This window comes from Lissotriton helveticus, chromosome 6 (genome assembly GCF_964261635.1).
Source record: "Lissotriton helveticus chromosome 6, aLisHel1.1, whole genome shotgun sequence".
In the NCBI taxonomy this organism is placed as follows: domain Eukaryota; kingdom Metazoa; phylum Chordata; class Amphibia; order Caudata; family Salamandridae; genus Lissotriton; species Lissotriton helveticus.
In genome coordinates this window covers 648362529-648434617 of record NC_136067.1, presented here as the reverse complement: position 1 = coordinate 648434617, position 72089 = coordinate 648362529, and positions in this window count along the sequence as shown.

Genomic DNA, 72089 nt, shown 5'->3' with positions numbered 1-72089 from the left:
ATGCCATGGAGGTCTTTTTCGAGGACGGTGTCGTCCGTTCTGATGAGGACATCGTTCGGGGAGCGGGGTCGCCCTCGCCTCTGGCGCAATTTCAGTTACATAGAACGAGACATGCTCTCAGGGCGCTTCTCGGAGATGACATGGCGGAACCCCCTGAGGTGACGCCTTTGTCAGTGGTTGTCGAAGCGACTTCTCCAGCTATGCTGGTGTCTAGACTCTATCACACGACAATGGCCGCTAGGGACGGCGCATACACTAAACCGCGCCTGGCTTGGCAGCAAGACCTGCATACAGATCTGACTGATGATATATGGTGATGCTGTTGCATCAGCACCAAGAGAGTATCCCTTAATTGCCGCCATCGGCTAGTCTACTTTAAATATATAAATAGGGTGTATTACACTCCGGAGCGGCTCCACCGTTACGGTCTTCACGAAACTCCGAAGTGCGATCGTTGTGGCACGCTTGTGGCTGATTTTTTTCACGTTGCGTGGTCCTGCCCAGGGATAGCTCAATTCTGGGTGGAGGTCTTCCACGAGATTAGTCGCGTGTCTGGGTTGGAGTTGACACCGGACCCACTCTTAGCTATTATGGGCTACTCGAAACCACTTCCTAAATCGCACTGGCGGCTGGTGGATATGGCCTTCCTGCTTGCTAAACGCTGCATTGCCATCTATTGGATGCGCGGCCCAACTCCCACATTGACACAATGGTCAAGAGATATGTTGTACTGCTGCACTCAGACAGAAAGCTATAGTGAGTTGCTTCCCCCGCGCAACAGGCCCAAAAACTTTTGGTCTTCATATATTGCCAGCAGACACACTTTGGACTCACAGGACGGCTCAGACGCCTCCCCCCGGACGGCAACTGCCTCGACTGATGGAGACCCTGCTGAGTAGCTGTCCCTATATGTGACCCCGGACTGCGATCTTTCTGGTGCCTTTTCCCTGCGATGAGGGTTCTCAGGGTGGACCCGTAGGCTGACGGCATCCTGGGTGGGTGCTGATGGGGTTCTGGTGCTGCCAGTTAATATAACCTTATGTCTGGAAATATATTGTTGTCATGATGCCTGGATGTCGAATTGCTGTATTTGGAATATTTGTGCATATCTGTACTGCCATATATGTACCGCTGTTTTTTCTTTCATTGTTACATCGCAAATTACCAATAAACATATTAATACATTTTTTTTTTTAAGTGTCAGCCCATTCTCTGTGAGGTGCTGTAGCAGACACCTCAGGTGGCTGTGGTGTTCTTCCACAGTTTTTGCATACACAAGGATGTCATCACTGATGTTGTTAACACCAGCCAGCCCGGACAGCACCTCTCTGTGTTCTGGCACACCTCCACAGCACTCAAGATGTCACAATTAAAACTTTTATAGCGAAGGAGCCCCAAATAAGTGGAGAATGTCATGATGTATCTGGAGTCAAGGTTGATCAAAATCTGATGGTATCCCGAATGGAAGTTTATTTTGGTAAACCACCCTGCCCCGCTCAGGTCCCTGATGATTTCATCGACTGTGGAATCGGGGAGGCGCAATTCAAAGCACAGTCTCACTTCCTCTGGCTTAGTCGGCTTTCTGGAATTTACAATCGGGAAAACCGAGGGAATTGGTCCACTGACTATTTCTATGATGAACTGCTTTTCTAGTTTAAGAAGTTTCGTGCCCACCGTGGGTCCTAGTTGGAACTCATTGCATCAAAGCCTCAGGGCTACTGGCTGCATTCAGTGGTCGATATGGAGCAAAACTGTTTTGTATTATCAACACTCGATGCCTTTGAACAGGTCTTAAAAGTTGGGCAGGATGTCGTCAATGGCCGTTAGGTGCACATGGAAGGTGAATTGTAACAGGCCTAGTTGTTTCACCGTGTGGCAACTTAGTAGCATCCCCGCTTCCTCCTGGGTCACGTACATTGGGGCCGATGTCTGGTGGTCTCCATGGGAGATGACTGTCCTGAATTGCCCTGCCATGACAAAGAGGTGCTTCTACACTTTGGCATACACTTTGCCACTGGCTGGGGCAAGTGTCGACTGGTGCATCAGTTTTATGTGCACCGCCTTGACCATGATACTGATTGATGCCCCTGTGTCATTGATTGCTGACACTTCATCTGTGCCAATTCAATTTGTGCACCTTGGAGGCTGGCTTCTGGCTCGGGAAGGGGTTCTAACTGTGAGCACTGTGTGCATGGAGTCATCCATGGTGTTGTCATCCATGTCGTCGCCCTCGCCGCCAGCTGTGGTGTCAGGATTGATGATGATCACAGAGGTTGGCTGATTTAGTATCCCTGCGTGGGTGGATCGGCAGACTTTCACAAAATGTTTCTGGTTATCACACGCCATGCACTTCTTTCCTCTGGCTGGGCACTCTGAGGGTCTGTGTTGGAGCGCTCCGAAAATATCCACATGTGCTTTTTGGTGGGGGAAGGTTCTTTGCCCTCTCCTCGGTATGTTTCTGCGTGACCAGATTGATTGACCGGCTCTGTCTTAATGGTTTTGTGAAGACCTGCCTCCATAAGAGACGCTCTGGCACTGGATAGCTCTTTCGACCTTCGTAGTGTTAGTATGACAGGTAGAGGTTTTCCCGGCTCCTGCAGTATCTGCTCCCTCAGTTTGTTAGAGGCGCACCCTCAGATAATCTGCACCCATATCTCCTCTGTCTCACTGGTGAATGCGCCGAGGGATTCTTCCCGCTCCTGTTGAGCCAGTCTAAATATAAACCATTGGTATTCAACGTTGCCCATGGGGTGTTCAATGCTGCCATCATGGTATCATAGTTATAGGGGGGCCCAGCCTCTTGAAGGGTGCGAGGCAGTTTAAATATATCATCCCCTGCCAGGTGAAGCAGCAGTTTTCTTTTGCGGTAGTCCCAGACCCCAATAGCCATGGAGCATAAGATCAGGCGTTCCACCCACTGTTTCCATTTGGGGCCTGGGATGATGGGGAACCCTCCACTATCAAAGGTTTGATGGCGGGGATGTGTGCCATGGCCTCTGGTTCAGCTTCCCCTCTCACTAGTGGCTGGTCTGGGGCTGCCTAGCCAACCCCACACCCCTTGAGTCACCCACTGGCACCTCTGCGATGCATGGGCCCTGGTGTTTGGGTCAATGGCCTCCCAAACTATAAGGGTGTACCCCTTGTCTAGCCAGGCATCAGTCGGTACAAATTCACTGTGACATTGTGCCTCCTAGACAGCTGTATCAAGTAGAGTGAGCCACATCTCCTGGGCTGATGCACTTTGGCTCCGCCTTCACACAGGAGGCCACCGTGGCATATGGTCACAGGGCAGGCAAACAGCAGCGAGGTCATAGGAGGTCGCACTGGGGTGTGTCCATGTGACCGGGAGCTTGCCACTTGCCCTTACTCAGGCAAAGCCTACACTCGTTGACGAGGCGCACACCCTAAAGTATCAGGAGCGCATGCGCAGCGCCTAACAGCTAACCCCCAGCTAACCCCCAGATTCATCATAGTCATGTTTTGCGAGTTCTTAATAGCGAATTTTAAGGATTCGCTATAAAAGACTCGCAAAATGGGATGCATGTAGAAATCGCAATATTTTTTGCGATTTCTACTGCTTCCTTATTTGCGATTCGCTAATTGCTAATCGCAAATAAGGAATGGTTTTCCCATTCATTCCTATGGACCTAAAGGCCCATAGGAATGAATGGGGAGTCATTCCTTATTCGATTCCTTATTCGATTTCAAGTGTGCCAGGGTGTCCAAAGGACACTCTGTAGCACCCCTGAAATGGTAATGTACACTGGTGTTGCGCACACACATGTCCAAAGGACAAGTGTGTGTGTAACATACAACTTAGAAAAATGCACTAAAGTGCATTTTTCAAAGTTTTCGCTATTTACCGCGCGGTTAGACTTCGCAGTAAATAGCGGACACAGATTGCGAATTCGCAATTTTAAAATGGTTCATGAATTGCATTTAAGGAATCTCAAATTGAGATTCCTTAAATGCAATTATTCGCAATTTTGCGATTTCTAAAAATGCGATTTTTGCATTTGGGATGATGAATTCCAAATGCAAAAATAGCGCTCGCAAAGGGCCAGATTCTCAGAATCTGGCCCTTTGCGAGCCGATTTTGCTTTGATGAATCTGGCTGATAGTCCCAGAGACCAGGACAGTGCCAGATGCCCCGTTATACCAGGTGGGGCCGTGTGAATAGCAGGGCACCACGCCTCACCTCCCAGTCCCTGAGCCAGGGAGCAGAGTGCAGATGCTGTCAGCCGCGTATCCATGGCCGTGTCCCAGACAAGCTTATAGATAGGTTCACAGTGTCGGTAGCAGCACTGATGGGTTCAGGCTGACAGCGAACCTGGGGTGGGCAATACACCCGTCCTCATTGCTGCATGATAGCTTGGGAGCTAGGCCTCACAGCCTGCTCCCCTATGAGGTAACGGGTTTTTAGGAACCCGGTGGTGCCAGGGGATAACACCCGAAGACCTCTGAGTTCTCCCTGTTCCGGACCACAGAAACACGGAGTCTTCTAGCTGAAGTCAGAGATCGAGTTTTATTGGCAGCTACCAAGTAACATGTGTCCTAGAAACACGACAACCCGGGGCGTGTATTTCTCAGGAGACTGTTCGTTTTTACAGAACCAGCTTTCTCCTTATATACAGAAATAATAGCTGCAGGCATGAATTCTTAAGTTTACGATATGGTTATACACATATTTCTACAATAATACAAAGAGCGAAGTCATGTAGGCCAACCCATATTTTAGACGTCCAGTTCGTGATAGATTACCCGGCCAGGCCCGGAACTCCCATCAGATATCGATGAAACCTCAATAAAGCAGGGCACCTCCTAGTCATAAAACTGGCCATAAACAAGGAACATGGACAGGAGTGTGTGTGATGAAAACATGTTCTGTACGTAGTGAATGGTTTGTGGCATGTTATGTATTGATGCTATCTTATTCGGCCACTGGGTGAGGAGCTGCCCAAACAGGTTTGGCTGGAGGCAATGGAGTCAGTTGGGACAGGTCAGGGGGGAGTCAGAGAAGGTGGACGTGTCCTTTTAGATCAAGCTCGACCTTACTCAATTGACTTATCATGAGGGCAAGACGCAAGATGGATGCCGTTTTACAAAATGGAGTCTAAGGGGTCGGAACGGAAACTATGGTTTAGGGGTGTTGGCATCCCTCAATCATAACGCAAATGCATAGGGATGATGTCCTAATCATTATCGGTCTGTCGACACCGAATTCGTCCTGGTACGTTGATATTTTGTGGCACGGGTTTTGGATCTCGATACCGGGATAACAGCAGGGTTCAGAATTTCAGAACCACAGACCCTCCTTTTGCCCTCATATAAGGCAATAACTCATGTTAATCTGAGTCCAAATCGGTATGAAGGTATTCGTGGAGATGCTTCTGTAGCATCATTCTGTTGCTCAGTTCGTCCCTGGACACAGGCTTCCTTACACATGATGTAGCGCAGAGGCCACATAGTGCAGGAGCACACTGTACACACAGGCAGAACATAAACAGAAGCGCTAAGATCATTCCAACGAAGATCAGTGTTTTCCATCCCCAGGCAGTGATTAGTTCCCAGAACCACCCTAGCAGGGACCAATCCCCTTTTTCTACGTGAAGGGAACCAGATATTTCGTGTAGCTTAGAGATGGCCTGGTACACTGTCGGTGCATTATCAGGGATGAAAATGCAGCAACTGGATTGGATCACTCTACATACACCACCACGGTCTGCAAGTATGATATCTAGGGCAACCCGGTTCTGAAGGGTCATAAGTCGATCCGACTGAAGCTCAGATGTTAAGTTGCCAAGGCCTCCGGCCGTTTCGGTCACGGCGGATTCAACTATCCTCGATAACTGGCGAATGTTCCTGCTGTTCACCATGGGCCCCCAAAATGGCAGAAAACCCTTTGCGAAGTCGGCAAATTCCTGACCCGCAGTGTCGTCTTTACTCACGACACCCCTAGCTGTTCTGGTCCGATGGTAATCTGCCCTGGCCGTATAGGTGGGTGGCAGCAGAAATGAGATAAAACACGTGCCCGAGAAGTCAGGGGGCAACCATGTATAGGCTTGGTCATGGCAGACGAAATATGTACCTTTAGCTGCCAAGAATAGAGGGGAAATTCGGGAAGCGAATACATATGTTTCCGTGCATATGCTCTTTCCCCATTGTGCTTTGGGATCCCTGCCGATACCTTGCAGACATAAGTGACCTCGGTGTGGCACTATCCAAACTGGGCGGGATTTCTTTGCTGTCTGGCCCTTACTCAAGGAAACTCCATATTTGGTTACGTTCCAGCGACTGTATGGAGTGAGTTCATCTTTGGGAATCACTCGATATGTGTCAATATCCCTACTCATATTTCTTATCCCTGCCACTAGTGCCTTGTTGCTGGAATCGCTCTCAGTGGAACGGGGCGGGTATGGTTCTAGGGCGAACAGGAACATCGTCTGAAAAGCCCACAGAGAACCATAATAACTGAATGGCAGGATGAAGTATGGGATACCCTTATCAGTTGTGTGCGGCATGAGTCCGCATATCCAACAGTTCGATGTATTCATTATGGACTGGTGTTGGTGTAGGAGTTGGACGAATGAGTTATTTATAAATTTGAGTCTTCTGGCAGACTCGTGTTCAGGTAGAGGGTGAAAGGAGTGTGGAGAGATAGTAGGAGGAGGTGTTGTCCGAGTGTCATTTGCAAAGGTAACTTGAAATGTGAATAGAGTATAGCCAATCAAGAACATCGTTATGCTGCACAACATTAAAATACATATTATCAAAAACCTTTTTCTGGCCAGTACTGTGCATAATTGTCTTTCAAAGTTTGTGAATCTGGCAGGTCTCTCAACCCTCGGAAACCCTATCCTCTAGTTGCTGCCCGCGGTGGTAGATTGATTCTGCCAGGGAATGCGCTCTGTTCAGTCCGGGGTAACTCCCTTGGACCAACCAGAACCGTAGACCTAAATGTCCCCAGCTGCACTCCCCAGACTTCAACCGCGACCCTAGCAGCAGAACCGGATGGCGGTTCGAAAACTAAAAATGAGCAAGTTCCCTGGGCGAGAGAGCTGGAAAATCAAAAATAGTTCTTGGGGGGTCACATTAATTTGCTTTTGTTTTTCTTTCTTTCTTTATTAGTCTCTTTGTCTCGACCTCAGATTATATCGTTGTTTCCCAGGTACGGTGTGGTCTTCAAACAATGTCTCAGGTTCTGTAGTGTCCAACTGCATTGACGGCGGCACAAGTCCTTGTAAGATATAATCACTCTCCTTTCCGGTACCAGTTCCTTTCAAACGTGCATCGCTGAAAGGGATGAAGCAAGGTATGGACTCTGTCTCGGAGTCGGCAATTCCTTCCTTGACCCACCGGTCGTAGGGAAGGGGCAGAGGGACCCGTTTACAATGGGTCCCGTGGATCCAGTTCTTCTTTCCTTCCACCCGCACAGCCGATCTCGTGGAAAGAAGGACAAGGTATGGTCCGGTCCACCTGGGCTGTTCGTTGTTCGTGCGCTGAAAATTCCGCACCAGCACCCAAGTGCCGGGTACGATGGAGTGACCTGGATCATCAGAGGCTGGCGGAGAGGAACTGTGAACCTGTTGGTGTAAAACACGCAATTTAGTTGTTAATTCGCACAAATAGTCAAGCAGTACGGGGTGCTCTATTTCGCTGAGTTTCTTTGGCCTGGGCACGCCCCAGACGTTGGCTGGGCGGCCAAACACTATTTCATGGGGGCTAAGTCCTAATCTGGAATGGACGGTCATTCTGGTCGACAGGAGTGCTAGAGGCAAGGCGTCAGGCCATTTAAGACCTGTACTGGCTTGGATCTTGGCTAATTTGAGTTTTAACGTGCCATTGTAGCACTCCACTAATCCAGCTGATTGGGGGTGATTTGCAGCGTGGAATTTCTGGCGTATGCCTAGACACTCACACACTCTCCTCATCACACGTCCCACGAATTCACTTCCATTATCACTCCAAACGATTCTAGGCATACCGAATCTAGGGAAGAATTCCTTGACAAGGGCTTTGGCAGTTGACAAGGCGGTGTTGTCCTTAAGGGGGTACGCTTCCACCCACCTGGAGAAAGCGCAAACAACAACGAGCACATACTTCAGATTGTTGCACCTCTCCATGTGGATGAAATCGAGCTGCAAAACCTCGAACGGATACGTTGGCGGCGCAAAATGACCAGCTGGAGTTGGGGTTCCCCTACCGGGATTGTGCTTCAAACATACCATACAGTTTCTGACCACATTCTCTGCATATTTTGGGATATTACTGTTCTGCCATGCTGGGGCCAATAGTTTACAGATTCCTTTCGTACTGATGTGTGCAATTCCATGGGCCATTGTTACTACTGCAAGTACATATGCGTTAGGTAATAGCCATCGCTGGTGTTCTGACAATTCGACCCAACAACCATTTGCATCTAATCTACCCTTGTTTTCTCTCCATTCATTCACCTCTTTCTCAGTGGCCTCAGCTTGTATAGTTTTCACACTTTCAATGGTGTCCTCACACATCCCCACATCAGTAACCCATCTAGCGGGACCTACAACATACATCCGACTCATTGTGTTCCTTGCAGTCTCTTTCGCAACCTCGTCTGCAAATGCATTCCCGCGGCCAACATCGTCTTGAATTTTTCTGTGTGCACTGCATTTTACGATTGCAACTTGTAGTGGCAACGTCAGTGACTCGAGGAGCTCATTAACTAGCTGACCATGTTGTATCTTTGCACCATGCGACGTCAGGAACCCACGTTCACGCCACAATCTCCCAAAACTGTGAGCCACGCCAAAGGCGTATTGGCTGTCAGTGTACACATTCACTCGCTTTCCTTTTGCCAACACACATGCTCTTGTAAGCGCAATTAGCTCCGCGGCTTGTGCGGAATTGTGGGAAATGCGCGCGGTCTCTATGATGGTGTGTAATGTCGTTACGGCATATGCTGCAGTCGTATCACCATTCGGCAACTTGAAACATGAACCATCGACCCATAAAGCATCATTGCATTCAGGAAGGGGAGTGTCCTGTAAGTCTACTCTCCCTTTGGTCTCTTCTTCTGTCCTAAAGCAGCAGTCATGTTTTTCAACCTCGTCTGTCTTTGCCGAGATGGGTAGTAGCGTAGCGGGGTTGAGTGTATCACACCTATTTATGTGAATGTGACTCGCTAACAGTGTTAGTTCGTAACTGGATAGTCGAGCGCTAGTAAGATGTTGTGTCTTCGTCCTGTTTAGCAAAATGTCTACTGCATGTGGGACCATAACGATCAGAGTATTATTCATGACTAACCCAGCGGACTGTCGAATGCAGACAGCCGCTGCGGCGGTGGCCCTCAGACAACTTGGTAGTGCCTTAGCCACGGATCTAGAGTTGCCGAAAAATACGCGCATGGGCGCTGTTTATTCCCAAAGTATTGTGTTAGGACTGATAATGCACAACCTTCCTTCTCATGGACATATAATGTAAAAGGCTTACTGTAGTTGGGGTTCCCCAACACAGGAGCCGAGCACAATGCATCACGCAACTCATGGAAACTTGTTTGACAATCTTCAGACCAGGGCATAGGATTGGGCGTGTCTTTACAGAGTAGTGCCAGCAAGGGTTTAGCCAGTAGTGAGAAATTTGGTATCCATTGTCTACAGTATGATGTAATGCCCAAGAAAGCCCGAACCTCTCTCTGTGTCCTTGGGGCACTCAGCTCTGCAATTGCCTGTATTCTTTCTGGTGTCAGTCTCCTTCCCTTCTTCGATAAGATGTGACCTAAGTAGGTTACTTCTTGTCGACAAAATTGCAGTTTTGAGAGAGAGACTTTGTGCTTCATGTCACATAAGTGACGCAATAATGATAATGGTGCTCGCTTGCAAATTTCTTCAGTGTCCGAAGCGATCCGCAGATCGTCGACATACTGAATCAGAGTTGACCCATCAGGCAGAACAATTGTGTCTAGTTGTGTTTTCAGGGCCTGACTGAATATTGATGGGCTTTCGCAGTAGCCTTGAGGAGCGCACTTGAAGCGGAAAATTCGTCCTCCTAAATTGAAACCAAAAATATCTCTACTCTCCTCAGCAATCGGGATGCTGAAGAAAGCGTTCTTCAGGTCAATCACTGAAAACCAAGTTGCTGAAGCTGGAACCATTGTCAATAAGGCAGTAATGTCAGGGACAACTGGAAACTGTGGAATAACCACCTTATTTACTTCTCTGAGGTCAATGACAAACCTGTACACAGGGGGCTGTGAAGGATCGGTTCGCTTTAAGACAGGCAAAACTGGACTGTTACAAACGTTGCCTGTTGTTTCTTCGATGACATCTTTCTCGATCAGATCATAAATAATCGTCAACAACGCCTTTTCGCATTCACTAGATATTTTGTATTGGGGAATACGTGGCAACCTAACGTTGGCTTTCAATGTTATGACATACGGTGCAATCTCCAAACGGCCTACATCATTGGAACCATTAGCCCAGAGTATATCCGGAAGAGATGACAATTCAGTTGGAATATTTTCCTTTGACAAATACATTTGAGAAATGACTTTCTTACCTAAGGTAAGTTGTACTCCCAAGGGAGAACAGTACAAAGTTGCATATAACCTCTTTAGTAAATCCAAACCTAACAAATTTTCACCGCAACCTGTTGTAAGGATGAGGGGTGCTTCTAATTCGCAAGGACCAACAGAAAGGGACATGGGACTAGAGATCGGGTTTCTAACAGGGCCGCCAGAGAAACCTACTGAAACATTCGTTTCGCCAGACAAAGGTGCGCCAGGAAGTTTCGAGTGCATAATAGAGCTTTTTGTAGCACCAGTATCCAGCAGAAATGGCTCTGACACTCCTGAAGTAATCACCTCGACATAAGGTCCATTCTGATCTACTGGAACTGAAACGACTCCCTCTCTTTGTCCATGGCTGTCCTAGCAATTATTGTCCTCATTCTCGTTTTCGGTGTAATAGTCGTCAGCATAGTACTGAGCTGACCTAGACGATGCATTATTCTGTTGGTCAAAGCTGTTCAAGGAATTCTGAGGCGGAAAAGAAGTTGGATTCTGGGGGAAATTTCCACGGCCCCTACCCCTAGGAGCATGTTGAACACCTCTACCCCTTATACCTGAAACACCGTTTAAACGTCGCGCAAGAGCCGGACAATTACCTTTAAAGTGGCCCTCTTCCTTGCAATATGCGCATTGATTCGGGCCATACGGAATACGCTGATGGGAAAACTCGTTTCCTTGCGCGTTTCTCGAATACTGCTGTGGTTGTTGATAATTAGGCTGACTAGCCATATGAGGCGGATAGGCCTGCTGGAGAAGAACTTTAGTTTTTAAATCTTTCGTTTTTTTGTCTATTTTATCTAGCTCGTCTTTGCGCCTATTTTCATAGTACTGGGCTGTAGCTAAAATCTGTGCTGACGTAGAGACAGCCCAAGCACTCTCTGAATCTTTCAGCTTATTACACAGTTCAGGAAGCAGATTATGTACAAATGTGTCTACAAACAGTCTTTGACCACCCTCGGTAGCCATATCCTGACCACTATGATCTGTGAAAGTCTCCTCAAATCTCGTGAAAAAGTCAGACACATTCTCATCTTTCTTCTGCTTGCACGCAGACAGCTTGTCCCAATTTACGCGTAATTCAGGCATTAACGTTTTCATGTACGCGATAATCCTACCAGGAAGTTCGGCTATCAACGGCTCAGGTTTAGAACCACCGATTTGTCTAGCATCTATACCTGCAATATTAGCCCATGAGTCACCTAGTTCTTGATCATGATCCGTATGACGAATTTTACTCCATAAAGGATGTGGAACAACATTCCCAAACAACATGTCTACATCCGCTAAATTCATTATACATGAGCTGGCAGTCTGCGATAACTCCTTATAATACCCAGTCGGGTTTTTACGGGGATCGGGTAATGTCTGCTTGAGTGCTAAAACTTCGGATCTTTTCCAGGGGACATGTACCCACACACGCTGGAAATGTGGCAGAATTGGTGGATTTACATTCGCATCACCTTCCCTCCAAACCGGAGGAACCTCTCTCATGGGGTACTGTCTTGCTTTTTTCCTACCTGATACTTCGTCTTCGTACAATGATCTAGAAGTATTTCCCTTACTCCTATAAGAAAACAATAAATCTATCGCTTTCTCAACATCGGCACCTATAATCATACCTTCATGGAACTTAAAACGCGTACGCCATAGTTCGTTCATTTTGCGTTTGGGATAATTTGTCTCCAAATCTTCACACAGATATACACACATTTCTTCGAATACGTATCTCTGAGTGGGTGCATCCCATTGACGGAAAACTTCCATAACAGACTGAACATCATATCTAACAGTGTCCGTAATCCATTGGCGTGCTAGCTCATTTAGCACTTCTCTTTCCTCGTAATCAGGCAGCTGACTACGTAACTGTCTACGTTCCGTTTTAGCGGTCGTTCTAGGCGACCCAAAGAAAGGTGAAAACAGACCAGTGACAGTACTTGCCATTCTCTGACTAATAGAAGGAGAAGCTTGCGGAGGTGCAGATGCGTCAGAAAAGACAGGCTGGTGCAAAGAAGAAGTCGAAGCAATAGCAGAGGAAGTTGAAGCAGTGGCAGATGTAGTATCATAGGGAACAGTTGGAGCGTAGGCAAAGTCGTAGAAGTAGATGGAGTATGTAGCAGAGGCGGCGGCCCTTGAGAAGGCTGCGCCGGAGAAGTAGGAACCAGCTGAAGAGTAGCTGGCGTTTGTGCAAGAGCTGTGTTTCGTGCGCCGGGGCGCGGTATAATAAAACGCTTTGGGGTTGCGGTAGCGTCTAACGCATACGGTGGCGGTGAGCTTAATAAGTGGGACATTAATGGATCTTTCTCGGATGTTTCCTCTTGACCTTGTCCCTTATGTGGTAACATTGGGTAGCATTTATCTACTGCTAGTTTCTTGCTCCTAAGCATTTGTTCGCTCTCTTGCTCTTCCTCGTTATCCCTGTATGCGACGGCAGCTTGTACCATCGACATACCTCTTTTATTCCTTTTTGCTAATTTTATTTCTTTCTGTTTGGCTTCTTTGCGCCACAAGCGAAAAGAGTCAAACATCGCCGGCCGGGCTTTTTTCTTGAACAATTTGACCTCGAGGTTATCTAATATTTCTGAGTCAAAACTACCATATTGGGGCCATTTTAAAACACCATCCTTGCGGGTGTATTTTATCCACACTTCATTATATGTTATAGGACCTACGCCGTGTTTTATATATAACTCATATGTTGGAGTTCCGATCGGAGGAACCGGACAAGAATCCTCTAATCGGGAGTCCTTACTACAACCAAGACAAAACAAGTTTCCAAATCTGCTAAAACAAGGCATCTTTGCTCACTAGTTTAGCTTCAAACTTCAAAGGATTATCAATTACGATATTTCTCGTGAATACACGAGTCCTTCGGCTTTGGGGCTTGCAAGTACCAAATCAAAACGTATCTCAAGGATACCAAAAACTAAGGATCAAACTAAGGACTTGGAGACGCTCCACTTATACTTAACTGAAGTATTTGAAGATCGATGACGTCACTAGAAGACTCGTCGATCGTTTCGCTCTACCAAGGATCACTGGGTCCAAAACAGGGCGATAGTCAGGGCAGCAGTCCCTCGTAGCCGTCGGGACGCGGGGAACCTCGCAGCAAAGACCTTCGGAACCACGTCGACATACAGGGGTCGCTGAAGTGGCTGGCCGTCCTCTGGAATTTTCACACGAAGCTCCTCACGAACATCTGGCTTGGACCGTCGCCGCTTGATACCGCCCCGAGTTGGGCGCCAACTGAGGTAACGGGTTTTTAGGAACCCGGTGGTGCCAGGGGATAACACCCGAAGACCTCTGAGTTCTCCCTGTTCCGGACCACAGAAACACGGAGTCTTCTAGCTGAAGTCAGAGATCGAGTTTTATTGGCAGCTACCAAGTAACATGTGTCCTAGAAACACGACAACCCGGGGCGTGTATTTCTCAGGAGACTGTTCGTTTTTACAGAACCAGCTTTCTCCTTATATACAGAAATAATAGCTGCAGGCATGAATTCTTAAGTTTACGATATGGTTAAACACATATTTCTACAATAATACAAAGAGCGAAGTCATGTAGGCCAACCCATATTTTAGACGTCCAGTTCGTGATAGATTACCCGGCCAGGCCCGGAACTCCCATCAGATATCGATGAAACCTCAATAAAGCAGGGCACCTCCTAGTCATAAAACTGGCCATAAACAAGGAACATGGACAGGAGTGTGTGTGATGAAAACATGTTCTGTACGTAGTGAATGGTTTGTGGCATGTTATGTATTGATGCTATCTTATTCGGCCACTGGGTGAGGAGCTGCCCAAACAGGTTTGGCTGGAGGCAATGGAGTCAGTTGGGACAGGTCAGGGGGGAGTCAGAGAAGGTGGACGTGTCCTTTTAGATCAAGCTCGACCTTACTCAATTGACTTATCATGAGGGCAAGACGCAAGATGGATGCCGTTTTACAAAATGGAGTCTAAGGGGTCGGAACGGAAACTATGGTTTAGGGGTGTTGGCATCCCTCAATCATGACGCAAATGCATAGGGATGATGTCCTAATCATTATCGGTCCGTCGACACCAAATTCGTCCTGGTACGTTGATATTTTGTGGCACGGGTATTGGATCTCGATACCGGGATAACAGCAGGGTTCAGAATTTCAGAACCACACCTATAGAGCAGTAACTCACACTGACACCAGGGGCCAGATGTAGGTCGCCAAATACCGATCGGTAAGGGCCGATTTCGGCCCTTACCGACCGGTATTTGGTGATTGAAATGTAGGGGGCCTAAAATTTACAGAATCGGTAAATTTACCGATTCGGTAAATTTACCGATTCTGTAAAATACCAATTCGGTAATTTTACAGAATCGGTAAATCTAGATATAGGTGGCACTGAAAACAGTGCCTAAGGCCCTTAAGAATTCGTTATTTACCATGAAAAACTATTTCATGGTAAATAACGAATTCCTGCACCTGTGCCATGTGGCACACATATGTGTGTCACATGGCACACAAGCCAAAATCAGGGGTGCAACAGGGTGTCAAAGTGACACCCTGTCTCCCTTGACAATTCGGTATTTTTACCGAATCGGTATTTACCGATTCGGTAATTGACATTGATTCCTATTGGCCTGTAGGCCCATACGAATCAATGGCAATTACCGAATCGGTAAATACCGATTCGGTAATTACCGAATCATACAGATTCGGTAAAAATTACCAAATTTTTACCTACATCTGATTTACAGAATCTAGAATACCGAATCAGTAAAATTCGGTATTCTAGAGTCGGTAAATCAGATTTACCTACATCTGGCCCCAGGTGCGGTTAGTAACTGACGTTGGAAACCCCTGCATGGCTTCTTTATTCAACTACTGACGTCACATCAGTTGTAACAATTTCCCTGCTAACAGCAGGTAGAACATACCATCAGCTTTCTTTAACTCTCCCTGGTATTTTGGTGGGACCCTTCAGTTTAGGAGTGCCCTTGCAATATTACAGAGCCCATGAGTGTTTCGCTGAAGGGTTCTGGGTCAAGACTGGATAATGTGAGAGCTTGAAAAGGTCCTTCAAGAACTATGCAATTTATTGGAGAAGCAAATGAGTTGTGGTTTCTTATCTTCACTATTTGGTTGCACTTAGACAGGTATGCTAGAAACCAATTTAAGACATGGATGTGGAACTACATTGTGGATTCTACAAGCAGTGTCATAGCAAGGATGCCATGGGCCCTGGTGTAAGCAAGGAAAAATGCCAATTTGACGGCTGTTGGGGTATCAAAATGTAGCAATTATTAGCATTCAATGGGCCCCTCTGGGCCTTGGTTGCACTGCACCTGCTGCATCAATGGTAGTTACGGCCCTGTCCACAAATATTAACAGTCTGTGATGATCTAGAGCATCAAGTGTTGTTGAAAGGTCAAGTAATATTAGTAGACATATGTCACCTTCTTCCATTATGCAGGACATAGCATCAAGAAACTTTGGCGAGGTTATGTCAGTGCTGAACTCAACTCTGAAACCTAACTGGTTTTCAGCAAGGAGATGATTCTCATAGGTATGTTTGGTTACTTGTTTAGATAAATAATCATGGAGGTCCAGCACCTATGCTCCTCCAAGCTCAGTAAATTACACAAAGTGCCCTCATGCTGCGTGATAGGGCATACCTCGTCGGGCTGGCGCTGCAATGCCAGATGGGCCCCTCAATGGGGACACTTTGGTGGAGATCTTTTGATCTTAAAACCGTATGAGGCGTGCAAGTGAGGGGGTGTGGTTGTACGGTGGTGCTAAAGTGGTTGAAAGAGTCTAATTGTCCCCCAAAGGTGTTTTATTAGAGTGGTGGTTCCCTTGATACAGTAAAAACAAGAGAGCTATCATAGGTAAAAATGTGCTGTGACAGCTGCAGTGTGTGATAAGTGAGGTCAACATGTTTTATGAATTGATGCATGGAGGGTCAGTGGCATTTCATCAGGTCCAGGTAAATACCTACCCTACAGTGGAATGGGGCCCAGGGAAAAAGTGTAAGCTATGGTGCAGGAAGAAGGATCCAACGTAAAAGATGAGTGAGTAATACCCCTGAGGGGAGGCAGAGGACCACGCCTTGCTGCGGGAAGAAAAAGTTGATCTTGCGTTATAGTAGCTGGGACCTAACCTCCTCTGTTGACCTATGATGAAGTATGAAAGGGCACTTTGATCTGATCACTCGGACCCCTCCTGGGATCCCTCTAACCGGACCAATTGACCCACCTGTCAGGGTCTTCCCCTCCCTTTTGACTGAGAAACCGCAACCCTTTCTGCAATTTACTGTTTAGATATTCAGCATTCAGTGGCTTTGCCGTATCATAGCAAGTCAGTAACAGGTCTGAAATTCGCTAGGATGTTTGATTCAATGTTTGTCTTTTTCAAATTTGGTGCGATCTGTTTTAAGGAAGTTAGGAAAAGTACTCGAAGAGACATGCATTGATAAGCAGATGCCAAAGTTTTTCAAGCTGCTGTAAAATAGTTTATGATTTTAAGGTACTTTATCATTATGGTCAATAACTCTTCAAGTAATGTATGAGCAAAGATGCTCCAAGTGGCTGAATTTGGTTTGCTGCTCGTTGTCACTTTGAAAGATATTAGGTGTGATTTTATCTCTGGCGGTTTATATTTTGTAGGTGAAAATAAAAATAGTTCTTTGCAATTTGCAATAGGATTTCAGATTAAAGTGGGTGGCCATCTCACTCCATATCATCATACAGTGTATGCATTCTTGGGCATGACGATTCGGTTCAACTGCAAGCGCGAAACCATGGAGAACAGGGGCATCGCTGCCTCGTTCCCCGGCATACCTGAAAGAGATCAGAAATGAACTAGCTCAGTGGTTCTCAAACTTTAGGCTCCTTAGGACTCCCATTGAGTCACTACTGGAAGCCAGGGAACCCAAAGCAACTTGTACTATTTACATTTTAAACATTAAAACAGCAATTTGCAAAAAATACATAAACAAGTGCACATCAAACAAATACTCGAATTTCTAAAGATTTTATGATTTTACATTGAAAACATTTGCAAAAATCGAAATATTTTAATGGGAAAGTTGGTACTGCATCTCCGTGACTAACTTTTCAATGTTTGATTTTATTTTGCGGTACAAGGCTCCTCATGCTCTTGCCAGGGCAGACGGGAAACCCAAAGCAGCCCTGGCAAATGTTGTCAGACCAGTTCCCGTATGGTGCACACTAAGTGCAGCAAGTGAGCCTGACCACTACAAAGAGGTTTTGGGGAGCTCTCCCCCAAGAAAATGTAGGAAAAATGGTGCATTCTACGATACATTTGTCGTTGTATATTGAATTGTATTACCTTTTAAAGCATAGTAAATTATCACCTTACTCGGCACCAGGACACAACAATCTTTGTTGGGGCTCTTCAATGATTCCCTCACTATCACCCTCCAGCAGTGCCTCTTATCTCTCCATAGCTCCTCTGGCACATGTATTTCATTTGTTTTATAGCATCTCTCGTACCAGGTAGGGTGTCAGAGCACTTTACAACACACAGATACAGAGACAGTGAATCATAAGTGTCTGAATCAGTGTACAGAAAATGTTACATAAGGCAAAAGGGACTACAAGGTGCAGGATTCGAATATGTGACGTTATCCCGCAATCAATTACCCCGCATATTATCACCCCGCATTTTTTATAATGGAATTACAATGACCCCGCAAATTATCACAACGCAAATTTTTATGACTATGCCTTTACCACGCATGCCAATACAACGCAAAGGCATGCGTGGTAAAGGTATACTCATTGTAAAAGTTTTAAATGTTAGTGACAGTACCCTATCCTACCCTTCACCCTAATGTAGTACCCCTGCATGACCCTCCCTCGACACCCAGTCCTTTTCCTACATTTACACAACCCAGCACGACCCCTAAACACTACCATAAACCACTACTCTGCACTACACAAACACTACAACAGTACCCTAAAACACTACCCCCAGCACTACCATACACTACACAAACACCACAACACTACCCTACACGACACAAACACTACCCTAAACCCTAAAACACTAAACCCAGCACGACCCTACACAACACAAACACCACAACACTACCCTAAACCCTAAAACAGTACTCTACACTACACAAACACCACAACACTACCTTAAACCCTAACACACTACTCCCAGCACGACCCTGCACTACACAAACATCACAACACTACCCTACACTGCACAAACACTACCCTAAACACTACCCCCAGTACAACCCTACATTACACAAACACCACTACACTACCCTAAACCCTAAAACAGTACCCTACTCTACACAAATACCACAACACTACCTTAAACCCTAAAACACTACCCCCAGCATGACCCTTCACTACACAAACACCACCACACTACCCTAAACCTTACAACAGTACCCTACACTACACAAAGACCACAACACTACCCAAAACCCTAAAGCACTACCCCCAGCATGACCCTACACTGCACAAACACCACAACACTACCCTAAACCCTAAAACACTACCCTGCATTACCCCCGACACTACCTTAAACCCTAAAACACTACCCTACACTATGCAATCACCACAACACTACCCTAAACTCTAAAACACTACCCCAGCACGACCCTACACTACAGAAACACCACAACACTATCCTAAACCCTAAAACACTACCCTGCATGACCCCCCAACACTACCCTAAACCCTAAAGCAATACCCTACACTATACAAACACAACCCTAAACCCTAAAACACTACTCCAGCACGACCCCCCCCCCACCCCTAAAAAATTAACCCAATCCCCCTTAGCTCTCTCTCCTCGTGGTTCCTCTCTCCTCCTGGTTCCTTCTTCACAAAGTTTGTCATCTGTCTCTGAGGGGCGGTGCACGTCGTAGTGAGGAAACAGAAGAGCCTCTGTTGCCTCACAATGACGTGGATCACCCAAATTGTTTTTTTCACAACGTGTGTGCATTTACCGTACATGCCTTTGCAACGTAATTCGTTGTAAAAGCATGCATGGTAAATGCACACATGTTGTAAAAAATGTAGAGTGATGGTATGCGGGGTCAAAGTCCTCACGGTGTAATGGTATGCGGGGTCAAAGTCCATGTAAAAAAAGTTTTGTTGTAAACGTGGATTACGGTAGGATTCACATGTCATCCATACTAATAGGCATTTCTTAAGAGTGCCTGGACTGGAGCAGCACAAACTCAGGATTCAGAACATAACACAGTGGTTGGCATTTAAATAAGAATGTATTTCCACCCAAACAAACCATTTTTAGCAGCATCAGGATAATAAAAGAATGGGGAAAAACAAAACTTACTAACTTGTACCATGCTGTTTGCATGTGGCTCTTTGATGGCAGTTCCAGTAGTGGCCGGCACGGATCAAGGGTGGCGGAACGGGCCGGGGATGTAAAAAAAGAAAAAAACGTTTCTTCTTGCCGCTCTTCCGCTCTCTCCCACGTTGTCTCAGTCACTCCGGGGCCAGAACACGAAGCAGACAGGCTTCCTCCCCAAAGCTAATCACAGCTCTTCTCTTTAATGCAAGGTTGTGATGGGTTTGAGCACCGTGAATCGTCGCTCTGCCAAAGAATGGGGGCCTGAGCGTTTTCTCCATGCAGGCTGTAATGCAGCCTGCAGGGAGAACATACGAAGTGCGCATGACTGTTTGACCGACCCAAGAGGGCCGGCCAAACAGTCATTGCTCACTTGGAGTGGGCAAACCACTCCTCCCTTGCTCTGAAATCAGAGCAGCCCTGCCCGCCCCGCAAAGCTGCGCAGCAGGAACAAATGCAATGATAATAACCTCAAGTTATTATTATTGTATTTGTTCTTTCTTTCACTGCTTTGCAGCAGTGGGGCGACACTCCTCCGCCTTAGCGGAGGAGCTGCCACCGGGCAGTTCATAGCTCACTGTGCTAGTTTACAGTTGTTATTTATGAACTGCACAGTAACAGAATCTCTTTAACAAAAGCAGTAACCCACTAATCTATGCACATAAAATAGTTTTTTTAAATGCATGGTACATGTTCTTTGCAGCAGGCATATTAACCCACTGCGCTACCTTAGATGAGTCAAAGCTGCCACTGGACAAAACTCCCATCTCTCTTCAGGAGGTACAATAATCACCGGAGTTATCGTGCCACATTTATTGTTTCCTGAAAACTGCTGATTATACAAGGAACTTTGCAGTGCTTTTAAAACTGCTGCCTGTGAACCTCCTGGACATGTGTGACGGTCCCATGGTGGTTCGTGAACCACAGTTTGGGGACCACTGACGTAGAGTGAATATCATGCTGCACACCACGGAGAAGAGTTGCCCCAGATGCACCCTAAATGATGTAGGCTTCCTACACATGGTGTGGAGCTGCCGAATAATACTTCTGGTACCAAATGACCTGGAGCATATATTAGGCCATCGCCAGCTACCCACAGTGGAAATATGGCTTCTAGGGCTATATAAACTGAAACTTGAGAAAAAAGTTGGGAATACGGTTCCTAGACCTGGTGTTGGGGAACACCAGGTGGGACATTGCCCGTAACTGGGATCATCTCACAGCCCCCCCACAACCAGTGAAGATTTGAAGTGTGAAAATGGGACGCTGCTGAAGGCGCAGCACTACACGCTGAGGTGTACAATGTAGGACGAAGCAGTCCAATTGCAGATTTATGGACAGAGTTGGTAACATGTTTCCTTGAATATGACCCCTAACTACTGAAGACACAGACCCATGCCATGCTGACCACTCCTTTATAGGGATAGTACTCCTCGAGAACTTCAACTTACCCTCATACACCCTACCAGGGCCTTGACAATGAGGACTGCCGAACTAGGGGGCGGGGGTGGGAGGGTGTTTGGAGATAAACGTTCGCCTAGAACTCCTGCCCCTCATCATGTGTGCCCTTCCTCGCCTTTCTCTGGCCATGAAGGGGAGCATCTCCCTACTATCGATAAGCGCTAAAATTGCTGCAACTGGGCAGTTTTCATCTGTTTGTAAAGAATCACGATGTTAGGTTTAAATAGTTTCTTCCATGATGAAGATTATTAGTGCACTGCACATGTTCACCTGTATAAGATGTAGCTGATGATAAATGTTGGCATTGAGTAAGAAGCAATGGAGGACTCGGAAAAAGGAAAAGGTCAAACCGAATCAGATTGAGACTCCACATTGTTCACCTGTAATGCATTGAAGCTTACATACTGCTACCTATTCATTAAGTGATGGAAATGTGTACATGTATGCTTTTGTATCTACTTGATACTAGGCAAGAAATTTGAAAAATAAACACTTCTCTGGTGGAGAGTTACTGAAGGCTCAGCCCGCTACCACTTGCTTTTATTCCTTACAATCAGCTGTTGACTAAACTTCTTAACAAAATTAAGGTTTCCTCCTATTTATATACAGATGACACACTGATAGCTATTAATTTAAGAGTAGTCCTATGATCCTAATACTGGACGTCAAGTCTTTTTCTCCTTCGCAGGTATCCTGGATGGAACAACATATTCTTAAATGTAACACACCCAAGACTGAAATCCTTCCAATCTTTGACACCGCCAGTTGATGGGAGCCATCCTTCTGGCCTTTGCCTACAGGTGTTTGTCCAGAGGCTTCCACAGCATGCAATTCGGGAATCTTTATGGACCCCAAGTTAAATTTGGAGAAACTGATTGACTATGTAAACAGATCTCGCTCTTCATCCGTATCTTACGGCATATCATGCCATCCCTTTACATATTTATAAAACATCATGGTAACTAATGCCTTTATCCAAGCACGTTTGGATTATGATAACTCAGCATAACTTGGCCTGTGCCAACATTCATTATATGGTCTACAAATATTCAAAACTTGACAGTCAGAATCATATTCAATCAGAAGAAATTTGAACCTGTTGCAGAATACTTAAAGCACCTTCATTGGCTCCTGGTGCGAAAAAGCATCCTTTTAAAATTGGCATGCATTATGTTCTGATTGATAGTTGCTATGGAGTACTCTGTCCGTCAAAGCCCTGGTCCACTAGCCTCATTTTGAGATTAGCAGTTCTTAAGTTTCCTGTTGGCTATGTCGAAAAAAAGCTTAAAAGAGTAGGGGCCGTCAAAAGAAGGACATTACACTGCCCGCCCTATCCTCTGCCACACTGATGGGCAGAGTACCATCCGTCAAACACTGTGGGCCTGATTTACTATTTGACATATGGTACTTCATCTGTCAGGGTGGCGGATGACATCACCTCTGCCATCCTGATGGACTACCGTCTGTCAAATTTAGAGATGATCACCAGCCTAGTAGTCATCTCTGTACCTTGAAAGGAACCACAATTACGGCAGTTCCTCTTAATGTACAAACCATTTGCTGGGCAGTGGCCGCTGGTTTTGACACTTAATTGAGTTAATCGATAAGGAGAAATTAGCAAAGAAAACTTTAGAAAAAGCCAAACATACTTACAAATTCTATGCTAATTGTAAGAGAAGTCCAGCACCCCAATATGTTGTAGGAGTGAAAGGGATGGTTAGACAAACAAATTTACATTTAAGAAAAATCTTTGCAACCTAAGTTTGTGGGTCCATTTCTGATTGAACAGATCGGGAATCCAGTTACGGTACAATTGAAATTGCCTCAGGCTATGTAAACTCACTCACTTTTTCATGTATTTTTGATATAACTATGTCCTACAAAAATATATCCTGGTTCACATCCTCTGCCAGTGCAGGCTATTGAGGAAAGTGAATATGAGTTACAGAAGTTTTCAGATGGAAGAATCAGAAGAAAAAAGTTGCAGTATTTTGTGGATTGGAAGGGGTTGGCACTTTGGACTGACCATGGAAACCAGCTTGTAATCTTCATTGTCCACATTTGCTGCAAGCGATTTATGCAAGATATCCTGACAAACTAGGACCACCACTGCCGAGACCGCTGCATTAGTGCATGGAGCTTTTTCAGGAAGGCGTGTTGGAGGTATTGCTTACCACTTGGAACCTGGCAAGAGTGGAGGAACTGTACTCCAAACCCACTCCTGCTAAGTCTTTCCAAGCAAAAGAAAAGCTGGTGTTCCCTGTAGTGTGCCGGCTTGAGGTGCATTGATGTTTCACAAGCACAGCGATGTACATCTTGGAGTTCTGGGTATCACTTACCTCATGGCCCACGATGGCTTTGCAATCGCAACACAATGTTGATGCCGTCAGGAACTTGCTTCACAAAACTGCGAAAATGAACACTGAACTATTAGAATATTAGTATGAACTCTTTGTGTTATTTTTTTCGAAAACGTATTTTTTATTAGCTTTTACCATAAAAAACACAACAGGTAATTAAACCTTAATTGAACATAGTAATGTCATATGAACTGTTGGAGGAATAAATGACAAGAACAGTGTAGGTTTCAAGCACTCTTTTATTGGCCATCCACTCTCCTAAACAGTCTGGAACATCACCAACATTCTAACATGAGCTCCCAGGGGAAGGGTCCAAAGGAAGAGGGAAAGGAGGGGAGCAAGGAACGTACCAAAAGGTGAAAAGAGAAAACATGAGAATATAACACTCCTCCGTTATTTATCTACTGAAAACATTTTGGATCTGGCAACTTTGTCACAACTCCAGCGCTTAGAGACCTGCTGGTGATAATGCACTCAACAAATACCAATTAACAATTAACAATTAACTCCACAATTGTTCATTATTGAGAAGAACCGCATTGTTGAATGTTTAGCTACTCGACAAGGAGGGTAGAATTTACTTTGGCTGTGCAAATCCTTCACGCTCATCTTAACGTTTACCACATCACCTACTCTTCACTTTGGAGCTTTGACTCCATTCCTTTTGTCATACCACTCTTTATACTCGGCTTGGTACAGTTCGAACTTTTCACCAACTTTCACAGGATTGGGATTAGCCATTTTACTCGCACCCAACCAACTTGGATTAAGCTTTGTACAAGGTTCTCTCCTGAGGGAAACAAAAGGGGAAATCCCTGTTACCATATTGGGTGAGGAGTGATATGGCCACAAACAGTCACGTAGGGATAATTCTATGTCATGACCATTTGTAGTTGCTAGTTGTATGTGTTCCTTAATTAGTCCATTGCTCCTCAATAACATAGAATGTTTCTTTGTGGGAAGTATTCTAATGTCTCATTCCTCTCCTGCCAATCCACTCACCCTTTCACCATGTCTAATACGAGCAGCAAACAGTAAGTTGCTATTGTGAGCTGGGTGGTGGTGACTCTCTAACTGATTTTCCATTCTCTTGAAGTAAAAAAGGCTATCAGGACTCCGTGGGGATGATAGGACAAGGGGAACAAAGGACACACCTTACCTGTTAGCCTTTTCTATAAATTGAGAAGTGAGACTGGGGAGCCCCAGACTCATCCCTTTACGGGCACACATATAGTTGTCTTCTTATGAGAAAGACTTCCACTCCAATTTGTTTCTTAGAATGTATTTTTTTATTGCTTTAACACTTTGGGTTTAGAACTATTCGAACATCTTGTCTGTGTCGTATTGACAATTCTGAAACACTGGTCACTTCTCAATATTGAACCCGATTTCAAACAGTCATTCAGCCAACCACCGATATTTGCTTTCACCAGAGCCAAGAACCTGGGAGAAATCCTTCAGAACAAACCTACAGAAAACACAAGTTACTCAGGAACCAAACCTTGTTTGAATTGCGGTAATTGCAATAGTATAATTCGAGGAAACAGTATAAGCCACCCTTTAAAAGGCCACTCTATCAAACTGAAGGTAAATGCAACCTGTGAATCCAGCAATTTAATCTATGGGATAAGATGCCCATGTGGTAAAATGTATGTGGGAAAAACAGAACGTCGCATCAAGGTGCGACTAACCGAACACAAGTCCAACATCAGACTGAAGAACACCAAATCAGCCCTATCATCACATTTCGTAGAAGAACACCACAACATTTCCCAAATCAAGTTTATCATTTCAGAAACTGTCCAGAGAATTGAAGGGAGAGACAATTCCAAACATCTACTTAGAAGGGAGAATCACTGGATTCAAAAACTGTCTACCCAAAAACCGATGGGTTTGAATGAAAGAATTGAACTTTCGTGTTATTTGTGATTAATTGCTCTGATGACCGTACATTGTGGTAATTGTGTTCGTGTACATGATACCTGACACTCTTTAATTTATTTTTCTATTGTTTTCACATAGTATCCCTTGAGTTTTTTCACCATCCGTGCACTCCCCTCAACGGCTCAACCCATTAATCCAGATCATTCATACACTAATACCTCACAGGTTCGAACCTCGATGGTTCCATCAGATATTTTTACATCCATTAATATGCTCCACACGACACGATCACCCACATCTATTTTTTTGAATTTTGACACACTGCCATCTTTGGTCCAAGTGTGGCCCCGCCAACCATTTTCTCCAACGCGACACGCATTGGGTCGTCTTTGAGAATATAGTCGTCCTCCACAGACCAGTACTAGTCTTTCTTCTTTATCTATGGTCATGTGACCCATCACATGATCGGAACTATTTCGAAAATATCAAAGCGCGGCCGAGAATTTCCGTGCCGCCGCCACTGAAGTCTAGTAACGGACCCGAGCTCGTTCACACTTCGTTTTCAGGTTGGTAGACCCCTGATGACACGCTCACACATCCCTTTGTGAGTGCGCCCTAGCTTCTAACAGTCACACCGTAACCAAGCCTTTTTCGTCTATTTTTCACAGATTAGAACAACTTCACTATGAAAGGCATGTAAGTGACACACCGTTTTACTACCTATTCACCACGTGAACTCTTTTTTGCAACACATCACTGCCATAATTTCAATTGTATCTTTATTTATTATTGTTATGTTTTTTGTGCAAGTTGGTAATGCTGAAACGATATTATCCTTGCTTTATATCTTTTTGTGCACTTGATAGTAATGGTAATTTATTACGTTTTTGCAGTGTCGACTCCCTGATGAAGGGCATGATTCTAATGCCCGAAATGCATTGGTAATACTATCGTGACATTGCCTGAAGGAAATAACATGCTTGAGAATTGTCAATACGACACAGACAAGATGTTCGAATAGTTCTAAACTCAAAGTGTTAAAGCAATAAAAAAATACATTCTAAGAAACAAATTGGAGTGGAAGTCTTTCTCATAAGAAGACAACTATATGTGTGCCCGTAAAGGGATGAGTCTAGGGCTCCCCAGTCTCACTTCTCAATTCATATGTTAGGACGTCGTTGGACTCTCGACGCCGCCTTTCGGTGCACCTTAAAATTGAATTAACGTGATTACTGCAATACAACCCATCGCTGTGCATCTATCCAATTCTTATCAGCCTTTTCTATAAGACACTTCGTGTTCCACGTTTTGGTCATAATGTATTGGATTCATGGTGGAGTTGATGTCTGGATAGCTGGGGTGCCAAGTTGTGAATCACCAACATACATTGCTGCTGGGTCAGTCTAGGCAACACAGACTATTCTGGGTTAGGAGTACTCTAAATGCTTAAAGATATACCGCTCTTTTATAGTGGTGCCTTTTAACACATCCTTATTGCGTCAGTTTCTGGTACTGTCATTTGGCCCATGATGGAGCGAGGTTGGAAACAAACATTTTTGTATACCACTCGTGAAGTTACTTCCCCATAACAGTACCATGAAAGAATCGTGTGGTTTTGAAATTAACCAACATAGAATAGAATGCACACACACACAAACACACGTGGGATACTAATTTGCTTATGTTGCAAACCATAATCTACTAATTAAGTGAAGTTGTTACGTTAATTTGTGCGCATTTGTCGTAATCTAACCAAAATTTGCATGAATATGCTTTTTGTCTGTCTAATTGTGGCATAAATGATGGAGAATGGTGAGTAAACCATGCTTATGTGTTACTGAATGGCTAGGTAATAACTAATTGAGTTACCTTAGAATGGGGGGAGGTAAACAGAAGGGTTATATTTCGAAAATTTAACGTTTAATTTTGTTTGTTTCTATAATAGTTCCCATTGTGGCCTTTGCGGCCTACATTAAAATGGAAGCTGTCTGCGACTCCGAGATTGCCATGGTGTACGGATGCGTGATTGAACTTGAGAAGAGAGCGAGCTGCCTGTGCCTGTGCAGTAAGGGTCAAGGACAGTGTGGCCTGGACACCTGACTTGGTGCCAACAAATATGAATGTCAGCATCGTGGGCCTGGGAAAATCTTCACAAATTAGGATTGAAAGGACACAAACGGAAGAGACTACTAAGAGACAATAGTGACTTTATTTTTCGAATCATTACGATGACTTTGCGGAAATACGAACAAAAGGTGATGAGGTTATGCTCATCCACCCCTCGACTTTTCCAATCAGAACAGTCAAAGACCCCAAAAGTTACAACTTTTAGATAGATAAGTTAGGGAAAAAGGGTATAAAAGAGGACGTTTGGAAGTAAGAAAAAAGCTTGATATTCGATTTTATCTTTGCACCCCGACATGCTGCCAGACTGCTAATTCTTTCTATGGCGCAAAGACTTTGACATTTTTCTGAACTTTAACTTTTTGAATGGGTGCGGAGTCATTATGGGAGGTGAACACCAAGAGAGAATAGAGAGGTGGTCTTTGGGAACTATTCTGTCCTTATGCTGATGTCCCTGTCCTGAAATCTTGGTAATATGATTTGCTGCTTATTTTCTGAACTGCTAAGCTAATAAATATAAATGTTTGAATTTAACCTCTTTTCTTCTTTAGGTTATTAATGTTAAGAATGACTATTAAATTAGAGTGAATAAAAGAAAGGTTATGCTAGGAGATTATGGGCCCGATGTAGGTAAATGGCATTTACCGATTCGTAAATACCGAATTTTACCGATTCGGTATTTACAAATCGGTAAATGCTATGTAGATATTTTTACCGATTTTTTTACCGAAACTGTAACATTTGGTAATTACCGAATCGGTATTTACCGATTCGGTAATTGCCATTGATTCTAGGAACCAATGTCAATTACCGAATCAGTAAATACCGATTCAGTAAAATTACCGAATTTACAAGGGGGACAGGGTGTCACTTTGACACCCTGTTGCACCCCCGATTCAGGCTTGTGTGCCATGTGGCACACATACATGCCCTGAGGGCATGCATGTATGTGTGTCACATACATGCCCTCAGGGTATGTATGTGTGCCACATGGCACAGGTGTACATGCACAGATGTGCATGTATACAGGAATTAGTTATTTACCATGCAATAGTATTACATGGTAAATAACGAATTCTTAGGGGCCTGTGGCACTGTTTCCAGTGCCACCTATATATAGATTTACCGATTCGGTAAATTTACCGAATCGGTAAATTTACCGATTCTGTAAAATATAGGCCCCCTACATCTCAATCACCAAATACCGGTCAGTAACGGCCGAATTCGGCCGTTACCGACTGGTATTTGGTGACCTACATCTGGCCCTTAATCTCTAAAATAAAAATTAAATAAATGGAGAATTAAGCTGGTCTTGTTGTCCTTTAGTTAACTTTTACTAGCAGATCCATTGACAAATAATGGTGGTGTGCTTAAATGTTTTCTTAAAAATAAAACCATGGTAATAGAGATAAACTGCAGATGTATATAATGTACAAATTTTAGTATTAATTTAGACACTCCGCTATAATCCAGAAGCTCTCCTTCTGGTCTTCACCGAATACTTAGGGCAGGGTGAATGTGTGTATAAATGACTCGCAGTGTTATGGGCCCCACTGATGAGTAATGTGTGAATAGGTCTCTGGGGATAAGGTGATGGTTTGGTAGGAAATTTCTGTAGCTGCGCTGCATCACCCACCCAGCCTGCATTCTTAAATTCTTTTTTTAATTACCATCTTAACTGCCTCTGGATCTTGGGATTTCTTGTTATTGTACTATTCTTGTTATTATACTAGTTGCCTGTTTCTTGTTGAAACCTCTTCTTTGTTAGAAGTCTCTAACTCTCCTGCCATCTTCTCATAAACATAATTTGTTCTGAAGCCTTCATCTCTGGAACACCGCTAGGTCTCCAGTATGCGGTTTACTTCCCTGGCTCTGTACCTTCTAATATAGGTTTAATATGGCTCATTTTTACAGCCGGGCAAGCAATTGCTCATATCTAATAAGAACAGGAATATATTGTGTTTATTGCACTGTTCTTAGTTCATCTTACTGAATTCACACATATCAGAAAAAGCAACCTGAATTTCTTCTAAATTACCTTGGTGCCCCATAGAAGTGTGTGATTGGGAAATAGTTTAAGAAGTATTAAGGGGTCTCGGTCACTGGGCAGCAGTTTGTGAGATTATGGGTGTCATGGGTGTTTAGGGTGGACTTCTTAAGGAGTCACAGGAAATGCCCAGTCTGGAGGTCATTCAGAAAAAAGATCTTACAGAATAGTTTCATTTATACTGTTAAATTTATGGTTGCTAAAAGCGTTTGTTTTTTTAAATAGAAGATAGGCTTTAGTGATTTAAGTATGTTAGATTGTTCATCCGTGGATATGGTGGTGTTGAATGTGGGCCACTTAGGTATGCTGTTGGGAGGGATTGAGATTTGGATGTCAAGGGAACTACTGTTATCCATGTGGAGCCAGATTTTCTTAACCTTGTCCTTGAAACAGTTGTTGATAGCAGTGCTTGTTTCCTTAGAGTGTCTGACAGTGGTTACAACTGAGGGATTTAGGTAGTTCTTGGTGGCTTTGGAGACTTTTCTGTTCTTGCTTAAAGTCTTACTAATGGTGATGTTATTTCATTTGGCATTGGAATGGCAATAAGTTCTCATCAGGCAATGCAGAGTTATTTCAGGGTTCAGAGGTCTTCGGCCACTTGTCAGCATCTCCATTACATTTTCTGTTACCTGATATTGCTTGTGCTTCCACTTAGATTTTTTCTGTACCAGGGAGTACAGCAAAACACACAATACAAATTGAATTGTTTTTAGTGCTAAATAACATATCAGTTAACATAGTGGTACTCATTCTCTCAATGTCAGAAGAATTAAAGTTTGATATAGCATCACAGGAATTCATTTGTATGCACTACAAATTATATGGCTATATACAGCAGGCCATGAATCTACTAACCTATCATGTCAGGCATGGAACATACCATATGGAGGTTAAATACTGCGCAAAAGGCACATTAACTCTCCAAGTTGTCTTATAATTATTTAATAATTCTGGAGGTAGGTAGTAATTCCTTTTGTGTATGATCGTCCCAGAATATTCACCTTTTGCTGGTCTCTATATTTGTGCAGGTTTTAGAACTGTGTGCACTTTACCCCTACTAACCAGTAGTAAAGTATCTGTGCGCCTCCGTTTAATATGTTGGAATTGGCATACTAGTTGGTATATTTATCTTGCCTAAAAGCCCCTAGTATTTGGTACAAAATGTAACTAAGGCGTGGAAGTTAAATGCCACTAGTGGTTGTTTAAGTCTTGCTTATCTGGTGGGTATGCCCAACTAAGCATTGTGAGCTAAACAAAATTCAATTAAAAATCATTGAAACCTAAAATTCTAATGTAATAGAGAAGTTGGATTTTAACATATATTGAAAAAAAGTAATTTTTAGAAAGTTAGCCTTTACCTGCCTGAACTGTCACAGGGATAATTAGCATAGTCCTCTGTCAGCTCAAAGCTGTGCTCAGCCGTGCTTTGGTGCAAAAAAAGTTGTGAAATGCCTCCCAGGAGCAAATAATAGGCTGTCCTGAATGGACAGAGATGACACCTCTTAACTCCACAGACTAAGCAGCATGGGGCTGTGGGCCTCCTTTTGACAGCACAGTGTCAAATTCTGATTGACAAGTGTGTTGAGCAACATTTAACACTTGGCACACACTTGAAAGGAATACAACTGTCAGGAAGCAAAGGCAGGGCCAAGTGATGCCAGATGCAACACTTAGCAAGGAGACAAGGCAAGGTACTACCAGGCCACTAAAAGTATAACTGAGGCCACTAAACAACTCTGGACAGGGGAAAGACATGATTATTATTTTTAGTTTGTAAAAACTAAAAATCACCCCCGTGGACAAAAGTGAGAGTGCTGGCACTATTAGAGGAGTCTAGAACAGAAATGTTTTCAAGGACTTTCTAAACTGAAGATGGTCCGAACATTGCCTCAGTGTAATAGGGAGCAAATTCCAGTACCGGGGAGGGAGATACGAGAAAGCTTTCCCCCCTGTCCTTGACTTGTTCATCTGGAGAACTTTGAGGAGGGATTTGGAGCCAGATTGAAAATCTCTAAGGGGAGTATATTGGTTAAATTTCTCAGCAAGGTAGCCTGGACCATTACCAAATACCGCCTTATGAAAGATGCAGCAAACCTTGAATTTTATTCGTTTGCACACCGGAAGCCAATGACGCTGCTGAAGCAGCGGAATCAAAAGTGATCTGTAAGGGGTGTTTAAAACCAGCTGAGCCGCTGTATTTTGGACTATATGTAAGTGGTCCAGCAAGGCCTCGTTAGCTGAGACCAGCAGAGCATTACTGTAGTCAAGTCGACTCAAAACTAGCGTCTGAATGAGAGTCTTCCATGTAGAGTCTGGAAGGAAAGGAAATACTCGTCTCAGCAGACTCAACACATGAAAATAGGAGTTCACTGTGTAGGCCACCTGCTCCTTCATGTTCAAGCTCTGTTCAAATGATCAAAGTATGAGTTAAGGGGTGTACTGGTATATAAATGAGGCGTCTCTTGGTAGCTTAGAGAAATGCCTTTGGACTGACACCAGCAGATTAGTCTTAACAAAAGTCAGATAAGTCTTAACAAAAGTCATATAGTGAAGTCATAGTGGGGCCTGCTGTATATAGACTGTTGTACTAAGAGCAAGTTGGATCGAGAATGATAACAACACTGAGACAAGTAAGACTCCAAAGGACCTGGGCCCAACAACAGATATTGTTCCCTTAGATGATTGAATGGAGACCAAGCCAAAGGTCACACTGTAAACAGATAAGGACTGTAACAGACAGTGGACCGAATTTGGAATGGAACAGAAAACCAAAGTTGAAAGAATGACCAGAATACGGGACAGACAAGACAGCAAGGATTAGATTAGATTAGATTAAAATACTTATAAAGCGCATGGCTGCCTCAGCAAAGAGGCATCCCAGCGCTGAAGCCAGACTAAGCAGGAGACAAGACAGAGGGAAATGTATCTGGAAAAGAATAAGGGACAAGACAGAGGGATTTAGACCTGAGAAAAAAAGCCAGGTCTTCACAAGACGTCTGAAAGCCTGATGGTCAGAGTTGCTTTGGATGTGTAGGGGGAGAGAGTTCCAGAGGGTGGGGGCCAGGCATCTAAAGGAGCGGCTGCCAGATCTAGCTCTCCATATGTGAGGGATACATGCAAGATTCTGGTTCACTGAGCGTAGGGCACGTGGGGGGTGTACAGGGTACAGAGATCGCCTAGGATGTCTGGGGCACTTCCTGTCAGTATCTTATGCGTGATGCAGAGCGCCTTGTAGCGAACACGCTGTTCAAGGGGCTGCCAGTGCAGGTGGCGAAGAAGATTAGAGGCATGACTGAATTTAGGAAGGGTAAAAATAGCACAAGCTGCCGCATTCTGGACCCGCTGCAATTTATTAAGCACAGATTTATTAGAGTCGAGAAGAAGCCCATTGCAGTAGTCCATACAAGCTAGAATAGACACTTAAGTAGTCAGTTGGCGTGTTTGGGCATCAAAGAGGCTCAAAATCGGTCGGAGGCCGCACAATAGTCCAAAACATTTCCCGGACACTAATTTGGCATGTGTTTCAAAGTTGAGGTTATTATCAACTATGAAGCCTAGATTTTTCACCGCAGGTTTGGGATCAGGGGATCACCAAGTGCCCGGGACCACCATTCATTCGTCCAGAGATGAGACTCTTTGCCAACAAGGAGAATCTCTGATTTAGTAGAGTTCAATTGCAGAAAGTTAGCCGTCATACATTCTGCGATTGTAGAGATATCTTCTTTAAATTTTATTTTGTCTTGCTTGGGATCATTGGACAGGGCCATCACCAGTTGGGTGTCATCGGCATATGACACCAGGGGGAGTCCTCGTGCTTTGGCCATCCGTGCCAAAGGGCTCATATATATATTGAAGAGTGTAGGGCTTAATGCAGAGCCTTGAGGAACCCGACAGCGGAGGGAGTGAACATGGGAAGAGAAAGGGGGAGAGGTCACTTGAAAGGTCTGGTCAGCCAGGAAGGAGGAGAACCACGCTATAGCTTTATTCCCAATTCCTATCTCCTTCAATCGTAGGAGCAGGATTTCATGGGACACCATGTCAAATGCCATGCTTAAATCCAGCAGCACCAGTGCTATTGTGCTGCCGGCATTCAGCGCGGATTTGAGTTGTTCTACCACAGCCAATAAAGCTGACTCTGTGCTGTATCTTGGTCAGAACCCATTTAGAAAGGAAAGGAAGCAATGAAATCGGGCGGTAGTTCTCTGGTTTGGAGGTGTTGAGTATTGGTTTATTGAGTAGAGGGACGACATTAGCATGCTTCCATGACTTAGGCACCATCGCAGTAGAAAGGGATACATTGAGTAACTCAAGACACTCAGGTAAAAGACCTTGTTGAATTTGTCTGAAAGCGTCTGGTTCAAGAGGATCGTCTAGAGATCCAGATTTAATTTTGACCACTAATCTCTCTAATTCTTCAGGGAAATAGGGGTAAGTGATGCAAGAAAGACAATCTCAGAGCCAATATAAACATTCTTCCCGCAAGCATTGGGGGATATACCATGATCAAACTTTTGGTAGATATTTTCGACCTTCTTCAAAAAGAAGGTTGCCAGCTCCTCACAGTGTTTGTTGGAGGAAATAATATTGCCCGATTCCATTGGGGAGGAAATTAAATCTTTCAGTAGAGAGAATATAGTTTTGCTGTGATTGGTGCTTGTACTAATCAGGCCTGAGTAATTAGCTGCTCTGGTTTTGCGCACCAGCTTATGATAGGATTTGATGACCGCTCTATATAGTGCTTTTTCGCCTGGGGGTCGTATGATCTCCTCCAGGATCTTTCTAAGAGCTTGCATTTCTTCTTAGCAAGGGTTAGATCTTTATTGAACCAGGCAATGGCCCGAGTGCTTTTATCTAAGGCTTGAATTATCCACCTTTGGAAGATCGTGTTAGTCTCTTCCATGTTTGCGACTTTTACCAGGGGCTTTGCACTCAGGGCTGTAAGGAAGTCTACTTGGTTCAGTTTATCCCAGGGCCGTTTTAATGAGGGAAGTTGATTAAGCTGGGGTTTATGGCCAGCTACCGTTTTTTTATTTTTTCAGCTACCGTTAGCAGCACCAAGATGAGAAAATGATCAGTCCAGATCATAGGGAGCAGTGATAAAACTTCCAGTGACTTTAGATTAGACAAAATAGGGCCAAGGAGATGTCCCGTTCTGTGCGTGGCACTAGGAGTCAGTTGAATCAATTGACAGGCTACCAGATCCCCCAGAAAGCTAACAATCTTCAAGGATTCTTGTAGCTCTAGATGGAGGTTCAGATCGCCTATGATGTTAAAACTGGCAGTCTGAAGGACCAGTGCTAGGCCAGTGTTTATCAGGGCTTCGCTGAAGGTTGTTGATGGGCCAGGAGGGCGATAAATGAGAAGGTCGGAGAAAGTAAAATTAGCATGCAGAGAGATTCTAAAGAGTGCACTCTCACAGTCAGGAAGATCAGGCTGCAGGAGTGGGCTGATTTGTAAATAATCGCAATGCCGCCCCCTCTTCCTCCAGATCTGTTTATGCTGCGTATAGCATAGCCTGTAGGAAGAGCAAGTGGTGGTATAGCCACAGAGGATTAACCTAGCCAAGTTTTCTTAAGGAAAAGAATCTCAGGTGAATGTTATTGTTGGAGATCGAACACCTCAGCATGATGTTTAGGCAATGAGCGGCAATTAATGCTCAGAAGACTGTGTCGGCATTCCAGGGCCAGAGAGTGTAGAGTGCTTCGAGGGGAGCAGTCTGAATTCATAGCGTTCACAAAGAGAAGGACAGTTTTCTGGGTCCCAGCTATGGTTCCCACAGGAGCCTTCTTTATATAGGGCCCATAGTTCTTCGCTGGTGTAACCACCGAATTTGACTATGGTAAGGAGCAGGGTCCCTGACTCCTGGCGACGTCCCGGTGCAGACGGGCGCAGACGAGCTTGCCTTTGGCGAGCCTTCGGCGCGCCAGCTGTGCACGTTCGCTGCTTGTTTTCGCAGTGGTGTGCATTTGAGGCCACAGGGGCTCAACAGACTCCACCCGTGCTCTGCGCTGATTGGCTAAGGGCCAGCCAATCAGCGTGTGAGGATAAGCACCAGGAAGTACGGTCAACCACACAGACGCGTGAGGAATGTCAATTTGATTTTACTTTTACACTAAAGCATAAGGTGCAGTGGGTGAAATTGTGAGTGCGCTTTAAAGGAATTTAAAACAAACAATCAACTTCAATCAAAACGTTCCCCCAGCAATTCCCCAGCTAGAACACCACTCAGTCAGCCGTGCATGCTCGCTACGGCGCGTATTTGAGGCCACGGGGGCTCAACATGCTCCACCCTTGCTCTGCGCTGATTGGCTAAGGGCCAACCAATCAGTGTGTGAGGATAAGCACTAGGAAGTACGGTCAACCACACAGACGCGTGAGGAATGTCAATTAGATTTTACTTTTACACTAAAGTATAAGGTGCAGTTGGCGAAACTGTGAGTGCACTTTAAAAGAATTTAAAACAAACAGTCAACCTCAATCAAAATGTTCCCCCAGGAATTCCCCAGCTAGAACACCGCTCAGTCAGCCGTGCGTCCTCGTTACGGCGCATATTTGAGGCCACGGGGCTCAACAGGCTCCACCCGTGCTCTGCCCTGATTGGCTAAGGCCCAACCAATCAGCGTGTGAGGATAAGCACCAGGAAGTACGGTCAACCACACAGTCGCGTGTGGAATGTTAATTAGATTTTACTTTTACACTAAAGCATAAGGTGGAGTGTTCGAAATTGTGAGTGCGCTGTAAAAGAATTTAAAACAAACAGTCAACTTCAATCAAAACGTTCCCCCATCAATTCCCCAGCTAGAACACCGCTCAAGGAGAACAAACAAGTCAAGGAATTATGAACAGTACTTCAGAAATCAAGGACAGCAATAGAGACTGTACCCAACAGGCACTGGAATAAGTAATGCCCATTAAAGGGAAAGGGAAAATGTTGGATGCCCGACAGGGAAAACACAGAAATCAGGATATCAGGCTAGAAAAGAAGGTAATGCTGAGAAATAAGGGAAACACATAAGCACAATGCTGCTCAGGTAAGCCATAGGATAGGAGGACAGTGCAAAAAGCAGTGGCAGGAATCAGAAACTACTCTCAAGGTTTCATGGATTCAGTAGCGCAGGCAACTGGAGAAGAAAGCAGGAGCTCTGAGAAATGGCATTTGAAGCACAAGTTCTGAATTCAGAAGCCAGGCTTACAACCCTCCTCCCAGCTCACAGCCACACAGGGTGATTGGAATTCAAAACAGTTGTGAGCTGGCTGAATCACAGTGCAGGTGAGAGTGATAGAGCGCCATGTTATTTTGAAAAATTGTAGGGGTGCACCATAATCCCAAGTAGTCAGCACCCGCATATTTAGAGAACCATGTTATTGTGTGGCTTTATAATGTAGTACTAGGCCGGGGATCAGTGCAAAATGTAGTTGAGTGTTTACATTGGTTGAAGGATTAATGTAGTGCTAACCGAGAGAATGCCTTAAGGAATGCAGCAATTATTGCTTTGTGTTTAATTCGCTGCATTAGATTTGAACGTGCCATAATAAACTTGCACGTGTAGGTTGCCTATTAAGAAAACGTGTGATGCTCTAACATGGGTAGAACAATGATTTGCAAATTATGAAATGTAATGTTAGGTCTGATTAATGAAATGTTTATGTTGTAGTTTTAAAATTGTGTTTAACTGTGCAAGGGCCTAGACATGAAATTGCCAGCAGAGGCCTAACTCTAGTTTTCTTAGCACAACCAGAAAGGCAGGGTTGAATGGTTTCCTTGGGAAAAGGCTCCTGTTTGCAGTTGAATTTCGAAATGTAACTTAGAGCGTGTACAGGATTGTTTCTCATGCATTTCTTTTGCAGGTGCGAGGCCACGTAGCTCGTTAGGTAGAATAATCCATTGTTTTAGGAGTTAGGATCAGTCGGCGTCCTACTTATCGGGTTGAAATTCCGGGTCACGTGTCCAAACTGGAACACGGCCCGGAAGGAGGACACGTCTCGTTCTACACTGTCTCACGAAATTAGGTAAGCGTTGGTGGATGTTTGTCCCGCTTAATAGATCCTGGCTGCACCTTTCAGTGTTGACTGACACGATTGTGCATATTATCCACAGATGCCGGCGTCCGCAATACCGTCAACAGTCGTATCCGACTGAAGACTCTCGAGTGTTGGAAGTTACACTCGCTTCACTGGGTAAGAGGCCTTACGATGATGTACAAAATAGTGTGTGAGATGACTTAAGACCGGTTTGAACTTGACACTAATGGTACGCATTTCAGTTCCAGAACATTCACTTGGAACCTTGCAGACTACAGTTACACAATAAGACGTTTGAAGCTCACACATACGCTAGTCACAATACGAGGTGAGCCGTTTATTGGTTTTTCTTATCTATGTGAACCTTACGATGCTGAAGTGAGAAACTGTTGGGTTTTATGGCGCATTGTAATACAAGTTTTCATTATCATCAAGATTGGTGTTCAGGACGTTTTAGACATTTCTGATTAGGGATTTTAATTCTGAAGCAACTTTATGAAGAGTCGTTGTTCTTATGGTCTTCTCTGTTATGTTATGTTATGTTATTTAATCTTTTGTATAGCGCACGGCGACTCAAAAAGAGTATCCCGGCGCTTTTTGGTAAAGGAGTGCTGCATCATAATAACATAACACGTTTAAAAGGGGACAGAACAGTGAAAACCTAAAAAGCAGACCAAATAACGTCTACTGAGTAAAAAGCCACGTCTTAAGATCCTTTCTAAAAGCCAGTAAGCTGGTTGCTCCCCGCAGCGAAAGCGGCAAGGAGTTCCACAGCTGTGGTGCAAGTAAACCGAAGGAGCGGCCACCCGAGCGTCGATAACAAATGATTCAACTGGTTTCTTTGAATGTGACATAGAATGTTGGGAACGAAGAATTATGACACCTTTAAATAAGATCAGCAAGTCAGGTCTCCTAATTCCTTTTATTTAATTGTTGCAGTGTGGAGACCAGTGCTTAATTTTATTCTTACTGATGGTCCCGGGCCCGGCTGGGTCGGAAGTATCACCAGCTGTGCGGTGAGCATGGTTTTGTATTGATGTTTGGTTTTGGACTGTACACATAGAGTCCTCATGTGTCTTTCCTTTTTGCTCTTTGTTTTCAATTGAGGACATAATAGTGATGGTTTTTCCTCCCTTTGTGATTTGCTCTTGATTTATCTAGACCTACCAGTTTGTCTACAGCCCCATCAGGTATGTTCATTCCCTTGGGGAGTTTAATGATTCGGCACATTTTACACAGTCTTTTTGACCCGTGCACTTACTATGGCACTTTTGGAGTTGAATGCTATTCTACTGTGTTATATTACATAACGCCGTAGGGGAGAACCTTAAAGTTCCTATACTTCACTTCATTCTTCACTGATTCACCGTATGTACACTCACTTGGTCACTTATACCGGTTAAGACGGCAATAGAGGCACCTTGACACGAGTGCGTGGGGTGGCACCTAGATGTAACGTAATGTTATGCCGGTGTCATACACTTGTGGAAGCAACATGCATGTACTGCATGCTAGAAAGAAACTCTGTACATTTGACCTTTGACTGTATTTGCAAGTCTGGATTACTCCAGTGTCACTTCTTTGTACTTTACAGCCCTGAGGATTCGCAATAGCGATGAAACACGTGTCGGCTGGCTGTTTGAAACAATAAAGGACTCCAATGGACAACTCCCCCTCTGGAGATTCCTAAACATCCTATGTTGCTTTGTTTTTATTGTATTGAATTACTTTTCTTGTTACTTAACAATTTTGTTACTATCTGAGTGCATTGGGTAAACCCCTTTTTCCTGCAGTTGGTAGTTTCACTACTTACTTTGAGTGGTTCCAAGGGCTTTCCACTCACCCTTTGCACCACTCTACACTTACTGACTAGTTATCTGGTGTGGCAATTTTTTGGCAGTGCACCTCTTCTGTTGACTACAAGCCTTTTTTGTATTCTTAGGAGTTAGGTTGGTAGGGGTGAGAACGGAGGGAGTCTACTGGTATGCCAAACTGCAACATTTGGCGGAGAAGGTGCCTGGGACCCAAGGACACAGCAACGGTTTTTGGAAGAAGATGGACCTGTGCTGGAAAAGTACGAGGGCCAGCACCTGCCTGAAGGAGGTGTGCCATAGGCGTGTTTACTGATTTGGGATTTTGTATTAGGGAAAGTGCCCCGAGGGAGGAGGGCTAGTTCAGTCTAAGGCAGTCCTGCTGGAGATGAAGTTAGACAGGGGGCTTTAGTGGGAACTAGGCAGGAGAAAGGAAGGAGCATCTTAGAAAGAGCTCGGTAGCTTTGGCTACTTACCTGGAGAAAGTGAATGAGCTTCCTAGGGAGCCTTCACTGCTGACACCTTTTCTCTTGCCTGAGAGGTATGTTATGTAGGGATGTCACCTTAGAGTTAGTGTAGGGACAGACTAATCTTTTCTTTCCCTTTTGAGCAGATGCAGTCAAGACTTCCAGTGGGAACTGTTATTGCTTGCCTAATGCTTCTTGAACTTACGTTGCTCTTTATTTTGAGTCGTCTGAGACTCCTGCGTAGGATTATGTTTGTATTAGTGCCAGTTTATTTCTTGAACCTCTTGCTGAGGTGCTTGTATGTTCAGTTGTTTTTGGCTTTGTAATAAATCTTTAAACTTGACTTCGTAGTCAGTGGTCCTTTGGATTGAGATGTATTTGCTCCTTGGAGAATTGTCATAAGTATGAAAATAGAGAACTTCCCTTTACACTTCTTTGCAGACTAAAGAGATTCAGTCGGCCAGGGATTCTAAGGATTGGTAAGGAAAAATCTCTATGAGAATACCAGCGTTATCGAGAGCAGTCAAAGTCCATCCTCCAGCTTCCTGCCTGAAGGAGTGCACATCGGTTTCAGGAAGCAACCAGTGGGCAGAACGAAAGTCAGGAACAGAACATGGATCAGATCTTTTTTCATAATATGACCGGAATTGGTGCAAGGGAGCACATGCATATACTGGAATAGGTAAGACAGATTTTTAAGTATAATATGATCCACCAAAAGTCTCCTCTCCAGCTCTCATCGTAAGATTAGGCATACAAGTACCATTATGCATTAATGGTTGATAAGTAAACACTGTAATGGAATCAGGAGTGGTACTGATATCCAAGAGGGTTTAACACTGACATTTAGCAATGGTTCCAAACTAGTATTCATGACAGCAGATGGCTCACAAAAGATCCTCAAATAAAGCTACACAATGGCAGGATGAGTTTGTTCGCCCTACGTTGGCAGGGTATGCCCAGACGTGGGTCCCTTGCTCACTCTACCACTGGATATAAGATAGCCTGGCTGAAGAGGATTATGAATCCGAAACTGGTCCCAGGATGCTTGTTTCCGGTCCAGGGAAGACATGGCTTAGCAGTTCGGGCTGGACTGTTCCCATGAGGCACAGGGTCAGACTGATTTGCATATGGCCATGTCTGAACTGGGGTGGTGGAGTGAGCTAAAGAATGGTGATGGATTAAAACCAGATCAGTTGACTGTGGGTGAGTGTTTGATTTGCTCAAACACTCCGTCCATATCCCCTTTGGTATCACTTTGTTCGCCCTAAGTTGGCAGGGTATGCCCAGACGTGGGTCCCTTGCTCACTCGACCACTGGATTCAAGATAGCCTGGCTTATGAGGATTATGAATCCGAAACCGGTCCCAGGATGCTTGTTTCCGGTCCAGGGAAGACATGGCTTAACAGTTCGGGCTGAACTGTTCCCATGAGGCACAGGGTTAGGCTGATTTGCATTTGGCCATGTCTGAACTGGGGTGGTGGAGTGATCTAAAGAATGGTGTTGAATTAAACCCAGATCAGTTGACTGGGGGTGAGTGTTTGATTTGCTCAAACACTCCGTCCATATCCCCTTTGGTATCACTTTGTTCGCCCTAAGTTGGCAGGGTATGCCCAGACGTGGGTCCCTTGCTCACTCTACCGCTGGATTCAAGATAGCCTGGCTGATGAGGATTATGAATCCGAAACCAGTCCCAGGATGCTTGTTTCCGGCCCAGGGAAGGCATGGCTTTGCAGTTCGGGCTGGACTGTTCCCATGAGGCACAGGGTCAGACTGATTTGCGTATGGCCATGTCTGAACTGGGGTGGTGGCGTGAGCTAAAGAATGGTGATGGATTAAAACCAGATCAGTTGACTGGGGCTGAGTGTTTGATTTGCTCAAACGTTCCATCCATCATCCCCTTTGGTATCGCTTTGTTTGCCCTAAGACAGTTCTTGTGCATCCACTGTCTCTTGTTGGAGGACCCTGCTTTTGTCATACTTCGATGTCTTTCTCTGGTTTTGTTGTGTGTGTTTTGTCTGTCTCAAACTGAACTTTAGTGTTAGATGTGGGAGGACACTAGGATTACTATAGTACATTCCCCACATGCACCCCTGGACCTTAGAAGTCTTTCGGCATCTTGAAAATGCTCTTATACATAACATTATTGGCCTGTTAGCAGTAAGGCAAACAGGATCTACTGAAAAAGAGGGTAGGATTGGCCTGGGAACTTTTATCACATTGTGCATGTCTTCGAGTCACATCACACCACGCCCTAGCTGGTTCCAAAGTTAAATGGGACACCTTAAGGCACCCACTTCTGAACCCTTTCTGGATCTGCGGGAGATCAGAAGACAACTGGACCTCCTGTCTGTGACCGAAAAGGAGTCCTGAAGGACTGGACCTGTTCTCTCTTGTACTCAGGACAAAGAAGTAGACTCCAAGGGTCAGTTGGCTGGCCTCAGTGTGGCTACAGGAAAACAGCAAGCTGCAAGAGGCCTTTTCCTAGAAGTGTCTAGCTGACCAGTGGTAATTGGAGCTGGGCTTGATCCTGCTGTTGACCTCTGCCTGACACCATGTCCGTTTCAAAGTGCCTGCCCTTCAGTCCTGGGAAGGTGGGTTAGAAGTGTACGTCAGATGTGGATTAGGATTTAAAAGATTAAGAGCCTGATTTAGAGTTCAGCGGACAGGTTGTCGAAAGGGTTCAGGCAGATCAGGTCGTTTACCCCTTTTCTAGGTTTGCCCGGCGTTAGCCGCTTCTCACCCAACTCACGATTACCCAAATAAAGAGGCAGGCGCTGGAGACTGGAAGGCAGGAAACAGGAGTTTATTTCCGACGGAACAGAACACGTCAAATCAGACAACAGGGTATCTTCTCGAGGTGCTCTAACAAGTTTCTCTACGGCTCCGTCTTTTATACACAGGTTTATGATGTACAAACATTCCTTATTGCAATAAAGACGCTTTGAAGTACAAAAAGGGCATGTTTGGGACCCCAGCTCCAGGCCCATTCCCATACTGACCGCTCTGATGTTGTTTTCCCCTCCCAAATGTGACATGTGATTTTAATCTGCAGCCGGACATTCCAACAGGGCACGAGGGCAGGAGGGGGTGGTCAGATCTAAGGTTGGGCGGGCGATAAGATCATGTCTCGCTATGCGGGGCCGGAGGGGTATAACCACGAGACCTAGTTTTATGATGTGGGACTGGGTCGAGAGGCCAGGTGTAGCCGGGGGAGGGGGGCATCAGAAGAGAGGAAGGGTGTTCCTGGGAGGGATGCGGGGGTGTCGGTCAGGTCTAGGGGTGTGAAGGCCTTGATTAATCACCGCTCCTCCGATGTGAGGCGAGGTCCTACTGTAGGAAGCAATAAACTGCATCTGTTGGGCTAGGTGATGGCCTGGGATCAGGCCGGGCAATCGGGCAGGGAGAAAGAGGTTACCAAAAGGGCCCGTTCTATGAGTAGGATGAAAGAGCGAGGGGGCAGGGGTTCAGCACGGAGACAAGGTCGTGTTTAGCGGTGCGTTTATGGCCCGAACAGGAGAGACCGGGGGCTGTCGGGGCGCGGGGTGCTTGCGGGGCTGGAGAGAGAGAGAGGGAGAGTGAGAGAGAGATGATGGCTATCGGCAATGGGCAGGGAGGTCATGACACAAAGATGGCTACTATCTATGTTCGTGATGGAGTCTAAAAGGGAACAAGATGGCGGGGCCACTGTTTCGTGACTTTCTTTACCTTCAACAGTGGCGAGGGTGAACACAAATGAACGCCGCTTATGTACATATACATTTTGTCATTTTCCACAGTCGCCGCTTTTTACATAAGCTAGATCATTTCCGTGTTTATCATACATATAGTCGTGTTTAGTCAATGAAATAGCGTTTGTCAATATTGGTAGACTTACATATAACCCTGTGTAGTTGATGCAACATACGAGGTGGAATACATATAAATTTACATTTGTCGTACTTAAAAGTGACCGATGAAACATTTTACAGGCAAAAGTGATTGAGGGAGGAATTTTTAGTCCAATACAAGCAATTAGTCAAGGGGTGTAGAAAGTTCCAAAAAAGGGGGGGGGGGTCTTCGCCACAGTGTCTTTATTAGTAGTGAGTCATCACTGGTAGGTTCTGGTAGTTCGTTTTCTTCCGTTGGCGCTGTTGAGCACCGGCGGTGGAGCTATAGGTCCAGCTCGGGTCCTTCTTTACACGTCGCAGGGTGTGATCTGTCCTTTGCCGTTAGGCCACAGTCCTGTTTCCTAGCTAATCTCTCTTAAGGGTGCCTTATGCTGGGCACCTGCATTTCTGTCTCGGAGTCAAAATCCACGTGGAAAGGATAGAAGGGGTTTTGTCGGATAATCGGGGGAGGAGAGGGCGGAGTGGGACCGGATCTTTGAGACGGACCAGGGGAGCAAAAGGGTGATGCGCAGGCAGGTCCATCAATCGGGCTAAAAGGGGCGGGGACTTCTGGCACGCGTGGGACAACAAGCAGAGGGCTTCAAGGCAGCCTTCCATTCCTTCGTTTTCTGCGTTTGAGAGTGGTGCATCGTCCCGCGTCCCGTTGCTCTGCGGCTCCATCTTAGGTCGAGGTCACACGCGCCTCACGATCTGTGGCCAGGCTGTGCGTCACGTCCAGCCCCTCTCCTCCGGTGGCTGTGTATCCTTGAATGGGTACAAAACAGGTTTTAGCGAACTGGCAAGAGAAGGCATTTATACATTTCAATTCCGTCCCAGATCTAGGTAGCTGGGGGTACGTTTCATCGGTCACAGTCAGAAGTTATCACTGTGGAGTATGTATACAGGCGTGTCTACTGATTTTGAACTAGGTCTATTTGGCGTTCATTCATGTCGCATGTGGCTTTCTGACCCTAGCCCTGGCAGTCTTTTATCATCATGAGAGAGGGGTAGAGGCTAAACACTCTTTTCTCGGGGAGCAACAGTTAAGCAGGGTCATCAGTTATACCTCGAGTTTACGGAGCTGGGGTCAAGCGGGAGGAACGGGGATGTTTTGGACATCCGTACTTGGGTGCGGAGGGGTGGGGCAATCTGGGCCTAGGAGATTGTGTTTCTAACGAGCTGAGAGCAGAAGGCCACTGACGTATAGTCCTCCTATAAAAAGGGCAGATTAGGGGGACATCAGTCGTCTTACCTGTCCTTTCCTTATAGCCAATTCGAGTTCTGTCATTTTTACAGAAAAGGAGAGGTAGTAACATGGCAAATTACAATTGTTTTAGTTTCTGGCAATTTTGTCGATCACATTTGTGTTCGAAAAACCAATTAGGCTCGTGCCGGCGGGGCACAATCATTACCACACAGAGGAAGAGGGAGCAGGGGTCGTTCGCATCTTAAATGATCTATTCGGTACACGTACAACATGAAGGGAAAGGACGAGAGAGAGAAACGTGTACAATAATAGGCCATTTTGATGCGCACAAAACACAAAACAGTAGGGGTCATATTATATAGAAACACAGACTGAGGGACAACGTAAATCCATATACCACGTACACATGAATTCAGGCGAGGGGGGGGGTACATGCATTTACATACAGAATTCAAGACAAAACATAGAACAGTACTTGGCCAAAGACATTTCCTCCTGCATGCTGCGCATCCTTAGTTTCCTATTTAATTTGCCTGGCTGTCTTTTGCTGTTCGTCTCTGTTGCAAATACTTATACTTTTGTCAATTGTTCGGGAACTATCCTGGTCGGGCTAGTACTTACGGTGGGATCTTTGAATCATTTTTAGCGGACGGGTATCCAGGCCAAGGCAACGGAGGGTGTTAGTTGGGGGAACAATGGGCAACTTCGAGTTTCATGGCGTAAGAATCTACTCGTAGGTGCACGTCATTCTTGGTTGCATTATTAGAGAGATGGTCGTTTCTAAGTAAGGATGCGTTATATCTATGTCTGTTCATCGTGTACAGGTGCTATGTTCAGACCCCCTTTTTCCCTATTCCATCGGCCGTCCAATCATCACTCAAGTCGTACAAAGACATCTCTCTTATCAGGTCAACGCGTGCAACGTATATCCAGTCGAGTTACACACATTCGGTCATACACACATGCATTCATATCACCCAAATCCGCGTTGCTTAGGTCTTCTCCACACTTTAGTCGATGTGCTGATGCGACCTGCAGAAAGAATCGGAAGAAGAAGGGGTGGGGGCGGCGTTTAAAGACACATTCGCGCGCATAAACCCAAAAGGCTTTTTACTTACTACGTATTTCGACCTATCTCCGCGGGGTGCAGTCCCTTCCATCTCGGCGTTTAAGCCCCGTGGGACTGGTGGTGCGGGAGGCATAATCATTTATGGACTGCTCATTGCATAGATCGCCCACGTGTGGTATTGCGGATCTTGTGTGGGGGGGGGTTAAAACAAAAGGGCAATCAGGGGTAAAGTGGGTGAACTCGTGTTCTTCTTCGAGGAGTCGGGGTGGTCTACAGTGGTACCAGGTCTAGTTTAGGGGCATCTGAAACAATTTCCCTGAGATATGTGGCATACAAAGTAAGACAGAACATCGGGACCTTTATCGATTGCCTTAGGTTGCACAAAAGTAAAAAAAAACACACGCAACAACTTGGATCGTTCACATTTCCAATATTCCTAGGTACTTTGCTTTTTAACCTTTCAGTAATCGACTTGCTTTATTTCGCCTATATTTTACGTAGATCGGAAACAAGGGCTATGTATTCAAAACTTACCAATCCAAAAGCTTACGACTATTTGTTTGTCACAAAATCTTTATTTTAAAAATGTTGATGTACAAATGCAGGCCTACAACCACGTGGGCCAGCCACGGAGCAGACTGGAACTGTACATGAGGGCATATTTATCTGCGGAAAACATAACTGAGTCGGTGGTTGTTTTATTTCATCAAGGTACGATAAGTGCAATAAAATCATATCGAAAATTCATTGTGGGTAAGTACCATCAGTGTCAAAAAGATTCGAACTTTCAATAATACTGTAATCAATGATGCGTCAGAACTTAATATCAAATTCATTGTTCGAATGTTCGAGCAATACTCATCCCCTCCTGCCATGTGCTTCAAAACTGCATACATATCTCACGATATCAAGTCTGAGCATCCGGAACACAACGGGGAATTGTGAGTTTCGTTTGTACCGGCGCCATTTTGGGTGGGGTCAGGCGGGTCCAAGTATAGTCAAACTGTCTCTACCAACTCGTGGTTGGACCAGAACTTCTTTTCGGCAGTCCAGAAGTTTCGTTAAGGGGCAACAGAAGGGACCGGGGACATGAACCATCAATCAAAGAAAAGGGAGGGGCAACAATCTTTCCTACCGGGTCGTACTGATGTTCCACCGGAACTTATCAAATCGGTAGTCTGCAGTATCTTGGGTCATTCAAAACTGAGGCTGGCGGCAGCATGAGGGCGCCGAAGTCTCGTGGCTACGTCTTGGTCGTTCTGCGGGTGATCATGGCAGTCATTTCCCATCGGTGGCGGTTGGGGGCCCGCGGAGGTCGAGGGCCCTCCGCAACTCTCGTAGAATCTTCAAAGCTGAGGAGAACGTTTCTGAACGGAGGACTCGTTTTTCTAGTTGGCCAGCGACCAGGCCATCCTTGCACGCCAGGTTCGTTCCTGCAAGGTCGACCGCCATTTTTAGGAGTTCTGCAGCTACCGGCAGTCACTGGGTCAAATGAGCAGACGGACTCCAGCCTGTTGGGTGAGGCGTCGTAGCACCGCCACAGTGGACGAGACCCTGCTGGGTGTGTGGAGCGTCCCTATACTGCAAGAGTGGACAAACCCTTTGCCGGGTGTGTGGAGCGACGCTGCACCGCAAGAGTGGACGAACCCTTTGCCGGGTGCGTGGAGCGTTGGGGGTGCAGCTGAGGGGCCTCCACCTGGGGAGGCGGGAGAGGCTCGTCCGCGCCGCCTCTCCCTCCCAGTGCACCCCACGGCGTCTCGCTGACATTTGTTATGGCCGGACCAGGCGATGAAGAAGAGGGGGGGGTGGGAGGCATATGCAAGACATCCCCCCCCCGTGGCCTGCAAGGCGCCGGGAGAAGAAGGGAATGGGAGGACCAGTTCATTCCGGGTCGGGCCCATGCCTGGTGTCACCTCCGGACTATTCCCGTAATGGTTCTCCACCCCAGGCCGCCGCCGACGGCTTTTGTAGACTTTCTGACGCCCAAAAACCTACTAGAAAGTAGCCCAAAGTAGCCCGACAGTGCTACTTTGGGGAAGGAGGGACAGGAACGGCGTCAAGCAGACGGCGAAATGCATTGTGGGTTTGTTGTTGCAGCCGTTTGCCGTGTAAATAGTTGTTTAATGTATTTTTGTTCAAATAAAAACGTTTTAACCTGTTACTTTGCTATAGTGTTGTATATTTCTAATATTTGCCTAGGGTTTGTCGTTAATTGGGCGGGGTGGTCGGTGGAGCCGAGCTGTCTCGCAGTCATCATGGCGTTGAGTTCGGCTTTCCTCACTAGTTTCATACTTCCTGAGGGGTTGTTCCTAATGTTTCCATTTCAGTAAGGTTGAAAAGAGATCTCATCAGTGGCCTACTGACTTTACTCGATTCCTTTTGTTTTTCCTAATGATTCTTATGTTCTTTTATTTGCTAGCACGATACCGCGGCTAATCCGCATTTTCTTTATATATGTCCTTTTTATTAGGGGTGTCCTCCGGTGAAGCCAGATGGTCTACCTTTAATAAACGGTCCGGGCTGAACCAACTACTGAGCAATGGGGGGGAGATAGGCATGACGGGTTACAACGGGGACAAAAGTCAGCACTACCTATCCTTCACTACTTTGCGGAGACTAGGTAGAATATTTCTATTCTACAGTATTCGCAAATAGGGAATACCCAAAAGAGAGAACCAATTCCAAACAGTCAAGTTCGGACAAACAATCAATCAATCAAATGAGGAATACAATAGGCGCGACGGGTTACAACGGGGGCAAAAGCCTGCGCTACCTACCCTTCACTATCTGCAAAGAGAGAGATCTTCCTGTTCCTCTCTGTTTGTAGGCAGAGAAGATCCTTTCCAAGAACCAATTCCGAACGATCAAGGTCCGGTCAAACAATCAATCAGTGGGGGATAAAAATAGGCACGACGGATTACAACGGGGGCAAAAGCCTGCGTTACCTATCCTTCACTATCTGCAAAGACTAAACAGAGTATGGCGGCCCTGTGCTTGTTTGCAAATAGAGAATGATCCAAAAAGAACCAATTCCAAAACAATAAATGCTTGGATAACAATCAATCAAATGGAGAGGGAAGTAGGCGCGACGGGTTACAACGGGGGCAAAAGCCTGCGCTACCCACCCTTCACTATCTGCAAAGGGAGAATACTCCTATCCTTCCCCGTTTGTAGACAGAGAATCTCTCAGGACAAAACAATCAAAATGCGTAATACTAGTATTTTCCAATGACAATCAAACAATCCATTCGCAATTTGTCGTGTTTCCACGACCTTACCCGGACCGTATGGACGGTTTCTCGTCTTCCGTTTCCAGCGCCCGATCGTCCTCTATTCTCTGTAATTGCTGTGGCACTCCTGATGGTTCCCAGTCAGGACCGTAGATCACTCGAGAGAGGTCTGTTCGGAACCGGTGAAGTTCGGATGATCGGCTGCCAGACAAGGGTCTATCGGGCAGGAGCTCTTCCCGATCGTTGCAGTCGTTCACTCTGTCGTTGGGACCTCTCTCACTGGATCCACGTGTCGCTGATGGGCCCCACGTTTGGGACGCCAATTGTCGAAAAAAGGGTTCAGGCAGATCAGGTCGTTTACCCCTTTTCTAGGTTTGCCCGGCGTTAGCCGCTTCTCACCCAACTCACGATTACCCAAATAAAGAGGCAGGCGCTGGAGACTGGAAGGCAGGAAACAGGAGTTTATTTCCGACGGAACAGAACACGTCAAATCAGACAACAGGGTATCTTCTCGAGGTGCTCTAACAAGTTTCTCTACGGCTCCGTCTTTTATACACAGGTTTATGATGTACAAACATTCCTTATTGCAATAAAGACGCTTTGAAGTACAAAAAGGGCATGTTTGGGACCCCAGCTCCAGGCCCATTCCCATACTGACCGCTCTGATGTTGTTTTCCCCTCCCAAATGTGACATGTGATTGTAATCTGCAGCCGGACATTCCAACAGGGCACGAGGGCAGGAGGGGGTGGTCAGATCTAAGGTTGGGCGGGCGATAAGATCATGTCTCGCTATGCGGGGCCGGAGGGGTATAACCACGAGACCTAGTTTTATGATGTGGGACTGGGTCGAGAGGCCAGGTGTAGCCGGGGGAGGGGGGCATCAGAAGAGAGGAAGGGTGTTCCTGGGAGGGATGCGGGGGTGTCGGTCAGGTCTAGGGGTGTGAAGGCCTTGATTAATCACCGCTCCTCCGATGTGAGGCGAGGTCCTACTGTAGGAAGCAATAAACTGCATCTGTTGGGCTAGGTGATGGCCTGGGATCAGGCCGGGCAATCGGGCAGGGAGAAAGAGGTTACCAAAAGGGCCCGTTCTATGAGTAGGATGAAAGAGCGAGGGGGCAGGGGTTCAGCACGGAGACAAGGTCGTGTTTAGCGGTGCGTTTATGGCCCGAACAGGAGAGACCGGGGGCTGTCGGGGCGCGGGGTGCTTGCGGGGCTGGAGAGAGAGAGAGGGAGAGTGAGAGAGAGATGATGGCTATCGGCAATGGGCAGGGAGGTCATGACACAAAGATGGCTACTATCTATGTTCGTGATGGAGTCTAAAAGGGAACAAGATGGCGGGGCCACTGTTTCGTGACTTTCTTTACCTTCAACAGTGGCGAGGGTGAACACAAATGAACGCCGCTTATGTACATATACATTTTGTCATTTTCCACAAGGTTACTCTGTCATAAACGTGACGGATATCCCTTATGTAGTATTATGATTGAAAATTTCGCTTTAAACAAAGGTTTCAACTCTTCTGGGGACTGGGGAGAGCACACATAGATAGAACGTGCTCAAAAAAGAAATAGGTTTGTCCATTCATTATAATTTCAATTTATTTCGCCACCCACACTCTGAGGTTAGTATTTCACCCTAGACACCAGAACAGGAGCCCTTTTGCCCAGTGCGATAACTGTTTTTCATAACCTTAACAGGTACCACCTTTAACGCTGATTTTGGACGTTGTGGCGCATACATCGTTCAGATGGGCCTAGGCTTTCGCGGTCAATGAGGTGCTCTGAGCAGTCCCAAAAGATGCCTGTGAAAATTACGATTACAATTGCAGCACCATGACATTAGTTGAGCAAAAGTCGTAAGAGCAATGTTCAGACCAAAAAGGGGCAGAGTGTGGTCGGAAGGGATGTTTAGATATGCAGATTTGCTCGCTTATGAGCTGCCATTATAGAGATGAGTTTAGAAATAGGAACCGAGGTCCTATGAGAACTGGAGAAGTAGATGGGGTTGCGGTTTAACAGAACGTTCATTTTTAGGGACTAGGCCTGTGACCCAGAACAAGGAAGGAGACAGACAGACTTTACTGGAGCTTTAAATGATAAGCCCACAACATGCATTCTGACATATGGAAAATGATACTGTTGCCATGTGGTTGTTGATTTTCATTAACCAATGATTTTTGATATCAAGGCGTGAGCAGCACTAATGCCGATTTCTCTATTATTGACTGTCTTAAATCAGGTAGAGTCCGTTGGGAGAGCGTGATGATGTAACCATGTATGCAGTCAGGGAGCTTCTGCGCCAGGCAAATTGCTTAGGGCTCCCAATGATCATTGTAGCTTTTGTTAAATGCTTCATATGAAAACCACAGACTCCTGAATTTTAGTTCGAAGTGGATGTTGATTTATTTTTCGATAGGCCTCTGCTGCTCAGATAATTAAATGAATGTGATTAAATTAAATAAAAAGGCCGGATCAAGGTACGGGTTCCTAAACAGGAAGGAATTTGTTTTGGGACAGTCCAAAATTTGTTTGCCGCCTCTGCTCGCTGTGGGGTAATGGAAGGAGCGAGAAATTACTTTAAATATAGAGGACCGTATCAACACTGCGGGATCTGTTTGTTTTGAGGTGAAAATGCAAGATTCAGATGGGAGCAGGTGCATGAGCTTAAAGAAAGTTGGTTTTCAGAAAGATGCACCTGCCATTGCTGTTTATATACCACCAACGGATGAGGAGCCACTTCAGCGGAGGATATGCAACGTATAAGGCGGCTTGCATAGGGTGTTTCTGAGAAAGTCGAAATAAATAGTGAGATATGTTGCTGCCATCTGGTGGGAAGCAAAGAAAACATCCTAGCAGTGAACGGGTCACTGATAAACAAATGGTAAAATAAAGTTAGCGCTGGTCATTGTAGTACTGAAAATTCTGGACTCGTGTAATGTGTCTGCACTCGAGAATAAAACTTCATCGTAAATTGGCGAATTTAGTACCAAAAGACCGAGAATGACGAGTACGTCCTGTACAGGTATTTTCAGCATATTCGAGTGACGATTTCACTTCGAAATCGTCACTCTCGTTCAGAACCCTCGGCTTCCATTTTGTGTATGGCAGCCATTTTGTGAGTTGCCCTTTACATAGGCTTATAAAGCAGCTGGATTCGACCCCAGAAGGACACGTACACCTTGATCGACTTTTCCTAGACCTATGCCAGTTGGAACCATTGCCCCAGGCCGGACCTTTTAGGTCAGATCCCCTCCAGTGGCCAAGCAAGATAGCATCAGGGCTCAGCCGGCCATAAACCTCCTCATTGCGCACACACCTGCCGTATCTTGCTCACATCTGTCTTTACTCTTTTGCTTCACTTACTTTATGATGGGGAGGTGCCTGTTTTTATTGGGGGTCCACTGATATCTGATGAAATGTTGGGCCTTGCCGGGTGATTTGTTATGGGCAGCACGACATGAAATATGGACATGTCATCATGACTCTGCCTTTCTTTTGTCTAAGAAGTTATGTCAATGATCTACCGTAAAACCAGGTATGTTTGCCTGAAGCTTAATATTCTGTATAAGAAGAGAAGCCTTATTTTGTAAATTGCGACAGTCTCCTGAGAACATACTCCCTGTGTGTTGTACTTCCAGGACGCTTGTTACCTTGGTTGCAACCAATAAATCGATCCTTGACTTCACCTAGAAGACTCTGAGTTTCTGTGGTCTGAATCAGGAAAAGGACTCGAGGTCTTTGGGTGTGTATTCCCTGACACCGCTGGGTTACCGTTTAAGTACCGGTTCTGAAAAACCCAGTACCTCAGTTGGCGCCCAACGTTTGGGGCGATTCCAGCGGTACCGGTCCAGCCAGAGGTTCGTGAGGAGCTTCGTGTGAAAATTCTGGAGGAAGGCCTGCCACTTCATCGACCCCTGCATGTCGACGTGGTCCGAAAGTCTTTGCTGCGAGGTTCCCCGCTTCCCGACGGCTACGAAGGTCTGCTGCCCTGGCTATCGCCCTGATTTGGACCCTTGAAGTTTGGTAGAGCGAAACACTGAGACGAGTCTTCTGGTGACGTCATCGATATCTCAGTTAAGTATAAGTGGAGCGTCTCCCAGTCCTTAGTTGATCTTAGTTTTGGTATCCTTGGGATAAAAAGTTTTGTGTTGGTACTTGCAAGCACCAAAACCGAAGGACTCGTGTATTCACGAGAAATATCGTAATCGATAAACCTTTGAAGTTTGGAACTAGACTAGAGAGCGAAGATGCCTGGTCTTAGACTTGGAAATTTGTTTTGTCTTGGTTATAATAATAGGGGCTCCCGATTGGAGGACTCATGTCCGGTTCCTCCGGTTGGAACTCCAACCTACGAGTTATATGTGAAACATGGGGTAGGCCCCATCACATACAACGAAGTGTGGATTAAATACACCAGGAAAGATGGTGTTTTAAAATGGCCCCAACATGGTAGCTTCGACACGGAAATTCTAGATAACCTCGAAGTTAAACTTTTCAAGAAGAAAGCCCGGCCGGCAATGTTTGACTCTTTTCGCCTATGGCGTAAGGAGGCCAGACAAAAAGAAATTAAATTAGAGAAGAAAAATAAGAGAGAAGTGAATATTTCAGTAATGAAAGCTGCTATGCAGTTTAAAGACAATGAAGAAGAACAGATGAGTGGGCAGTTGCACAGGCAACGTAAAATGGCGATAGATAAATGCTATCCAGTTTTGCCGCGTCCCAAGAAGGATGCAGCAAAAGACCTTAAGGAAGACCCGTTAATGGGCCATTTGTTAAGTTCACCACCCCCCTACGCACAAACAGCCACGGCGCCTCCGCAACCCTTAGTTGCGCCGCCCATGGTTGTTATGCCTGCTCCTCTACAGCACCCACCAGCTGCTCTTCAGCTGACTTCCGCTCCTCCGGTGCAGCCTCCTCAAGGCACACCGACTACATCTACTTCGCTTATGCCTTCTACGACTTTGCCTAGTGCACCTTCGATTTCTCATAATGCTCCCTCTGCTATTGCCTCTACTTCAGCCTTATCTCACCCTGTTTTTCCACCCGTTCTCCCTTCAGTTTCACCTTCCATTCGGCAGAAAATGGCCAGCACTGTTACTAACCTTCTTTTACCACTTTTCGGGTCGCCTACTACGACCCCTAACACGGAACGAAGACAGTTGCGAAGTCAACTGCCTGACTACCAAGAGAGAGATGTATTGAATCGTTTAGCTCATAAATGGATTATGGATACTGTAAAATATGACGTTGAATCTGTCATGAAAGTTTTCCTTCAGTGGGAAGCACCGACACAGAGATATGTTTTTGAACAAATGTGTGTTTTCCTCTGTGAGGATTTGGAAGACAATGATTTAGAATGCAACCCGCAGGAGTTGTGTCGTGTACGGTTCAAGTTTGGGGAAGGAATGATCGTAGGTCCCGATGTCCAAAAAGCGGTTGAGATATTGTTGTCTTATCGGAGTTAAGGGAACACTTCTGGTTCGCAATCTGAGCGCGATACACCTAGGAAAAAGGCGCAACAGTATCCCATGAGAGAAGTTCCCCCTCAATGGAGAGAGGGTGACGCAACGTCTAATCCACCTATTCTGCCACACTTTCAGCGTGTATGGGTACATGTCCCATGGAAGCGAGCTGAAGTTTTAGCACTTAAACAGACATTACCTGATCCGCGTAAAAACCCTGCAGGATATTACAAAGAGTTGTCACAGACTGCTGGGTCATGTGTAATGAATTTAGCCGATATCGATATGTTATTTGGGAACGTTGTTCCACAGCCTTTATGGGGAAAGATTCGTCACACGGATCATGATCAGGAATTAGGTGACTCATGGGCTAACATTACTGCGACAGATGCCCTACAAGTAGGTGGCGCTAAGCCTGAACCTTTGATAGCAGAACTGCCTGGTAAAATAATTGATTATATGAAAAAGATAATGCCTGAAATACGCGTGAATTGGGATAAACTGTCTGCATGTAAACAGAAGAAAGATGAAACGGTGTCTGATTTCTTCACCAGATTTGAAGAAACTTTTGTTGACCACAGTGGTCAAGATATGAGCACAGAAGGTGGTCAGAGACTGTTCGTCGATAAATTCGTGCACAATTTGCTTCCCGAGTTGTGCAAAAAGTTAAAGGACTCGGAAAGTTCTTGGGCAGTCTCGTCTTCGGCACAGATATTAGCTACAGCACAGTATTACGAAAATCGAGACAAAGACGAGAAAGATAAAGTAGAAAAGAAAACGAAAGAGTTGAAAGCGAAGGTCTTGTTACAGCAAGCATATCCACCACGTGGTGGTGGTAATCAAAATAATAATGGTCAGAATCACTACCAAAATAATTTGCAGCAGCCTCAACAATATCAGAGGAACTCGCAAAGGATCGAGTATTGTCAACCATGTGTTTCAGTTCCAGTAGATCAGAGCGGACCATACGTTGAGGTGATTACATCAGGTGTGTCAGAACCTTTTCTGTTGGATACTGGTGCTACGAAGAGTTCCATTAAGCACTCAAAACTCCCTGGCGCACCTTTGTCTGGCGAAACGAATGTATCAGTAGGTTTTTTTGGCGCCCCGGTTAGAAATCCAATTTCTGACCCTTTGACTCTTTCTGTTGGTCCCCGTGAATTAGAAGCACCCCTTATTCTGACAACAGGTTGTGGTGAAAATTTGTTGGGATTGGATCTGTTAAAAAGATTGTATGCGACTTTGTACTGTTCTCCCTCGGGAGTGCAACTCACTTTAGGTAAGAAAGTGGTTTCTGCCATGTATTTTTCGAGAGACAAACTTCCAACAGAGTTGTCGTTTCTTCCGGACATTCTTTGGGCTACTGGTCCTAACGATGTCGGTCTTTTAGAAATTCCACCATATGTTGTAACATTGAAAACCAATGTTCAAATGCCACGAATTCCCCAATATAGAATTTCTAGTGAAGGCGAGAAAGCTTTGCTAGCGATCGTTCACGAGTTAATTGAAAAAGATGTGATTGAAGAGACAAGAGGGAACGTTTGCAATAGTCCTGTTCTACCTGTTTTAAAACGAACTGACCCATCTCAGCCACCGGTGTACAGATTTGTGATCGATCTCAGAGAGGTGAATAAGATCGTGGTGCCACAATTTCCAGTTGTCCCAGACATTACTACATTATTGACTATGATTCCAGCTTCTGCCACTTGGTTTTCGGTGATTGACCTGAAGAATGCTTTCTTCAGCATCCCGATCGCCGAGGAGAGCAGGGATATTTTTTCCTTCAGTTTAGGAGGTCGAAGCTTCCGTTTTAAACGCGCTCCCCAGGGCTACTGTGAAAGTCCGTCAATATACAGTCAAGCTCTAGAAACACAGCTTGATACGATTGTTTTGCCAAAAGGTGCTACTCTTGTACAGTATGTTGACGATTTGCTTATAGCTGCGGATACTGAGGAAATTTGCAAGCAAGCAACAATGTCATTGTTACGTCATCCGTGTGATTTCCATCACAAGGTGTCACTTTCCAAGCTTCAATACTGCCGACAAGAGGTGACCTACTTAGGTCATCTCTTATCGAAAGAGGGAAGGAAACTGACCCCAGAAAGAATTCAGGCAATAGCGAAATTGAGTGTGCCAAGAATACAGAGAGAAATATGTGCTTTCTTGGGCATTACATCATATTGTAGACAATGGATCCCTAATTTTTCGTTATTGGCCAAACCTTTGGTGGCGTTAACGTGTAAAGATACACCCAATCCCGTCCCTTGGTCTGAAGAGTGTCAAACGAGTTTTTCCGAATTACGCACAGCATTATGTTCGGCTCCGGTGTTAGGTAACCCCAACTACAGTAAGCCTTTTACATTGTACGTCCACGAGAAGGAAGGTTGCGCATTATCAGTACTGACTCAGTCATTTGGGGACAAACAACGTCCATGCGTGTATTTTTCGTCGACTTTGGACCCGGTAGCTAGAGCATTGCCAAGTTGTCTAAGAGCCACAGCGGCAGCAGCTGTTTCTATTCGACAGTCTGCTGGCCTGGTCATGAATAATACACTAGTCGTGATGGTCCCACATGCAGTAGACACATTGTTAAATAGAACCAAGACACAGCACTTAACCAGTGCTCGATTGTCAGGGTACGAACTGACTTTGCTAGCAAGTCATGTGCACATTCAAAAGTGCAACACCCTTAACCCTGCCACGTTATTACCATTCATAAAAGAATCAGATGCTTCAGAACAGCATGATTGTCTTTATAGAACAGAAGAAGAGACGAAAGGAAGAGTAGACCTCTTTGACACTCCTCTTGCTGAATGTGATGGTACATTGTGGGTGGATGGTTCATGTTTCAAGCTTCCGAATGGCGATACGACTGCAGCATATGCTGTCACGACTTTGCACACGATTGTTGAAGCTACACGCATCCCACATAATTCAGCTCAGGCAGCGGAGCTAATTGCACTCACGAGAGCATGCGTATTGTCGAAAGGAATGAAAGTGACTGTCTACAACGACAGCCAGTACGCGTTTGGTGTGGCTCACAGTTTTGGACGATTGTGGAGAGAACGTGGGTTCCTGACTTCGCATGGAGCTAAAATTAAGCATGGTCAGTTGGTAAATGAGCTTCTAGAATCACTGACTTTGCCTTTACAAGTGGCGATTGTAAAATGTAGTGCTCACAAATAGGTGACTGATGACGTTGGTCATGGAAACGCATTTGCTGATGAAACCGCGAAAGAAACCGCAAGGAATGTGACGAGTCGAATGTATGTTGCAGGCCCTGCGAGATGGATTGGTGATGTAGGAATGTGTGAAGACACGATAGAGAGCGTGAAGTCCATTCAAGCCGAAGCCACAGAGAACGAGTTGAGTACGTGGAGAGAAAGTTCGGGTAGAATGGATGCGAATGGTTGCTGGATTGAATTGGCGGAGCATCAGAGGTGGTTGTTACCCGATGCGTACGTGCTTGCAGTAGTCACAATGGCTCATGGAATGGCTCATATCAGCGTGAAAGGGATTTGCGAGTTGTTGGCCCCAGTGTGGAAGAATTCTGGGATTCTCAAGTGTGCAGAGAATGTTGTCAAGAATTGCATGGTATGTCTGAAGCACAATCCTGGTAGGGGAACCCCAACTCCAGCTGGTCATTTTGCACCTCCTACGTATCCGTTCGAGGTTTTGCAGCTAGATTTCATCCACATGGAAAGGTGCAACAACTTAAAATACGTGCTCGTTGTTGTTTGTGCTTTCTCAAGATGGATAGAAGCCTATCCCCTAAAAGACAATACTGCCTTGTCCACAGCGAAAGCCCTTCTGAAAGAGTACTTCCCTAGATTCGGAATGCCTAGAATGGTCTGGTCTGATAATGGGAGTGAATTTGTGGGTCGTGTGATGAAAAGAGTGTGTGAAGGGCTAGGCATTAGGCAGAAGTTCCACGCTGCAAATCACCCCCAATCAGCTTGATTAGTAGAATGTTACAACGGCACACTTAAACTTAAATTGTCCAAAATCCAAGCGAGCACAGGTCTTAAATGGCCTGACGCTCTACCCTTAGCACTCCTATCCACCAGAATGACTGTGCATTCGCGAGTGAAACTCAGCCCTTATGAAATTGTCTTTGGCCGGCCAGCCAACATATGGGGAGTGCCTAGGCCCACGAAGTTCAGCGAGCTAGAACACCCTATTTTGCTTGATTACCTGTATGAATTGACGGCTAAATTGCGTGTTTTGTATCAACAGGTACATGACTCTCTGCCTCCGGCCTCTGATACTCCAGGACACCCCATAAACCCTGGATCCTGGGTGTTGATAAAGAATTTCCAAAGGACCAAAAACGACCAGCCCAGGTGGACGGGACCATACCTCGTCCTTCTCTCTACCAGATCGGCAGTTCGAGTGGAAGGGAAGAAGGCCTGGATCCACGGGGTCCACTGTAAAAGGGTACCCTTACCTCTGCCCTATGACCAGTGGGTCCGGGAGGATGTCGCTGACCAAGAACTTGATGCCGTGCCAAATACCGTCCCTTTTAATGATTCACATGTGAAAGGAACTGACTCTGAACAAGAAAACGAAAACATTTTGCACAAGGCTGTGCCACCATCCAAGCGAGTGAACATTACAGAGCCTGACCTTTTGTTCCCAGATCAGACGATACCTGGGAAACGACGGTATAATTTGAGACCGAGAAAAACGAACTAATAAAATACTTTCTTTTGCAATTTGAGACTAAAAATCCATGGACAAATAAAAAGATATTTTCTTTTTCCCCAAGTACTATTTTTGAAAGTGCAGCTCTCCCATCTAAGAAACTTGCTCATTTTAGTTTTTCGAACCGCCATCCGGGTTCCGCTGCTAGGGCCGCGGTTGATTAAAGTCTCTGGGGTGCAGCTGACGACGTTAGGTCGGTAGTTCTGGTTGGTCCAAGGGAGTTGCCCTAGACTGACGGAAGCATCCCTTAGCAGAGGCAACCTCCCACCGCGGGCAGCACCTTAGAGAGGATGGAGTTTCCTGATGTAGAGAGACCTGCCAAACAAATGAACTTTAAGCAGAGACTGTGTAACACGATGACAAAGAAAAGTTTTTTCATAATGTGCTTTTGTATGTTATTCAGTATGATGATATTTTTGATAAGTTACGCTTTATTCTCCTTTCGTGTAACATTTGCACCCACTGCATCACCCATACCTCCTACTACTGTTTCCTCTCATTCTTTCCACCCCCTTCCTGGCCATGAATACAATAGAAGATTAGAGTTCATTAATAACTCCTTCATTCAGCTATTGCACCAGCACCAGCTGGTGATGAACACAACTGACTGTTGGGTTTGTGGCCTTATGCCTCACACTACAGATAAAGGTATCCCTTATCTAGTTTTGCCTTTCAGTCGTAATGGCTCTGTATGGGCGTACAGAACGATGTTCATATATGCACGTGAAATCCAACCCCTACGTTCTGTAAAAGACAACCTCAAGACTAGCGCCCTAGTAAAAGGCATAGTTGACATGATTAAGGAAGTAATTTCTTATGAAGATACTCCTGATGATGAGGTACTTGCATATGTAAATTGGAACGTGACCGGATATGAAGCCACTCTCAGTGAGAGACAGCAAGCTAAAGGATCATCCCCAATATGGATCGTACCCCATCAGGGTCACCTGTGTCTGCAAGGTATTGGCAGGAATCCCAGAGCTCAGTTAGGGAAGAGTGTCTGTACAGAAACATATGTCTTTGGATCTCAGACTTCCCCAGCGTTTTTAGCAGCTAAAGGTACTTATTTTATCTGTCATGATAGAGCCTACACATGGTTGTCCCCTGACTTTTCGGGCTCATGTTTTGTTTCATTCCTGTTACCTCCCACCTACACAGCAGCGGCGGATTACCACAGGACAAGGGTAGTTAGCGGTGTCTTGAGTAAAGAGGACACTGCAGGTCAAGAATTTGGGGACTTCGCAAAGGGTTTTCTGCCGTTCTGGGGATCCATGGCTAACAGTAGGAACATAAGACAATTGACAAGGGTAGTTGAGTCCACCGTGACTGAAACTGCTGGTGCCCTTAGTAACTTGACTGCTGAGCTCCAGTCGGATCGTCTTATGACCCTTCAGAACAGGGTCGCTCTAGATGTCATACTTGCAGACCGAGGTGGGGTATGCACATTGATCCAATCGAGTTGCTGTGTTTTCATCCCAGATAACGCTCCAACAGTGTACCAGGCCATCTCCAAACTACACAAGATTTCCGAATCTATTCATGTGGATAAAGGAGATTGGTCGTTAACAGGTTGGTTCTGGGAACTGATGGTCATTGGGATGGTCTTAGCCATTTTTTTCCTGTCTGTCTATGCGTACAGTGTGCTCCTGCAATATGTGGCCTTTGTGTTACATCATGTGTAAGGAAGCCTGTATCAAGAGATGAACTAAGTACTAGGATGATGTTACAGCAACATCTCAATGACTTTAGGAATATGGATCTGGACTCAGATTAGCATGAGGACGGATTAATTGCCTATGTAAGGGCAAAAGGAGGGATGTAGTACTGAAAATTCTGGACTCGTGTAATGTGTCTGCACTCGAGAATAAAACTTCATCGTAAATTGGCGAATTTAGTACCAAAAGACCGAGAATGACGAGTACGTCCTGTACAGGTATTTTCAGCATATTCGAGTGACGATTTCACTTCGAAATCGTCACTCTCGTTCAGAACCCTCGGCTTCCATTTTGTGTATGGCAGCCATTTTGTGAGTTGCCCTTTACATAGGCTTATAAACCAGCTGGATTCGACCCCAGAAGGACACGTACACCTTGATCGACTTTTCCTTGACCCATGCCAGTTGGAACCATTGCCCCAGGCCGGACCTGTTAGGTCAGTTCCTCTCCAGTGGCCAAGCAAGATAGCATCAGGGCTCAGCCGGCCATAAACCTCCTCATTGCGCACACACCTGACGTATCTTGCTCACATCTGTCTTTACTCTTTTGCTTCACTTACTTTATGATGGGGAGGTGCCTGTTTTTATTGGGGGTCCACTGATAGCTGATGAAATGTTGGGCCTTGCCAGGTGATTTTTTATGGGAAGCACGACGTGAAATATGGACATGTCATCATGACTCTGTCTTTCTTTTGTCTAAGAAGTTATGTCAATGATCTACCGTAAAACCAGGTATGTTTGCCTGAAGCTTAATATTCTGTATAAGAAGAGAAGCCTTATTTTGTAAATTGCGACAGTCTCCTGAGAACATACTCCCTGTGTGTTGTACTTCCAGGACGCTTGTTACCTTGGTTGCAACCAATAAATCGATCCTTGACTTCACCTAGAAGACTCTGAGTTTCTGTGGTCTGAATCAGGAAAAGGACTCGAGGTCTTTGGGTGTGTATTCCCCGACACCGCTGGGTTACCGGTTAAGTACCGGTTCTGAAAAACCCAGTACCTCATGGGAACTGATCAAAATGCAATTAGGGAGGGGTCTGTGAATGTAGGTTCGGAGTTAGAGGAGTGGCCAAAATATATACATCTTGTAAGTGTTTTGTACGTACTGTTTTTTGCTTTCTAAAGCACAGATTGTCGACATTTATACATAGCGCAACATGTGAGCATCTTGCAATTTTAATTAATAGTAAGAGAATTTTCCACACCATCAGTACATTGGTGGGAGAGAGCAATCTTACTAGCGTGGGAACCTGAGCCATACAGATGACAGGCAGAGCTCTGCAGTAAGTGAATTACCCCACTGCTTTTTCACTATGATCAGAACCTTTGACCAATGTCGCACACATTCATATCCCAATCACTGCGGCGGCTCGTCAGGGAGGGACAGTGCCTGGTAGCACGAGTGACGGCTCTTTGGGATGGGACAGTGCCTGGGAGCCCCATCGGCGGCTCTTTGGGGTAGGACAGTGCCTGGGAGCCCCATCGGCGGCTCTTTGGGGTGGGGCAGCTGTGCCTGTTAGTCGTTCGTAGTTCGTAGGGACAGGCCAGTGCACTGTCGAAGGAAGGAGGAAGTCTGACTTCTCCACTACTGAGGGTGAATCAAAAGGTCAGGATCCACCTTTGGCCATCTCCGAGATTCTAACAAGGTGGCATGATAAGCAAAACAACACCTATTAAAAGGACATATTATCCACCGACAGAACAAACTCCTAGCCGGAGATTGTGAAGAAAGACTTTTGTGTTTTATTAATTTCTTGAGAAATGTTGATGTGGTGAAATTCCCTGCATTGTCAGACAACGGCACATTGGGCTGCACTCAAAAGGCTGCACGCAGAGAGCTGGCCTTTGTATTAGTTCTTTGTAACAGCAGGCAGACTTGGTCAATGAGTGCACAACGGATTCAGAGCAGATTTGTCAGGAGACATTGCCGATTCAAAAGAAACATGGCTGACGAGAGAAAGGAATCAACATATATAAAAGAATACATAGACGTGCAAATTGTTTATTCTGCTTACATAATTGTGCCAAGTGCTGGATCTCACACTCAAAGTGTAAAGCTTACTCTGTTAGATTATCTAAAAGACATGCAGCCATACTTTACCCGCACAACAGTTTGTGCTTCCAAAATCAACCCACAATTAGATTAGTTGGCAAAAACCGTCGTAAAATGGATACGACATGAATTGTTTTCTGGCCAGTAATTGCGAATGTTGAACATTAAACATTATTTACGACCTACAGCATTTGCAGACTTTTTTTCCCACCTGGAAACAAACTTACATGCCCCATTGCTGAAAAGGTATACATTCTGCAAATTTCATAGAAATTGCAAAATGTTGAATTCAAATTTGCAAAGAGTTTGGAAGCAAAGTTTTTGCTAGTGCGGCTCGCTCGGCGTCAGAACCTCGTGATTCACGCTCACTTGCACGTGTTTTAAATTAGTACGGCGTTGCTTGCATATTGATCTGGTTTGATTTAACTGAGTTCATGAAAGACAAACTCTGAGTGCAGATGTGTAAATGGTACTAGGATTCACCAGGCTGCTAACGCAGCCCCGTATTCTATGTATTTTTAAATGTTTTGTTCTGTACGTTTTGAGTCGTGTTTCTGGTTTTAATAGACTAAGTCACTATACTGAATGAATGAATGAATTAATTGATTGATTAACTAATTAATTAACCAGCCTGTCTGACGCAGCCCCCTATTCTCACACACAAGTGGGGCATGGTTCATCCATAAAATGTAAGCAGGATACTCGTTTTCTATCATGTAAGCCAGCCAGCTGTGGAAACCTAGCAAAATGACATTTTACTCTCCAAGTGTGCCTTTCAGCGAGGCCTTTTTGTAGGCCATTTGTTGTAAATGTGTGCCCTCTTGTGGCTAGTTGTAGTAGTAACAGGTGGTACCTTAAAGGCACCGGTTTTCTCTAGTTAGACGTGTGAAATTAAATTAAATTAAATTAAATTAAAAGTAAATTTTCTATAGCGCAACTGCCACTCCTAACGGAGTCTCCTGGCGCTGTAAGTGACAACAGATCAGCTATTTAAAGCAAAACCTAAATAAGGCCTAGGCAACAAACCTACGATATTCCGAATATCCATGCCTTTAACAATTTCCTAAACTGCCCCTCTTGTTCAATCTCTCTAAGTTCCCTAGGCATACTATTCCAGGCCCTAGCTCCCAGAACAGTAGCTGATCTTTCGCCTCTGGTAGCTAATTTGAATGCCGGAACCTTGAGCATCACTCAGTGCCACCCCAGCATCACTCAGCACCACCACAGCACCACTCAGCACCACCACAGCATCACTCAGCACCACCACATTATCACTCAGCACCACCACATTATCACTCAGCACCACCACAGCATCACTCAGCACCACCACATTATCACTCAGCACCACCACAGCAGATCGTTCTCCCACCTCGCCGCAAAAACCTGGAACACCCTCCCCACCCGTCTACGACAAACCCAGGAACCTTCAGATCCTGACCTTCAGGAGACTCCTCCAGACCTGGCTGTTCGAGCAGAAGCAGCACCCCCCACCACAGCGCCTTGATACCCTCACGGGTATGTAGTGCACTCTACAAATGTACTGATTGAATCACACGCATTTACCCCAGGTAGATCTATAAAAGTAAACCAGTAGAAACATGCTCCCCAAAAGCATCATTGCTGGAGGGCATATTTTACAGCTCCAGTCACTCCAAACATTTAACCCTAACTCTGCTGGAAGACCCACCATGTAGGAGCAACCATACGGTGGCCCATTGCCCCCAACATCAGTAAAATGTCCTCCATTTTTAATTTTGAGACTTCATTGCATGTGTTAGCAGAACGGCAGGTTGACATACAAACACAAATCCACAGAAAGGAGAATGGTAGAAAGGTGGCAGGTCTAGTGCCACTGCGATGAGAAGTACAGGGAGAGGGCATAGCATTAACAGAACCAGAAACTGAGGTACAGTCCAACGGCAGAGCTCAATAGTGAGGCACTGAGGGACGGGAGTGGTGAGACAAAACAACATCTGATGAAAAGAAGGACTTGACATTATTCGTGTTAGCATACCTCATCATACTTCTGAGACAAAAATATATAAATCTTTGTTGAAACCTACCCAAAAAAAAGTCAAAACATTTAATGGAACAACACAACATACCGTTTGTAAAAAGCTGCACAACTACCTCAGCATATTAAAAGCAATGACAGGTTTTCGAAAAATAAAGAAAGAAGATAAGGACGTACCTGAATCTACTGTCCTTAGGATGAAGAAAAGAATATTCTTATGTTGCCATCTAGTGGTGGAACAAATTACTACCCTAGGCCTGACACTGCTTTTTAAGTCGAGCCAGGGCAGCGCATGCGCTTCTCTGCAAGGCATGCTGTATTTGAGTATGGAGTTGCAGCTCCGCCTACTCTCTGCCCATATTTGTCATTGGCTTGTGTCATTATCCGTCGTAAATGCTGGATTCTGATTCGTTAATAGTCTTGTTACAACCGCCTTGTCTTCATTTGTAACCTCCCATGCGGACTGGCCCTTTTACTTCTGTTGTTTTACAGGGTATGTCTTATTTAGTCTGTTAGCACAATTTTCTTTAATGAGTTTCTCCTACTGCAGGCACGACATGCTTTCCTGCAACATTCAGGGCACATTGCGTGCTTTCACTTTCCAAGCAGCCCGGGACAATGGCGAATGCTTCTTTGAAGTGAAATTGGTCTCGCATTTACAAGAGTTTGCACTATTGGCATTGCAAATGTCAATGCCTTTTATTTATGTTAATTCTCACAACAGAAATAAAAGGCAACACCTTTTGCATTGCAAATGCTTGTTATTGTGGCCCTTCCTTTCCTTTATCCCGTGGTGACTTTCACGCCCTCCCTTCAATATCCTCACTCATCCTGATGATGCAATTACATATTATAGACAGCACCTGCACCTCTGAATGTCCCTGATGCACCAAGGACCCCCGACCTAATACATTTATTTAGCTTGGAGCTGACCCCCGATCCAGACCTTCTGCAATGAACTAGTTCCTGTTGTCAATGAGATTGCTGGTTCTTTCCTGACCTGCGCACCGCTCCACTTCTTGTGGTTTTTTTTGCAGATGTTCCCTGCAGTGGGGGGAAACTGGTTGAATTGTTCTTGGTGCTTGCCTGGTGTTGTGTTGCTGGGGCATAGATTAGAGGCCCCACACCCAGGCTCTGTGACTGTTTATGAGCCACAGTCTTCTGTAATGAACACGCTGAGTCATAAGCATCATTGCAGGGTGCAACCGAAAGATGTATGGGGACATTTAAGAAATTATATAAAAGAAAAGAAGGAAACTGTTTGCCCCATGCCTGCTGTGATCCCCAGTCATCTAACTGAAAAAGCTGATAGTTTTACAGAAGGGTTCCCCAGCTGGCTCTGGTGGTTAGACTCTGGAGTGTGGGTGCTGGGCTTGCCTTGTTTCTTTTAGTTATGGCTTTATACCAGTAGCAGAAGGTATGATATGAAAAGCTTTAAAACAGTGTTTTCATTCATGTTTTTGGATTTGATATTTCCATAATAAAAATATTTATAAATAAATGAATAATGTGGTTGGGCTCCCTGAAAAAGCCAATAGGCCTGCTTTATATAATGACATCCGCTCATAGTATCATTTTACATCTAGGATGGATGGAACACTGTGCTTGGGGGGCTGGCATCCACTATGGGTGAAATGTGAAATAAGGGTATCACCTAAGATGCTTCCATCTACCTGCTGAATATATTTCTAATTTAATGAATAGTATTTAGTAGTGTGTGTAATAAATGTACTTTTCTTTTTTTCAAAGAAAAACCACTGGTTGGACAATCATTTATTGAGTGTTATTGCACACCAGCGAATTGGAATTGCTAGGACACACCACTTCCCTTGACTAGGCCTTGGACTGCTCTTGTTCGTTACCCTGAGAGAGTCAAGTGCTACAGTAACGTACCTGGTTCCCAGTAAGGAGACAATTGTGTACCTATTACTTGTGCAGGACTCACATCCTTTACAAATAATAACCCAATTTAAAACACACCGCTTTTTATGTGGGAACTCTTGATATACGACAGGAAAATGGGGCACGTAGAAAACAAGCATTTGCAATGCAGTAGGTCTCGCAATTGCAAGATTTTCCGCTATTGGCATTGTAAATGACAATGCCTTTTATTTATATGTTGAAAAACCTGCTATAATAAAAGGCATTGTCAGTTACAATACCAATAGTTCAAAGTTTCAAAAATGCGAGACCAATTGCATTGTAAAAGAAAGCAGATCACCAAGTATCGCCAACACAAGTGCATAAACAAATTACAGAGCTTAGTAAAACAAAACCTCTAAAGTGTAAAACATAAGGACTGGAATCCACAGTTGCACAAAAGCAAGTAGGTTAAACACATCATAAGGCGTATTGAGACCTTAAGGTGTAATAAGACCTTTTAAAAGTGGAATACAGAAACATTGGAATTCCCAATATCCCCAATGTGAACATGTAAAATAAAACACATGAGCTAGTAAAAACGTCTGTTAATCCTAAAAAAATATCACAGAGCGTAGTGAAACCCTTGTAAAGCGTAGATCAAACATTTGGATCCCCAGTATGAACATGTGAAAAAAATCACCGGGTGTAGTAAAAACAACTGTAAAGTGGTACATAGACACTGAAGGCTCTCTCTGTATCACCAACATGTGTGATAAGCAAAATCCCAGAGAGAAGACCCAAAAGTGATCGGTGCACCAAAGAACTTACACCTCAATGTGAGATTTGCTGATGAGTGAGAGATTTTATAGGGATTATTGGGCCTGTCTGAGATGTCAGAGAAGGGGAGTTTAGTTTATCATCTGTACTAAAACCGCTCTTGGCAAAGTCAATATATCTTGCCCTCGCCTCTATCGACGTTGCTGAGATTGTTAGCCCTGCCGTACAGCATCCCCGATGCTGTACAGCGTAGTTTTTTTTTTAAAAAGCAGGAAAAAGGGTGCATGCAGTCAGCTTTGTATTTTGCAGGCGAAAGCACTAAGCATGTGTGCACCTACAACATGACACAGGCAGTTTTAAATAAAAAAGATTTTGCTTGCTGGTTTGAGTTGGACTGGTACAGAAAAAGAAAACTATGGCATGGGAGGAGAGAGCAATAGGTAGTGGGGGTTGTAAGGAATCACAGACGGCGGTTGGGTAAAACAATATGGGGGCACAGGTGGGGGAAGGAACATAGGGGATGGGTGGAGAACATGTAGAAAGAGTAACTCGAGGGTGAGATCCTGCACTGTATAATGCCCCGGTTACTTACCGGTAATCTTCATTACTCCAAGTCCATGTCTTCCTCGCCACAGTAATTACCCATGAGCCTCCGGCTCCCACAGAAAACTCCAAGCTTAAATTACGCTCTAGTCTCCCTCTCCCTCCACCAAGATGGCCCCCAGTGGCTTCACCCAATCCCATGAAGGGACACATAACACACAGCACGACCTGAAAAACCAAGCCGCAGACATGAAGCCACCACCAGGGCCGGGAGGGAAGGGAAACTATACTGTGGCGAGGAAGACATGGACTCGGAGTAATGAAGATTACCGGTAAGTAATCGGGGCATTACCTCCTCGTCCTGTCTTCCTCGCCACAGTAATTACCCATGAGCCGATACCAAAGCAATCAGCTTCATGCAAGGAAAACACTCCACAGAAATAATGCAGAGAAACATATTTTTCATCACAAGAGGCACAAAAATTCCACAGAAACATACACCTCAAGGAATCCCAGCCGACAGTACAGAAGAGGCAAAGGAAACAGAACCCCCACCCCCAATCTGAAGGCGATAATGGGACATGAAAGTATGCGGGGACGACCAAGTGGCAACCCAGCAAACATCCTCCATGGACACCCCTTTAAAAGCGGCCAACGACACAGAAACAGATCTGGTGGACCGGCCCTGAACAGGAAGAGGGGGAAGTTCAGAAACAGAACCATAAGCCAACAGTATGGCCTCCTAAATCCAACGACTGACAGTGGACAGGAAGGGCTTCAGGCCCTGACGAGACAAACCAAAATTGACAAACAAATTGTCAACCTTACAAAAGGAAGAAGTGCGCAACAAATAAACCAACAATGCACAACGCACATCCAACAGGTGGAAAAGGCAATCCGCAGCCGAGGAAGGATCAGGACAAAGAACCGGAAGAACCACTTCAGCAGAACGGTGAAAATAAGAATCCACCTTAGGAATAAACGTAGGATGAGGGCGCAAAACCACACGATCAGACAAAATGACCAAAAACGGAGCAGACCGCAGGAAGGCACCCAGCTCACCAATACGCCTGGCAGATGCAATAGCCACAAGAAACACCACTTTGAGTGTCAAGAACTTCAGGTCCACCGACTCCAAAGGCTCGAAAGGAGCCGACTGCAAGGAACGCAATACCAGAGGAAGGTCCCAAGGAGGAGAACATAAGATAGGACGGGGACGTTGCAAAGAAAGAGAGTCAAGCCACCAAAGGAGAAATGTGAACCAAAGGCAGGACATGACATGCCCGAATGGCGGCCCACTGAGCCCTGAGAGTGGAAATGGCCAATCCCAAAAGGAAACCATCATTCAAAAAATCCAGAATACGAGCAGGGTCCAAAGAATCCAATGACAGCTCATGACACACACACCAAGAGGCAAAGTTATCCCAATGCTTAGCGTAGGACTTAAGAGAAGAAGGCCTCCGAGATTGCTGAGTGACGCCAGAAACTGCAAAAGAACAACCTGCACGCATCAGCGATCCCCTCTCAAGAGCCAGGCCCGCAGACCCAGGGACCAGAACACAGGCAGAGGGAGAAGAGGACCCAACAGAGGATAAGGCACGAACGGTAACGTCCAGCCCGGAGACACAGCCAATTCCAGCAATAGGGGATACCAAGGACGACGGCACCACCCCGGAGAAACCAGAAGGACAAACGACCCCTCCCACTTGATCTTCTGCAAGACCTTCGGAATCAGGGGAATAGGAGGAAAGGCATATAGCAGGCCCCTCGGCCAAAGGAACGACAGGGCGTCCACCCTCCAAGCATCCTGGCAAGGCATAATCGTGCAAAAGCAGCGGATTTTGGCATTGCACTGAGAAGCAAAGAGGTCCACAATCGGAGACCCAAACATCCTCCGTAACGTCCTGTACATCAAGGGTGACAGGGACAAAGACCCCACCGACGGAAACACACGGCTCAGGCAATCCGCCACAGAGTTCTCCTGACCCGGCAGGTAAACAGCAGACAGGGACTCCAGGTGCACCTCCGCCCTACAACAAATCTGACAGCCTAGGCAACTGAGCGATCGAACTTTGCACCCCCCTTGATGGTTGATATAGGACATCCCCACCTGATTGTCCGTCCGGACTTGCACATGGTGACCCCGAAGAAGATCCGAAAAGGCCAACAGACCCAAAAGGATGGCCTTGAGCTCCTTGTAATTCGAAGAACAAGACAACACCGACCGAGGCCAAACCCCCTGAGTCGCAGAATCCCCCAGAGTAGCACCCCATCCCAGCAGGCTGACATCTGTAGTGAGAACCCGGGAGGGAAAAATCAGGAATGGAAGCCCCATGGACAGATGAGCCTCGTCTAACCACCAATCCAGTACCACCCGAACCTCCACGGACACAGGGATCACAGCACTCATATCGAGGGAACAGGGGTCCCAATGCAACAAAATGTGGGAAACCACAGGATACATGTGGAGGCGAGCCCATGGTACGGTCAACAAAGAAGCCGACATCAGCCCTTGAACCCGCAACCAAAGGCTCGCAGGATGAGAGGGGCCCAACAACAGGGACCGCACAGCAGACATCAGGGACAGAATACAAGCAGGTGGAAGGAACACCATCCCCAACAGAGTCTTGAACAGAGCCCCAATGAAAGTCAATTCCTGTGCAGGAACCAGGGAGGACTTTGGAAAATTGATCAGGAATCCGTGATGCTCCAGGACATGACACACCCTCTTCACATGGGACTCCGCCTTAGAAAGAGAAGAAGCAGAAATCAAAATAGCATCCAGATAAGGAAAAACACAAATGCCCTCCCTATGTAAATGACCAACAAGAGGAGCCAGAATCTTAGAAAAAATCCTGGGCGAGGAGCAGAGGCCAAAAGGCAGTACCTGGAACTGAAAATGACGACCCATGAAGTAGAAACGAAGAAACTTCTGAGAGTCTGGGTGGACTGGAACATGGAGATACGCATCCTTCAAGTCAATGGAAACCAGATAATCGCCCTGAGAAATCAGAGGAAGAATACTCTGGAGGGACACCATTTTGAATTTCACTTGAGGAACGAACGTGTTCACCCATTTTAAATCCATCACCGGTCTGAGATCCCCTGTACGTTTTGTCACCAGAAAAATGATTGAATAGACAGCCAACCCCAATTGACCTGGGGGCACGGGAATCACGGCCTTCTTCAGAACCAGGGACTCTATACCTTCCAAAACAGCCACCCGCTTGACAGCGTCTCTGGGACATGGAGTGGACCTGAAACAGTCTGGGGGAGCCTGGGAAAATCCAAGATGCACGTCCTCGGACATCACCTGAAGCACCCATCGATCCGACACGGTCTCTCGCCAAGAGTCCATGAAGCAAGTGAGACGACCCTCAACCAGACCTACACCAGGAACGATCCAGTTATGACTTGGAAGCGGGAGCAGAGGAGGCAGAAGCACCGGAGAACTGGGACTTGTCAAAGGAAGGAGCACCCCGGCCACACCCCTTCCATGAAAGGGCTGACCAGCCCGGCCCTTCCGAGAAT